The 72,089-nt window shown below is 37.3% G+C and overlaps 2 protein-coding genes across 2 annotated transcripts; both read right to left on the bottom strand.

Annotated features, from left to right (window-relative positions):
- Positions 1-30,063: 30,063 nt before the first annotated feature.
- On the bottom strand, positions 30,064-33,479 carry LOC114319224 (UDP-glycosyltransferase 74G1). Its single transcript, XM_028266234.2, has 2 exons — positions 32,686-33,479; positions 30,064-30,968 (listed from the first exon to the last, which is right to left on the bottom strand). The coding sequence occupies exons 1-2, from the start codon at positions 33,463-33,465 to the stop codon at positions 30,252-30,254; spliced, it is 1,497 nt and encodes a 498-aa protein (XP_028122035.2). The 5' UTR covers positions 33,466-33,479; the 3' UTR covers positions 30,064-30,251.
- A 9,255-nt stretch (positions 33,480-42,734) lies between these two features.
- LOC114319223 (putative disease resistance protein At4g27220) lies at positions 42,735-46,924 on the bottom strand. The gene is made up of 4 exons (XM_028266233.2): positions 46,632-46,924; positions 43,671-46,482; positions 43,431-43,513; positions 42,735-43,029 (listed from the first exon to the last, which is right to left on the bottom strand). The coding sequence occupies exons 1-3, from the start codon at positions 46,922-46,924 to the stop codon at positions 43,457-43,459; spliced, it is 3,162 nt and encodes a 1,053-aa protein (XP_028122034.2). The 3' UTR covers positions 42,735-43,029; positions 43,431-43,456.
- Between the last annotated feature and the right edge of the window lie 25,165 nt (positions 46,925-72,089).

Here is a 72,089-nt window from a genome sequence, read left to right on the forward strand (position 1 = left end):
CTCCTCTGATAGGCCAAAAATGCTAGTAAACAAGACTAGGAGGGAGAGGGTCACCCCTCTCTGATTTTGGCTCTCAAAAATACATATTAACCACTAAAAATCTGCTAGATTTCAGTGGTTAAAATGCCAAGCAAAGGTCAACAGAAAGGCCTTAGGGCATGGCTCAAAGCAAGGCAAAATGAAGCATGCAAGGGGGTAGATGACCCCCAACAACAAAATGACCTTAAACAAACATCAAAAGGACCTCAAAAGAAGACTTTTTTCAGTTTACAACAAAGCTCAAATATGCATGCAAATAAGGCTAAGAGATGGATCAAAATAAAGCTTAAAAGAAGGAAAAATGAGTTTCCCTTGTAGCTCAGCAAACCATCAACTTCTGGACCCAAAAACCAGACCTTTAACCTCTGAAAATGACCTCCAAGGACCTCAAAGCAATGGTGGAAGTGTATGGCTATGAGGTGTAGTGTAAAAGGGTAAAGAACTATGCACTTTTGGAGCCAAAATGATGAGATATAGATAGGGATATATGTTTTGCCTTAGACCAATTTCAGAACCTGGTATAAGGAAGAGGAGGGTGTAGACACCCCATTTTTGACCGCCCTCGAGACTTGGACGTCACCGTTTGAACACTCGGTGATCACCCACGTTTGTGTTCGTCTTGAGTTCCCGGAGGTCTCGGCCACACGCCTTGCCTCAGGATCTCTCGACTCGACCAAACACTTGTGTTTAGTTTCGCACCAAACACTTGTGTTTTTGCTTTGGAGGGCAGGGAATGGCTTGTGGGCCATCACCACTCATCACCGGCCATGGCTTGAAGCCACCGGTGTAGACACCCCATTTTTGACCGTCCTCAAGACTTGGACGTCACCATTGGAACACTTGGTGATTACCCTTGTTTGTGTTCGTTTGGAGTTCCCGGAGGTCTCGGCTCGGCGCCTTACCTCAAGATCTCCGAACTTGACTGTTTAGTGTCTGGTTTTGCACCAAACACTTGTGTTTTTCCTTGGAGGGGCAGGGAATGCCTTGTGAGGCATCCCCACACACCACTGGCCATGGCCAGAGGCCACTGGCTAGTTTTTGTTTCCATCGGCAATCTATTTTGCCGGTCGGCACCTTTTGTTGCCGATCGGCACTCATTTTTGCCAAAATGGCATCTTTGGCCGGCCGACTACTGTGCATCTGCTTTTGCAAATATTTTATCACAACTGTCTTGCATTTGGCTCCCCTCCATACACGTGTATGGAGGGATCTCTCTCTTTAGAAGCTTGTCTTGTAAGCTTTACAAGACAAAAGACTCTATAAGAGAGAGTCTTTTCTCTTGGTCTTAAGGTTAAACACTTTAGACATTTTAGAGAGTTTAGGCAGCCATTTTTAGGGTTTGAGTTCTAGGGTTAGGGTTTCATATATATCCTATCTCTATATCTCTCTCTTGTGTGTGTTCTAGGTGTTTTAGTCCATACTATTGCACACAAACACCTAGTGCTTCACCTTCCTTTGGTTACTGAGGTTCTAAGGGGCTGGTTTTGGTGTTTTGGAGCTGGATTCAAGCCAAGGAGGGCTATTGGAGCATCATTTGTGAAGGTGGTCTACAAGGGTGAGAAACTTCCCTTTTATTCCTCATTTTTGCATTGCTTTTCTACCTATCTTAGAGCTGTTTTTGTTCTTAGTGTATAACATAAAAAAGTTCTATTTTTTAGCCCTTTTGATTGTTTATTAAGAGTGTTTTGTGGTTTGGGTTTGTTTGCCCCCTCCTAAGCCTTGTAAGGCTCCTTTTTGTGCTATTTTGTGCAAGTTTCGAGACTTTGGTGTTTGGGCCTCTTCACCACTGAAATCTTGAGGGATTTCAGTGGTGGAGATGGAGCCTTGAAGTCTCCAAAAGGGGAGGGCCACCCCCTCTCCTTATTATCCTTGAAAGGGACCCTTTTTGGCCTCTTGAAGGAGCATCATGTTAGAGTGTGTATTGATCATGTCTTGGCTGTTTTCCATGTTTATTCTGCCATGATATAACCTTGTTGTGTGTTGGTTTTGGTACACCATGCATACTTAGCATACCTACCATGTGATGCCTTGTTATTGCCTTAATATGCTTTAGGTTGTTAGCCTTTGTTCAAGCATGTTTTAGGCTTAGCTTTGTGAAGCTTTTGTGCATATTTTGCCATATTTAAGGTCTGTCCTAGGTTGTTTGGGTCGAATTTGGCATGCTTAGTATAGCCCCCTTGTATTCCGACTTGTTGGCCTTAAGTGTATGAATGTATAGCATGACATTCTTGCATTGATTTAGTGGTTTAGAACTATCCACCATGTCATTTCAGTCCCCTTTGCATGCCTATATGTTTGCCTTGGATGTCTCCTTGATGCTTTGAAAGCTTGTGTAGCATGTTCCATGTTTTGGCCATTGTACATGCTTTTGGATTTGAGCCACTTAGATGCCATCTAGGGGGTCCCCTTTGCATGGTCTAGGTCTGCCTTGAACCTATTTTAAGTCCTCTTAGCCTTGTGAGGCTTGGTTGGCTTGGTCATGGTTCAAGCCCCTTTGACTTGCTTCAAGCACTTGGGCCATTTATTGCATGTTTAGTCTATTTTGTTTGTTTGGTTTGGCACCATCCTTACATGATTTTCAATGCTTACCTTGCATGCCATATGTCCATGATTGCCTTCTTTCAAACGTGTTTGAGAGTGGTCCCATTTGTGCCTAAGTGTTGGCTCCTTTAACATGTGCATGTGTGCATGTGTTTAGTCCTTTATTTTGGTCATCTTGGCCACTGTTTTAGGCCTATTTAGAGTTGCCTAAATCATGTCTAAGTCCACCTTTTCATCGGTTTGCATTGCCTCATGTTTGCTTGTATGCTTGTATAAGTGTCTTGCCATGCCATGTTGCATCCTTAGCTTGCATGCCTAGGTTGCATGGCATCTTGCATGCATGCCTTGTTCCTTGACTTGGTGATAGGAATTGGGCCTTGGTTCGTTTGTTTGGTTTGCATTTCATTTGACATGAAAGTTGCACACTTGATTCTTTGGGCCGTCATGCATGGAAATGCGTGATTGGCGGTCTGAGAATCGAGACATATGTCCCTTTGAGTCATTAACATGACAAGGGACATGATTGGTGCATATATGCCTTGAATTGTATTGCCATGCAAGTTCTGTCCTCTGCTGCTGTGAGTTGCAGGTTCTGCAGGCATTATTTGCCGACCGGCAGTAAATCACCAGCCGATGGATTCATTTTGTGCCGGTGACCACAATTCACTGCCGGTGGTAATTCTACTCAGTCGGTGATGATTCCCAGTATCCAGAGAAGCATCCTTGAGACTTTGGCAGTCTTTAGAGAGGCAGAGCAGGGAAAACAGAGGCAGACTATGCATGGCCGTGCACTTCCGAGCAGGACCCGAGCATGCGCTGCATCTGGCTCTCCTCCCGAGGCGGTTTACTGTTTTTCCTAGTTTAAATTAGTTTGCTAACTAATTAGGCAATTTGTAATATTTAATTAGCTTGTAGGTTAATTATCCGTAATATTTATTTGGTCCCTCCGGATGAGGGCGAATCTGTAATAAGTGTGCGTGAGTGGGTGTATGTCTTCCAACCCCACGTCTTTCTTCCCTTTTATTTACCTGCTTATGATGGTAGACTAGGGCATATTTAAAATTAGCATACCTTATGCAATGCATGCGTGCATTCATACATTTGTCCCGCATACACCGGGCTCGGTACATCACGCTAACTGCATTTGTATTTCAGTTCCAAATTGAATATGTGCATTAATTGGTTGCATTTCATATACCATGTTTAGGTTAGCCGAGCCTATCTAATTGCATCCTGTATGTGCTGCATTAGTCAATTTAACATGAACTAGGATCACGCATGTTTGCTAACCAGTTTATTGTTTTGGCTTGGAGTACGATGTAAGTATTTATGCTTTAGCATCATTGCGTGTGTGTGAATGCTATCATGACAGCATGCTTACCATGTGGCTAGATGTTTACGTGATAAACTGTTTGAATGCCCGTGGGTGAAGGTTGGATTGTTTGAGTTGGAAAAACTCGTTGAAATCCGTATTTTAGCCTACTTGCGAGTAGCAAATTCCAAAACATTTTCCAAAACAAACGGATATGCAATGCTTGTTTCCAAGTTAGGCAATCTAGTCTATACTTGTTTGCTGTGCGCATAATATAGTAATTCTAGGCTAATAACTGGAATAAGAACACATAACGTTTTCAAAAACGGATATCACGGTTAGTAGAGGCTAATCTTTGGATCGGGCGAGAGGAGGTGCTCATAGCTGACCTTCCCCAATCGTACCCTAGCTCCCGAGCCGAGACAACTCCGGTGATGACGGACATGTGGCCTTCGGCACCGAGTCAGGGTTTCCTAAATTCCCCCATAGAAAATATTTAGGTGGCGACTCTGTATCTGGCAAAACAGTCCATGTTTGGCACTTCTTTTCAAAAATCTATTTCTCAAAACGATTTGCCAGATTTGGACTCTTTGGTTCAAGATTAAGAACCGTGACAATTTAAGAGTCCGAGCTGTAGTGACCCCAAAATGAACGGAACGGGAGCTCACCCTCTCGGGGCGTTCGGGGACGTCTACAACCGGCCAGTGTTTTGTTGCCATCGGCCATATGTTTGGTCAGTCGGCACTCTTTGTGGTCGGTCGACCATGTATTTGGCCAATTTGGCATTTTTGGCTGGCCGATTACTGTGCATCTGCTTTTGCAGATATTTTTATGCCAGCTGGGCTAGCTGGCATACACTTTGCACCCCCTCCATACACGTGTATGGAGGGATTTCACTCTTGTTTAGCTTTGTTTTGTAAGCTTTGCAAGAGTGAAACTCTATAAAGAGGAGGCTTCTCCCCCCTCCTCTAGGGTTACAAAAAAGTTCCAGAGAGCTCTGGTTCTAGGGTTAGCATAGTGTATCTATTCTATCTCTATTTCTCCTTCTCTTTTGCTCTAAGTGTGTGTTTGTCCTTAGTTTTGCACTAGGACACCTACCATTACACCTTACCTTGATTGCTGAGGCATTAGGGGGCTGTCCTTGAAGTTCTTAAGCTATTTTGGAGCTAAGAAAGCTGTTGGAGTGATCCTTGCGAAGAAGGTCTTCAAGGGTAAGATTCTTGCCCTTTTTACCCCATTTTGCATAGTCTTTTTGCCAACCTTGCTTGCTGTTTCAAGCTTAGGCCCTATTTTTGTGCTATTTTGGTAAGCTCTGGGATCACCTTGTTTGGGCCTCCTCACCACTAAAATCTTGAGGGATTTCAATGGTGAGGATGGTGTCTTAAGGTCCTAAGAAGGAGAGGGCCACCCCCCTCTCCTTGTTGTCTTCAATATGTGCCATTTTAGCCTCATGTGTGGGCACCATTTTTAAGTGCATGGTGGCCATGTCTTAAGTGTTATTTGTGTTTATTATGTCATGATATAGCACTATTTTTACTTGGTTTAGATACACCATGCTTGCCTTGCATACATGTCTTGTAATGCCATGATTTGCCTTAACATGTACATAGCATTTAGACTACCATGCTCATGTGTTTTGGCCCAGCTTAGTGAAGCTTTTATGCTTGTTTTAGTATGCTTGAGGTCTGTTTTTAGTCATTCGAGTCGTCCATACTTCGGTTTGTATAGCTACCATGTAATCCCTCTTGTATGCCTTGAGCATTGACCCCTCTAGCATGCCATCCTAGCTTTGTCTCAGTGGTTTGGAACCACTTGCCATGCCATTTCAACCCTACTGGTGTGCTCGTGTGCTTGCATTTGATGCTCCTTTAATGCTTTGAAAGGGTGTTGTCCTATGCTCCATGTTTGGACATCTGTGTATGCTTCCATGTGTAGGTCATTTAGATGCCATCTAAGTGGTTTTTGAGATTCATTTTGACATGCTAAAATTCTGATTTTAGTTGTTTAAATCATGCCATGTTTGGTCTTGCCAAGTGTAGTTCAATGCCTCTTTGGTGAGTCTTAGGCTTTAGGCTTTAGGCTTGGTTGCATGATATGCTTGCTTTGCTTGGTTGGTTTGGAACCCCTTATAGCATGATTCTCAGAGCTTAATATGCATGCCATTAGTCCATGTTTGTCCCTTTTAAGTGTGCTTAAAAGTTGCTTCATTATGCTTAAGTCTTGAACCATGTATCCATGCATGCTTGTATGTGCATTCGGACCCATTTCTTTAGCATTGGCCACTGTTTTGGGCTTGTTTGAGGGCTGCCTAAATTAGTTTAAGTCCCTCCTTTGCATGTTGTTGCAAGCTCACCTTGTGTGTTGTTGCATACTTGGACTATCGCATGTGTTGCATGCTTGAATCATGTTGCATTTGGCATGCAATCTTCCTTGATTAAGTTGCATGATTGGTCATTAGCATGGTGGTCCATGCCTTGCATGCTTATTTGCATAGGTTGTGTACCTAGCATACATTGTTTGCTTGTATGCTCTTATTGTACATTTAGCTAGCATGCTTAGGTTGCATTGCATTGAGCATGCATGCTTTGCCTCTTGAATTAAGCATGATAGAGGTTGGGCTTTATGTGTTTATTTGGTTTGCATGTCATTTGAAATCAAAATGCACACTTGGTTTCTTGGGCCATCACATATTGAAATGCACGATTGGTGGTCCGAGAATCGAGTACCATGCTCCTTTGAGTCATGAATATGATAAGGAGTGTGGTTGGTGCAAACATTGCTTGAAAGGCATTGACATGCCATGTTTTGCCCTCTGCTGCTGTCAAAACAGATTTCTGCAGGAAGCTTTGGCCGGTCGACTGAATATAGTGCCGATCGACCAAAAGTTTGTGGCCGAGAGCTACACCAATGGTCGATGACCACCCTGCCATGGCCGGTGATGATTCCCCTTGGCCGGTGGTGTTCCACAGTGTCCAAAGAGTGTACCTTGGGATTTGTGCAAGTCTCAGAGGAGCAGAGCAAGGAAAACAGAGGCAGCTTGGGCATGGCAATGGATTTCCAGGCGAAGCCAATCTGAGCACGTGTGCATCCCTCTTCCCGAGGCCTTTTAACGCTTTCCTTAATTTAATTGATTTGTTAATTAATTAGATGGTCTATAAATTATTTAATTAACATGTAGGTTAATTAAATTGTATTATTTTGGTCTCTCCGAGCGAGGGCGAATTTGTAATAAGTGTGGGTGCGTGTGTGCATGTCTTCCAACCCCCACTTCTTTCTCCCTTTTACGTACCTGCTTTGATGGTTAGTATTAGGGCATATTTAATTTAACATACCTTATGCTATGCATGTGTGCATCATTCATCAGTCTTGCATGCACCGGGCTCGGCGCATCATGCTAACCGCATAGTATTTTAATTCCAAACTTGAATACGTGCATCGAGTTGTCGCATTTCACATGTCATCCTTAGATTAGCCGAGCCTGTTCTAATGACTTCAATATGCGATGCATTAGCCATTTGTTAACATTGAACTAGGATCATGCATGGTTACTAACAAGTTCATTGCTTTGGCACGGAGTACGATGTAAGTATTTATGCTTTAGCATCTCGTATGAGTGTGAATGTTAACATGACAGCATGCTTACCATAAGGCTATGTGCTTATGTCATATATCTGCCTGAATGCCTGTGGGTGAAGGTTGGCTTATCTAAATTGGAATAATGCATCGACTGTGAGTTTTAAGCCCACTAGACAGTGGCAAAATCATGTTTTCTAAGCCCACCTGAAGGTGGCAAAATCTGCATTTTAAGCCTACTTGCGGGTAGCAAACAGTTTTCGAAACAAACATGAAATATTTTGTTCCAATTCAGGCGACCCAGTCTATACTTGTTTTGCTGCGCGCATCATATAGTAAATCTAAGCTAATAACTGGAATAAGAACGCATAATGTTTTCAAAACTAGATATCATGGTTAGTAGAGGCCGATCTTCAGATCGGGCGAGCGGGGGTGCTCATAGCTGACCTTCCCCAATCATAACCATGTTCCCGAGCCGAGGCAACTTTGGTGATGACGGACACGTGGCCTTAGGCAAACGAGTCAGGGTTTCCTAAATTTTCCCCATAAGAAATATTTAGGTGGCGACTCTGTATCTGGCAAAGCAGTCCATGTTTGGCACTTCTTTCTAAAAATCTATTTTCTCAAAACGATTTGCCGGATTTGGACTCTTTGGTTCAGATTTAGAACCGTGACAATTTGAGAGTCCGAACTGTAGTAAGCCCATACGAACAGAACGGAACTCATCCTCCCGGGGCATTCAGGGACGTCCACCAAGGGCCTCTCTTATAGAGATACAAGGCCAAAGCTTCTTTTAGAAACTAAGAAACAAGGCTCAAGATCCTCCATACACAGTCTGTGTCTTCTAGTTGGCACAGCTGGCATACACTCACAGAGACAAGACTGAGGGAGGCAGGCCGACCAGTTTAGGTGGTCAGCCGATCACTTCCCCTGGTCGACCGACCAGTTCAAAAGGTTCAATCCCAAAAAAGTTGGTCGGCTAGCCCATTTGGTGGTCTCCCAACTGAATGCAAGCTAGTGGTATGGTGGGAGACCAGCAAATGTGGCTCAAAAACCAAGGAGACCAGCTTCCTAACAAGAAAATTGGATGGCAGGAGAAAAGTGGTCTCAAAGGAGAAAAGGTGGTCTCCCACCCTTGTACCACCTCCCAAACAATGAAAACAAGGTCCATGCCAAAAATGAACCAAGACGGATGTAAAACGAGGTTTCTGGGGTCAAAACGCGCAGCCGGGTGCCCTGAAAATATGCTGTGAAGCATCGAAAGTGGCGTGTGACCACAAAGGTGTTCTCCCGGGCCACAGTCTCCCTCTAGACAGAGGAAACAAGGTGTGTGCCAAAAACCATACCAAACGGAGAATGTTGAGCGGTTCCAAACCGAGGCGCGCAGCCGACGGCTCCGAAAACTGAAAATCCGTCTCCAAACGGGAACAATGGCCTACGACCACGAAAAGTAGCCTACGGCCACTGAGAGATGGTCTACAAGACCTCTCCCTCCCTTCGGGAAAAGAAAACAAGACCTGGTTCACAAACCGAGGCAAAGCACAAAAGGGTCCCGAGGTCCGAGGGTAAAGCTCTCAGCTGAAACTCCGAAACCTCAAAACGAGTACAACATGCACCATCACCGAGCGCTCAATCGATGACGTCTGAGTCTTAAGGTTGGTCAAAAATGGGGTGTCTACACAATCTTGTACAGTTTCACTAAAAAAGCACATACCAGGTAAAATAACCAAGACGCCCCTATGAGGGGGTAGGAATACCCTGTCCTAGTTTTGTCATGAACTAGGATTCACTATTTCAATCAAAGAGTTTCACGACATCCTGCATATGGGTAGAATCTTGTCCTAATTTGGGATACTCACTATGGCTTTGCTATATGAAGCTAGGTCAAATGGTCAAAAGGATACCTTGGCAAGATTACCTAATATACCTCTCACACCGAACACTGAGAAGTGAAATGAGGATCAAGCGGTATAGCGGCAATCCAGATCCAAGGGTTGTATTTCCAACATGGCAGAGCCCATGACTGGCTAACTTTTTGGCAAGCTTTTAGGCAAGCCTCTGGCAAGCCGTCCAGGAATAGTAGATGGAGAACACAATGACTTTAGAATAACAATGCAAATGCTAATGCAAAGAACATATAAGTGTAGATAAAATTTTCAAGTCATGAATTACAAGTCAAATTCTCTAAATGCCCAGCAGAGTCGCCAGAAACTGTAGCTTGCTTTTCGTGCTCCTTTCGGATACGATTAGCCCTATAGTTCAGACTCCTGTGGTTCTGAATTTGAGTTCACAAAGGCAATGCGAACTAGATAAACACAAAAGAGTCCAAATTCGACAATTTCTTTTGGAAAATCGATTTGAATCAAAATGTCAAAAATGGACTGATTTGCCAGATTACAGAGTCGCCACCTAAATATTTTGAGAAATTTAGAAATTCTGTGTGTCACGAACCAAACCCGCCCCTATGGGTTAGGTATCGTAACCGGCCAGTAATTCGTGATTACCAAAGGCCTGCTTAACAGTAATGACAGTAATACAGAGTAAAGGGGCTAGCGGAAGCCAAAACAGTGAATAAAGATGTCCAATGAGCTGTGAGATTCTGTATGCAAAAAGACTTTTCTGAACATATTCACATTCGCAGTCAAAACATATTTACAATTCAGATACACAAAACATTCAGGTTAGGGACCAAATCCCTACATCGCTGTTATACAGTCAAGTTTTACACAAAACAGAGACAAAAAAGGGTGGAACTGAGACACCCCAAAGTAGCCATAGCTTGAACAGACTGGGAACCTCGAAGTGAGGCACAATGGTTAGCTTTGACAAAACAAGAGCTAATCCGACGCTCCTAGCACCCGTCCGGTGCCTGGACACCTACATATATATGTATAAACAGTGAGCTAAAGCCCAGTGAATAACAGTTATGTAAAGAGGTTAAGAATGAATGTCCTTTCAGTAATTAAACAGTCATATCAGTCACTTAGAAACCATAGCAGTCATATGTGGTGCATCCCATAGCAAAACAGTACAGTAGGTCTTAACAGACCGAACAATCAGTCGATGGCCATCATAACAGTAACAGTAGTGGTTCCAAACGTGGAAACTGACAGAGATCTCTATGTCAGTAGCAATAACAGTACAGTAACAGTAAATTGCTATGGATGCCACGAATACAGTTTACAAATAGGACAAACATTCATTCATTAAACAATAACGTTTCAGTAAGCAGAACAGTTGATCATTCAGAAAATAATCATAATTGAACATATCTTTACAACATTGTTACTCACAGAGCATTGGGCTATAAGCAGCTAGTGGGCATCCTCAGGTGCCAACCCTACACAGTTACAGAACGAACACACACTAAGTTACACACTCGGGAATCAATAACTTAGTCCCTATCTTGACTCGGTGTGGTTCTACATCAATATCCTCATTAAGATGCCTTAAACATGGCCTACGAATGCCTAGGATCGAAAGAGGATGCAAGGATGCACTTTAAAACACTTTTCAAAATTTGCTGAAATAGGGGTCCATGGTCAAGCGTGGCTTTCTACGCTCGAGCGGACATGCAGACAAAGGAGCTTCGCTCAAGCGTGACTTCCTACACTCGAGTGGACTGCAAACTTCATGAGAAGTACTGGATACATGCAATTCACGCTCGACGGACGCTCGACCCCCGCTCGAGCGTGAGACTTAAGTCCTCACTTGAGCGTGAACTTTCTCGCTCGAGTGTGAAGTCTTACGCTTGAGCGTGGGTCCAAAATCTAGAATTTCCAGATTGAACCTCAAGCATGAAATTCAACTTTTAAAGCTTCAAATTCGATCCCCTTGGGCTAATTTTCTGGAAAACTCTTGGAAACTCATAGTATAACATGTTTTTGAAGATCATTTGTAAAATCAAGCCCAAAGGTAAGCCAATTGAACGTAAAAATTAAGTGTAAGCACGAAGAACATTGCAAGATCATACATGCATGAGTTCTCATGAACTCTAGTGTTTCAAAACAAGATCAAATGCAATGTTGAGCTCAAAATCATGATGAATTCATGGACCATAACAAAAATATGAACTTGCGTGTGGAAATTCTCATGAAACAACTCCAAAATTCAAGAATATGTACATGCATACAAGGATTAACTCTCAATTCAACATTTTAAACCAATTCTTGACTTAGATCACTAATTTAGCCTGAACCATGCAAGATACAACTAGAATTCACAATCAAGAAGATGATTTCCTACCTTAGGTCTTGAATTCCATGTATTGAAGCTTCAATTACACAATCTCTCTTCAATTTCTCCTAAGTTCCAAGCGAAACTTTGTTGAATCAATCATTTCCTTCCAATTCTCGCTCTCTCACACGTTTGGTCTCAAAGATGAAATGGATGGCATATCAAACATGAGTGAAGTAGAAAAAGAATGGTCTTGAATCAAGCCACTAAGTGGCAATGGTGTAAATATTACAACTAATGTAATTTAATATTATTTAATCTAATTTAATCATTCCAAATCAAATTTTAATTAAACCTACCATAAAATTACATAAATTCTAATTAGCATAAAACACTAATCAATTTCTGGTTCGGTCGCCGATAAGACCTTCAATTCGCAGTTCAAAGTTAAAACATGAACAAATCAATCAATGGCAAACAGATAGAAAATGCAATTAAGGTATCATACTCATGCAATCAGTTCTGAATTTCGGCCTGATCAATTACTTATCATGCTTAGTTACAGTTTACCATTAATCAGAGGTGAGGGTTGTCACACCGTGACTCATACCAAAGGCCATTTATCCCTCATCACCAAAGTGTCTCGGCTCGGGAACTTAGATATGAGAGGGGAAGGTCATCGATTGAGCACCCCACTCACCCGATCAAAGATCGACCTCTACTAATCATGATGTGATTTTTATTTACATTATATGCTCTTGTTCTGATTATTAGCTAATTTACTATGTGTTGCACACAAGTATAGACCAATTCGCGAAATTTGGAATGCCTTGATTTTATGTTTGTTTTGAAAAAGTGTTTTGCATACGTGTCACTTGAAAAAGCAAGCTCGTATTTACATTAATCAAATTATTCCAACTTTAAGTAAAAAGGCCTTCATCCACCGACATTTAAACAAGTAATAGCACTTAAGCACTTAGCCTCATGGTAATCATGCTCGATATGGCAACGCGTACATACAAATGCGACATGCTAAAGCAAATAAATGCTCACCTAATACTCTAAGGCAAGCCAAAGAGAGTAAAATAGTTAGTAAGAATGCATGATCCTAATGATGCGAGATGACTAATGCAATGCATACAACATGCAATTAATAGATTCGGCTACTAGCATAGCATGTAAGTCAAATCAAGGCATGCATAGAGCACGTATTCAATTAAGGAATTTAGAAATTGACATTGACTAGTATAATGAGCGGAACCGTTATGCATGGAAGACAAATGGATGCAAGTCATGGAAAATGCTAATCAAAACATGATGCTCTATGCTATCCATCATAATAAGGTGAATAAAATGAATAAGGACGTGAGGTTGAAAGATATACACATTATTACAACTTTGCCCTCACACAGGATGGTCTGAATGGGTGTCCAAGTGTCCGGATTAACTAACTATTACAACTTCAAATGGATGAATTAATTACATTAACTAAACTAACTACTAGATATCTAAATTACCAACTAGCTATCTAAGTTATTACAACGAGGGTATTTCTAATAAACAACGATATTTGTAACAAAGATATTATAATAATTAGAACAATAAGAATTATTACGACAATGATAATTACAACAATGCTAATAAGAATATTAATCGAAGCAACCATAAGAATGCACAATGATCACATGTGATGTGTCTAGAAACTACTCTGTTTGCCCAGATTTGCTCTATTTCACCCTCAGCCACTGTCTTCTGTTTCTGCCAAAATTCACTATTTACCAAACATTGGGGGCCGGCTGGCCCCAAATGAGACTTGGCTGGCTCTAAGAATAGTCAGTTGTGCCTTAATTTTATGCCAAAAAAGGTTTTGTGCTCTGAGGTGAGAACAGTATAGACAGAGCCTTTCTGGGCCCTGTTTGTCCCTTCTGCTCCTCTCTGTCATGTTAAACTCAAGAGAAGAACAAATTCGAGTCTGAAACCATCAATAATAGCAATTTGATTGCTCGATGATCCCAAGCATGTTTGGATAAAATTGAATAAATGTAATGCAAAACAACTACCTCTCCCTCATATCATGAAGGCTCAAGGAGGAAAGTAGACACACTCTAAGCCTCATCAACGTATCATGGATTGATAAGTGACAATTCTCGGAGTGATGGACTTGGCATAACGTCCGGCCAAATCCGACCATCTAAATATTTTCTTTATGTCGATTTCATTTATTTTAAACCAATTTTATTAATCCTTTCCATTCTTTAATCAATTTGTCCAAAGTGATGTTTAAGTCCAGTAAATGAGAAGAAACATCAAACAAGAAGTGATTCATAGCATAACAGGGAGACTACGCCTTGACGATGAACCTCCGTAAAGATTAAGCCATTTAGCATAGATCTCTTTCTTATGCCCTGAATAACCATCAATATTTTGAAATAACTCTCAAACAAAAGAAAAAAAGAAAAGAGGGAGGTTGCAGAAATGACTTATGCAAAATTGATTATTAGAATGATACTCTTGACATAAAGATTAAGTAAAGAAAAACTATCAACTCGAATGACTCAGTGTCTAAGGCCTAAACAACCGAAGCCATGAGGATTTACAACACAACAAGTAAAGTATTCAAAGCATAGACTAATTAATGGAATTTAAACAACCCTAAACAGCCCTTAATAGTTGAAAAACAATGGCTAAAACAAAAGTTAAAGAGCACAAAAGCTAGGAAATAACAAAGGGATACCAAACTAGTAAGCAAGAACAAGGAGAGGTGGCTAACATCTCCACTTTTGAGACTGCTAAACCATATTTTTCAGCCCTTTTAAACTCTGAAAATCAGTTTGAAAACCAAGAAAAATAGTGGTCAAACTAAGGGGATGAGTTATGAAGTAAGGTGCAAGAAAGGGTGTTAACCCTTTCTACCTTTGGTAGCTATTCAACCCCAAGGTTTAACACTTGAAATAGATTCAAAGGAATACAAAAACACAAGAAATAGATAGAAAGAGACAGAAATGAAAGCAAAGAGAAATGTGGTAAGCTTATACCTCTTGAAGAGAACAAGCTCTTGTTGTAAACTAAACTCAATCTAAAGGCCCTCTCAAGTTTGAATTGTGATTCCCAAGCCTCAACAAAGGCTCTAAGGTTAAGGTTTAAGGATATATATATGGTGTATAGATATGGTTCAAGGGTAATAGGTTTGCTCAAAGATAGCTTACTAAGGAAGAAAAAGCTCTCAAGTGTGTGTTTAAGCTCTTTGAAAACTTTTTAACCCTCAAAACAGAGAGATCAGCTCGTATTTATAGAATTTGAGCACAATAGGTTGAATATATCTTAAAAAATGGACAGCTGGTTGATTCCCGCCCAGAACAGTGTTTCTCGCCAAAAAGGCACGGCCGGCTCCCAATGGCCACAACTAACTCCCAATGGGGCACAGCCGACTTTCAATGTGCTCCCCTATTCCTTTGTTTTAGGCACAGTGCAGGTCAACATAGGGTTCAAAAGTGAAATTCTAGGGTACAAGCAGTGAAAATATGAAGGATTTGGGCTCATTTTGAAGTGTGAACTTAGATCTTTCGTTAAGAATTCGAACGACACTCAACGCAACTTTCATCATCAAGTGCACAAGACAAAGCACCCGAGTCTTACAAGCGGTCAAAAATGGGGTGTCTACACCTACAGAGTGCCTTGGGCACAAAATTGAGTTTTAGTACAGCATATCATCCTTAGACTAACAGGCAGTCAAAGCGCACCATTCAGATTTTAGAGGATATGCTTCAGGGTTGTGTCATTGACTTTAAGGGTTCATGGGAGAGGCACTTGCCTTTAGTGGAATTTGCCTACAACAATAGCTTCCAATCGAGCATTGGCATGGCACCGTTTGAGGCCTTATATGGCCGACCATGTAGATCTCCTGTGTGTTGGGCCGAGATGGATGATGCACCTATGTTAGGTCCAAAGTTAGGCTGGGAAATGACGGAGAAGGTTGCATTTATCCATAAGAGATTGGCTATAGCCCAAAGTCGCTAGAAGAGTTATGCCGACCGGAGGAGGAGACCCCTGTCCTTTGAGGTAGGAGATGATTTCTTTTTGAAGATATCACCTAGGAGGGGTTTGATGAGGTTTGGAAAGAGTGGGAAGTTGTCCTCTCGATTCATTGGGTCTTTTGAGATCCTTGAGCGAATTGGGGAGATTGCTTATCGTTTGGCCTTGCTGCTACAGCTTTTTAGGATTCACGATGTGCTTCATATTAGCATGCTTCGAAAGTAGGAGCCGGATCCATCGCACATGTTGGATTGGACCGACTTAGAGGTAGATAAGAATGCCTCGTATGAGGAGAGACTGGGGAGAGTCTTGGATACTCGGGACCAAGTCTTGCGAGGTAAAACAATTCCCTTGGTTAAAGTATTGTGGAAACATCACGAGGTTGAGGAAACAACTTGGAAACGTGAGTCGGAAGTCCGTGAGAAGTATCCAGACTTGTTTGTTAGTGTTTGAACATGTATTGTACTATTGTTATGTTAATGAAATATGAAAGCATTGTATATGTTTTGGATATATGAGAACATTGTATATGTTGTGTATGTTTTGGAAATATGATCTTAATGTAAACATTAAAATGTTTTGGGAAATGTTGATTTTACTTTCAATTTTGGAACTTGTGTATCGAGTTGATAAGAGTGAATGATCGGAAAGCGGGCCATGGTGATGGAATGGAATGGTTATCATTGTGGTAAATGGATTTTAACTTAGTTTTAAAACTTGCTTTGAAATTTCGGGGACGAAATTCCTTAAGGGGGAAGGTCATAGCGTTTCTAGTTTAGACACTATCCATTTTGTATTATGGACTCGGGATTCATAACCTTGTATGGTTGTTCATGTCTTTTTTCCCTTATTCTTACTTAAACTTGATTGTTGGAATGTAGTTGTTGTGTTTGGAACAGGTTGGTTGCTTGATTTTCAAACCTTTGTTGCCTAGATTTTTGCTCCTCTGCTCGATCGGCAATTCTTGTGCTCGAGCCGACTTTGCAAACTCTCAGTACTTTCGCAGGTCTACAAAACTACTAGAAGAGTGTATTCTACGCTCGAGCGGCGTTTCTTACGCTCAAGCGGCCATTCTTGAGCTCAAGCGATGTTCTTCTGTCTGCAAAATTACTAGATGTGTGTATTCTGTACTGAAGCGGTCCGAGAAAAACAACTTATTGTGTCTGACGCTCGAGTGTCAACTCTTACACTAGAGCAAACTATGTATTTATCAGTTCGCAGCAGCACCTTTTACATCACTTTTTCACATCTTTTTCCACCAAAACCCTAGATTGAGACTCTCTCTCTCTCTCTCTCTCTCTCTCTCTAAAACTCACATTCCCTCTACATTTTCACCTAGATCTAGTGATCTGTCTACTCGTGTGCATTTGTTCTAAATGTAGAGCACCTCAAGGGCATCGTTTTGATCCGAATAAACTTTGGTTTCGGCATTTTTGGAGTTCCTCCTTTGCTTTGCTTGTCTTTTCTCTTTGAGATAGGGACCCTTTACACTCTCTATGAGTTTTAACTTGGTCATTTTCTTGATGTGTGAGAAACATTAGGTTGTGAAGTAATTTTAACAAACCTAGGGTTTGGGGTTTCAATTCTAAAGAGGGGCTTTATAATGGATGTCTTAGAAATGGTTATGGGAATGGATATTGTGGACGCGCCCAAACGTCCTGGGAAAATCCCGTTTCGTTCATTTGGGTTTACCAAAGTTTGGACTCAAATGTCACGATTCTGAATTTAATCTCACAATGTACGATGTGAGACCGATAAATCACCAAAGAGTCCAAATCTGGCAAATCATTTTGGAAAACTAATTTTTAATAAAGAAGTGTCAAACATGGGCTGCTTTGCCAGATACAGAGTCGCCACCTAATATTTTGTTTTGGGGGAATTTAGGAAACCCTGACTCATGCCTAAGGCCACGTGTCCGTCATCACCAAAGTTGTCTCGGCTCGGGAACTTGGGTACGAGAGGGGAAGGTCATGCAATGAGCACCCCCGCTCGCCCGATCAAAGATTGGCTTGCACTAAGCATGATATCTTATTTTTGAAAACACATATGCTCTTATTCCGATTAATTAGCTAACCTTACTATGTGATGCGCACAGCAAACAAGTATAGACTAGATCGCCTAATTTGGAACGAAGCATCGCACATCCGTTTGTTTGAAAAATGGTTTGAAGTTTGCTACTCGTAAGTAGGCTAAAATGCGGATTTCAATGAATTGTTCAATTCAAGTAATCCAACCTTCACCCACAAGCATTCAGGCAGTTAATCACATAAGCAGTTAGCCTCATGGAAAGCATGCTAACATGGCAACATTAACACACATGCATTATGCTAAAGCGTAAACACTCACAGTGTAATCCGAGCCAAAACAAAGAACTAGTTAGAAATCATGCATGATCCTAGTTCATGTTAAAATGGCTAATGCAACACATGTGAAAATGCAATTAAAATAGGCTCGGCTATTCTAATCATGTCATGTGAAATGCAACTTGATACATGTATTCAAATAATGTATTGAAAGTACAATGCAGTTAGTATGATGCGCCGAGCCCGGTGCATGCAATACAGATGAATGGATGCACGCATGCGAGCATAAGGTATGCTAAATGAAATATGCCCTAAAACTAACCATCATAAGTGGTTAAGTAAAAAGGAGAAAGAAATGAGGATTGGAAGACATGCATCACACACACGCACGCTTATTACAACAATTGGCCCTCTCGAGGGAGAGACCGAATAAGAAGCTAACTAGCTATTCTAATCTAATTAAACTAATTATTACAACATAATTAATTAACTAATCCTAGTTAACTAATTATTACAGAATGAATTGAATAGCTAACGCATTAACTAATTAAAGTACAAACCAAAGCAAAAGCTAGCTATCTAAGCGTGGCAGCTAAGGAAAGCAATAAATCAGGAATCTTAGAGGGAGAGGAATGCATGCAAGCCCAGTCGCCTCGTTCGGAAATCCAATGCGATGTCTCGATTTGCCTCTGTTTTCATCTGTCCTCAGAACTCTGCACCAAGCTCCAGAAAGATGAAACTCTACCTAGGGAAACCTGTGGGAGAGTGGCCAACCACTTTTGGTCTCTCTAGACACCTGCCGACCACTTTTGGTTGTTGAAAAACTAGAAAAGTGGTCGGCCAGCTAGTTTTTCTGGCTGGCCGGCCAGTTGTTGCTGCTGAACTGCAATTTGCTGCAACAGAGAGCAAGAAAGGGCATGGCAATGTATTTGCAAGATATGTGTGCACAACCACCCTCCCTATCATGTCATGAACTCAAGGGGGTGTGGTTCTCGACCCTCAGGCCACCGATCACGCATTTCAATGCATGATGGCCGAGAGGCGAAGTTGCACAATTCAATGTAAAATGAATGCACAAGTAAACACATAAGACCTAAAACTCTATCATGTATGATCAAAAGCGTCGGCGATCGGGAATTAAGACACATTTCATCACTTCAAGTATGAAACGTCCCTCTTTTCCCGTGTTTGGGCTAACACCTATTCCAAACACAATGCAACACATAACATGGCATGCACAATACTACTACATGGCATACACAATGCAAGGGACAGGCATGCGTGTAACAAGCCCGCGGGGGACCTCGCTACAGCTCGGACTCGATTTGTGTCACGGTTCTAAATTTGAAACAAAGAGTCCAAATCCGGCAAATCGTTTTGAGAAAAAACAGATTTTTTGAAAGAAGTGCCAAACATGGACTGCTTTGCCAGATACAGAGTCGCCACCTAAATATTTTATTTTGGGAAATTTAAGAAACCCTGACTCGGTGCCAAAGGCCACGTGTCCGTCATCACCAAAGTTGCCTCGGCTCGGGAACTTGGGTACGATTGGGGAAGGTCACTTCATGAGCACCCCCGCTCGCCCGATCAAAGATCGGCCTCTACTAACCATGATATCTATTTTTGAAAACTTTGTGTGTTCTTATTCCGGTTATTAGCCTAGGTTACTATGTGATGCGCACAGCATACAAGTATAGACTGGATTGCCTGAATTGGAACAAAACATTTCATGTTTATTTTTTTAAATGGTGGTTTGCTACTCGCAAGTAGGCTTAAAACATTTGATGATTTATTCCAATTTAAGTAACCCAACCTTCACCCTCAGGCATTCAGGCAGTTATATCACATAAGCAATTAGCCTCATGGTAAGCATGCTATTCATGGCAGTCACTCACACGCATGCAAGGATGCTAAAGCATAAAACTTACCGAGTACTCCAAGCCAAAATAGAAACTTCATTAGAAATCATGCATGAATCCTAAGTATACAGAAATGCCTAATACAACACATGCAAAATGCAACTATAGCAGGCTCGGCTATTCTAAACATGGCATATGAGATGCTACAACTATCATGTATTCAATTTAGAATTGAAAGATACAATGCAGTTAGTATGATGCGCCGAGCCCGGTGCATGCAAAACAGATGAATGAATGCAAACATGCTATCATACTGTATGCTAATTGAAATATGCCCTAATCTAACCATCATAAGCAGGTAAATAAAAGGGAAGAAAGACGTGGGGTTGGAAGACATACATCACACTCACGCACACTTATTACAGTTGTGCCCCCGCGCAGAGGGTCCGAATAAATATACAGTCCCGAATAAAAGAATAGTATAGTTCAAATAATACAGTCCAAATAATATACAAATTCCTAATTAATCAATCAAATTAACTAAGAAAGCTGTAAAACTGGCGTGCAAGCCAGGGACTGCCTTGCTCCTGATGAATGATGTATGTCCGGGTTGTCTTGCGCGGAAATCCACCGGGATGCCCCAATTAGCCTCTGTTTAGCAGTTATTCTTGAAACGCGTGCCAAACTCCGGAAGTTTGCTGATTCTTCATTTTGTTGCAACAGAGAGCAGGAAAGGGGCATAGCAATGTATTTTCACAGATATATGCATGCCTCGATCCTCGTGCCACCAATCACGCATACCGAGGCATGATGGCCGAGGAGTTGAATTGCACAACTCAATATAGAATGAATGCACATGAAAACACAACAAGACCTAACTCCATCATGGATGATCCGGAGTGTCGGTGACTGGGGAATTGAGACACATTCTGTCACTCGGAGTACGAAACGCACCTCGTTTCCCATACCTGGGCTAACTCCTATTCCGAACACGATGCAATATGCATGACATGCATGAAATGCAACTAAGATACAATCCTAACATACACAATGCTATGGAATGACATGCCTCGAAATGCGTGCACATGGGCACGCAAACTGAAAAAATGACAGAATGTGATCTAAGATACAACCTAGTATGCACAATGCTATGAAAATAAGATGCCTCGAAATGCGTGCACATGGGCACGCAAACCGAGGCAATGGCATACGCAATGCAATGGCATGGGATGGCATATAGAATGCAACATGGACTTATACTAACATGAGAGAGCCTCAGCCACACTCACATAAGAAGCCGATGGATGAAAATGAAGTGCCTCGAAATGCGTGCACACGGGCACGCAAACCGAGGCAATGGCATACGCAATGCAAATGACATGAAAATGGCATAGAGAATGCAACATGGACTTATACTAACATGAGAGGGCCTCAGCCATACTCACATAAGAGGTCGATAGATGAAAATGAAGTGTCTCGAAATGCGTGCACACGGGCACGCAAACCGAGGCAATGGCATACGCAATGCAAATGACATGAAAATGGCACATAGAATGCAACATGGACTTATACTAACATGAGAGAGCCTCAGCCACACTCACATAAGAAGCCGGTGGATGAAAATGAAGTGCCTCGAAATGCATGCACACGAGCACGCAAACCGAGGCAATGGCATACGCAATGCAAATGACATGGAAAATGCAACATGGACTTATACTAACATGAGAGAGCCTCAGCCACACTCACATAAGAAGCCGGTGGATGAAAATGAAGTGCCTCGAAATGCGTGCACACGGGCACGCAAACCGAGGCAATGGCATACGCAATGCAAATGACATGGAAAATGATACGCAAGCATGCTAATGGATTTTCAGCAATGAAATTTCGGGGAAAACAGCCCCGAAATGAGGCGAAAACACACCCGATGCATGGAATCTCTCCCGAAATGCAAATTATGCGCATAGAATGAACTACAGCTATACAAAGCATGCATAATTGGTACACGAGATGAAAAGACAGAAGCAAGGCAGCCTCAAAATAAGCATTTTTACAGTACAAATCATGGCCAAACAGCAAGCAAAGATAGGGCAACAATGGCATGCAAAAATGGCCCTAAACATGAGATTATGAAGCAACTCACAGCTGCTAACTCCAAATAGGCTAGGGCCCTTCAACAACATTGAAGAGGGGCCAAAAATAAGCCACTTTATAGAACTGTAAAAACCCCAAAAACAAACATAGATATGGCTAAGCTCTTATGCAAGAAAAGGGGCCAAAAGGTGGCCAAAGAGGCAAGTGGTATATGCAAAGCCTAAACTGAAAAATTCCCTTCTACAACATTGAAGAGGGATAAAAAATATGCATATTTACAGAACTGTAAAAACCCCAAAACAATATACAAACATGCTAGAAATGCAATGCAAAATGAGGCTCAAAAGTGGCTATAACACAAAGTCTACAAAATATTCATCAAACAGCCAAAGACCCTTGATGAAACATGAATAATGGACCAAAATAAGACTATTTTTAGTACTGTAAAAAGGCCAAAAACCGAAGCATGATAGGCTGCCAAAGCATGCAAGAAAAGGGGACCAAGGAGGGATATAACATGAAGTAGCATATGGAGGTCCCAAACCATGAAAGGCCCTTAATAAAACATGAATAATGGACCAAAATAAGACTATTTTTAGTAATTTAAAAAGGCCAAAAACCGAAGCATGATAGGCTGCCAAAGCATGCAAGAAAATAGCATTTAAGGAAGATATTGAAGCAAGTGCAAGATGGGGGGCTCAAACAGGGTTGAGCCCTTAAGAAAAAATGAAAAAGAGCTCAAAATAAGGCCACTTTCAGTTATGGCCGGAGCTCAAAGCAAAAAGCATATATGGTTAAGAAATGTTGCAAAAATAAGCTCAAAAAGGGGGAAATGGTAACTCACCCTTGTAGACCAATCTTTGCTTGCTTCTTGGACCAAGTTGCAGCACCTTTAGCCTCTGAGAAGTCTTCCTTGCTGCTGGAAATGGAGTGGTGGTGGTGGTGCTTGGTGGTAGTGAAGAAAAGGGGATGAAACTTGGGTGTTTTTGAGAAAAATGAGAGAGATCGAGAGAGATATAATGCAAGAGGTTCAAAGGATTTTTTTCTAACCCCGAATACAAAGGCTTGCAGCTGGTTATAAGGAACAAAAAGAGGGTGTAAAGGTGGGGAAAAGGTAGGGGAAAAGGAGGTAAGTTTTCCCCCAAAAAATATCCCCCGGATTGAGATATTTTCTGGGGGATACAACTATACAGCTGTAAAGTGTGTTTTGTGAGGAACATGGCCGGCTGGTTTTTGGACTTGCAGGTGGCCGGCCGGCCACCCCCCCTAGCCGGCCGGCTAGGGGTCAAAAGGGTCAAGTTGAGTTAGTGGCTGGCCACCACAAAAAGATAGCCTCCCAGGTCCCCTCATCACAACCCTGTGGTTCGAATTTGCAAACTCTAAAACAGGAGAGACAACAAGCCAATTTTAGGAGGGGGTCAAAAGGGTCAGGTGACATTAGTGGCCGGCCACCAACTTTTAGGATCCTCCCAAGTGTGTACATCACAAATATGTGGTTCAAAGTTCAAGAAAGTGCACCCACGGTGTTCAACATTGGCTCGGAAGTGAGAAAAACGGGTGTCGGAGGGCGAAAATGGAATATAACTGGTTGCCAAGATAATTGCTGGCCTCCCACCCTCCAGTGACCTTCCTGGTGACGAAACAGAGGCACCTGCCAAAAATGAACGAAAATCGATGCAAAACGAATACTCGGGGGCCAAAACACGTAGTTCGGGGACCCGAAAATGGGCTACTAAGCACCGAAAGTGGCGTTCGGGCACGAAGTGGGTTTCTCAGACCCCAGTGTCCCTTGAAAGGGAGTAAATAAGATGCATGCCAAAAATTGGAGCGATAAGAGATGGTTAAGCGGTCCCGAACCGAGGCACACGGCCTGACGGCTCCGAAAACCGGGAACCGGGTCCCGAAATGGGCAAAATGGCCTATAGCCACAAAATGTAGCCCACGGCCACTGAGAGATGGTCTACGGGACCTTTCCCTCCCCTCAGGAAAAGAAACAGAGAAAACCGAGTCTGGTTCGCAAACCGAGGCAAGGCACAGAAGAGGGTTCGGAAATCCGGAGGCAGGGCTCACGGCCGCGACTCTGAAACTTCTGAACGAGCACATTATGCAACATCACCAAGCGCTCAACTGGTGATATCTGAGTCTTAAGGTCGGTCAAAAATGGGGTGTCTACACATGCGACAACATACAATACAACAGGATCAAACTACCAATGCAAATGGCATGCAAATAATGCTAACACATGCATGTATCATGCAATGCTACAAGGGCAACTTAGCAATGTTAGGGCCATGCATACTCAATGCAGGGAATAACTTGGCATACACAATGCAAATAACCACATGGCATGCACAATGCAATGCAAGATGGCATACCTGATGCAATGAAACAATATGGCATACTCAGTGCAATATACATGGCATAATCAATAGACTAAAACCAACAGGGGTAGACCTCAGTCATGCCCAAATTAGTGGTCATAATGATGAAACAAAGGCACAAAAAGGCAAGGTATGCATGCACAATGCATTGGCCAACCAAGTAGGCCTAAGAGCACAACCCTCAAGAAGTGATAAAAGTGGAAGTGTAACAACACTAAGTGCACTGAAATTAAGTAAGAAATGATGTCAAATCATTCAAACAAAGCAAGTAAGGCATGCAAGAGTCCTTAAGGCATGAGGCTAATGAGGAGGACTACAAAGGAGGCATGCAATACATGGCAAAAATGCATGAACCAACCATGGACAGAGCTTAATTAGGTCAAAACAAGGACCTAAACATGCTGAGATGAGGGCTCAAATACCTAGGCATGCAAGCATACAAGCTAAGCCATAAACTAGGCAACAAATGCACAACCCTTAGAGGCACTCAAAGGGTGAATGAAGTGAGAACATGGCAAGTCTATATGCTCTAAAATGTCATGTTAAGTAATGCCAAATCATGTACACAACACAAATGAAGCATGCAATGGTGCTTAAAGCTTGAAGCAAGCAAGGGCACTTGTACTACAACTATACAAAACATGAAGCATGTGACCAAGGCGACCAAAAACAGTCCTAGAACATGTTAAAATGAGTCTAAAACATGTATGGAAGGAAGCCAAAACAAGCTATTATGAAGGGCATAAGACATGATGCATACAAGGCAAATAAGGTGGATTACACTATACCTATTAAGACCAAGCATGGAATGACTTAAGCAACAAAATTCAGAGTTATATCATGGCATAATAACCCCAAAAACACATTGAAATGATAGCTCACAAGCTTAGGCATGAAGGCATACGCAATGGTTCATGTTAAGGCATAAATGGGCAAACCCTCCAACGCATTGAATGAGTGACAAATGTGCATGCATGGCCATGAAACATGAACTGAAATCACATAATAAATGATGCCAAATCATTAAAATAGTCCAAGTAATATATGCTAGTGGACTCAATACTCAAAGCTAACAAGCTAGATTGAACCAAGGCTATACAAAGCAAGTCATTTATGACCAAAACAACACAAATCAAACCTTAAACATGCTAAAACATGAACAAAGTCTTCTTAGAGCTAAGCCAAAAGCATGCTAAAATGACATGTTACAACATGATGTATGTTAGGCTATTTCATGGAATTGCACTACAAGTGCAAGGAGCATGCAAGAAGTGACCAAACCAAACCCTAACAGAGGTATGACATGGTAAAACAACACCAAATACATGCTAAACTAGACTCAAACCAAGATATAATGACATGCTACTTCATGAAGCATATAAAGCTAGTTTGTGTGATTTACACTACAAGTGTATAAAGCATGCGTGGAGTGACTAAACCAAGCAAAAACAGTGGTATGCCTCAGAAAAATAACCATAAATACAAGCTAAGATATGGCCAACATAAGCTTAACAAAGGTGCTCAAACATGAGGCACATGAAGCTAGTAAACACAATACAAGGAGAGGGGATGATCCTCTCTTATTTACGACACCAAAACCACCTTTCCACCACTGAAAATCCTCTAGATTTTAGTGGTAGAAAGGTCATGCAAAGACTTCAACAAGAGCCTAAAGGGATGGCTCAAAATAAGGCCTAACAAGGCCTAAGAGGGGGTAAATCACCCCAAATGAAAAAGTGACCTTAAATAACTATTTTAAGCATGCAAAAATAGAACTTTTTCTAGTTAAGAGTTAAGCTTAAAAATGTATGCAAGAATGACTAAAAGCTTAAGCAAGAAAGGGGGATTTAAAGGTCAAATGCTCACCCTTGAAGACCTCCTTTACAACTGCAACTCCAACAAGTTCTTTGAGCTTAAACTAGTCCAAGAACACCAAAAATAACCCCTTAGCACCTCAGCAACCAAAGGAAGGTGTTTGAGTGTGTGTTTGTGTACAAAAGTGAGACAAATCTACACTTTAAAGCACAAAACAAGAGAGAAATCAAGATGTATAGATATAGATTATATGTATGGCTCAAGGAAGTTTTTCTGAACTTAGAGGAGGGAGGAGGAGCCTCCCTGTTATAGAAACTAAAAGCCAAAGCTTCTTGGAGAAGCTAAGCCTCAAACAAATCCCTCCATACACGTGTATGAAGGATAGCCCAAATGCCCCCCAACTGTGCCAGCTGTGCCAACTGGAGGAAAATATCTCCAAAAAGGTGCCAAAAAGCAACCGACCACTTGAAGTGGTTGACCTGCTACTTAAAGTGGTCAGCCTACCACTTCAAGTGGTCTTCCAAGACACAAACTGGTCGGCCATGGTGGGAGAGAGTCCAATGCATGAAAGAAAGCTAATGGTGTGGTGGCCGACCAGAAAATGTGGCCCAAAGACCAAGCAAGCCAGTTATCTGACCAGAAACTGGCTGGCAGAAGGAAAAGTGGTCTCCCACCCTTGTACCACCTTCCAAACAAGGAAAACAAGGTTTGTACAAAAAACAAACCAAAACGGATGCAAGACAAGAGATCAGGAGGCAAAGCACGCGGCCAAAAGTCTCGAAAACTGATCTACGAGCATCAAAAATGGTATGCCACCACAAAACTGGTCTCCCGGACCACAGTGTTCCTCTAGGCAGAGACAACAAGGTGTGGTTCAAAAATCACGCCAAACGGAGAACGTTAAGCGGTCCCGAGACAAGGCACACGGCCGAAAGGCTCTGAAAACCGAAAACTAGTCTCCAAACGAGAAAAGTGGTCTACGACCACAAAGAGATGGTTTACAAGACCTCTCCCTCCCTCCGGGGAAGAGAAACAAAGTTCAGTCCACAAACCGAACCGAAGCACAAAAGAATTCAGAGGCCCGAAGGCGAGGCCCTCAGCCAAAACTCCGAAACCTCTAAATGAGCACAACATGCACCATCACCGAGCGCTCAATCAATGACGTCTGAGTCTTAAGGTCGGTCAAAAATGGGGTGTCTACAGATATGACCTTGGGTTATATTATAAATGGTCAATTTTTGGTAATTGGGATGAGATTGGAAAAAAATGGAGTTTTGCCCCAAAATGTTCAAGTAATTATTTTGCATAAATAATGAAATTAGAAATGGAAATATGAAATTAGATGAATGGTTATATAAATGGTGAAGTTGGATGTATATCACCTCCCACCTATGAAAATTTGAATAATTTATCTGTTGAGAAGATTGTATATCTGTTTAGAAATATCTGTTTTGGGCTATCGGTGAAGGATAGTTATGATTGTTGTAGAAATTGCATAAGGATTAGGTGAATTAAAACCAATCTCTTATTGATTGTCATTGAATATGACTATGTTTAATACATTGTATATGTATGATGTTTGGGAGGAGAAATGGGATGTACTCCATGTTTGGAAGGAGAAATGAAATGGACTCCATTGAAATAAGTTGGCATGTGCGTCTAAGGTGAAAGTCCTAAAAACATTGGGTATACATGGGTGTCGATTCCCGCGGACGAAATTTCCGTACAATGACAATTTGAAGTGTTTGTGTGTAATGGTTGTGTGGTAAGAAAACTACTGAGTTGTAATCTCTGTTGGGTTATCTGGATAACAATGGATATGACTCATGAATTGAGGAGATATAAAATGACATGAAACGAATTGATATAAAATGGATTGGGATATCATACTTGGCATAATATGGATTTGGGAAGAAGAGTTGTAAATGATTTTATTTTGAGCATTGGCCATGTGCATCATGTTTATAACCTTGTTAAAGTTCATATATTGTGCTAGATTATTTCTGCTGATCTTTAGCTCACCCTATTTGGGAAAAATCATTTTCAGGTACTAGTGATATGCCTCCGCCAAGGTAGTAGTTTGGAGGGATTGGGAGCAAGAGCTTCTATTATGTTATATCTATTTTTGTATAGCTAAGGGCTTTAAATTGTGTTAAGCTAGGCTCACTTTTATTGTAACCAAGAACTGTCTTAGAAAGATGTAAGTCCGTGGGCATTTATTTCGTTGATCACGTAGTTTGGTACCATATGTTATAGATTTAGGGTAGAGCTTATGAATGTATAATCTATGTGCCCTTTTGTAAATGGACTTTAATTAATGAAAGTCTAATACTCTGTTTATGTTATTTTGTATTAATCTTTACAGTTGAATTATTGTATTATTTTCGGGGTGTGACGGGAAAAGTAGGAGGTGAGACTTTAGAGGTGACACATAGGAGAGAGAATTTGTAAGAGTTTAGTATTAAGAATTTGGAAACTTTTCATACTCCAATATATTTCCTTATATATATATATATAGTATAGAATATATATAGATTTTGAATTGAATATCATATAATACAGATATAGTGATATACATACGCTCAAGGTATTTTTACATGATTTGAATCCAGTCTTGCAATCAGAAATAGAAAACTAAAAAACCAATGCAAATCGTGCTCTAATTTCCATGGTTGTAAGAGAAGAATCATAAGAAAGAGAGAAGGAAACAGGAACCTAAGGTGAAGAGGTGGGTCAGAGCTGCCCTACTCTGTCTTCTCTTTGTTTTCTTTTTGGGCAAATTCCATTTTTAGTCTTCATATTTTCATTCTTATATCATTTTGATCTCATAATTTTAATTGATTCGATTTTAATATTATTTTAATATTAAATTTATAATTTTTTTTTTTGATTTACTCTAACTGACTACAATTATTAATATTTTTTAATAAAGAAAATATGTACATCAGCAACATGCATTATGTTTTTATTAACAAAATTATAAACTTGTTCAACTCAATTATTTAATCTCAACCAACTCTATAACTATGTTTTTCTTTAAAAATCCTAATCGATATTACCAATTGGATTAAATTGAAAAAAACATTAAAATTACAAATCAAAATTGAACTAATTAAAATTTAAAAAATTAAAATAATATAATAAACAAAATACAAGGAACTACTAATGCAATTTATCTTCTTTTTTGTTTTTTTGGCCACGACATGGTTTTGAACTTGCATTTGAAATCCTTAGAACAGTATTGTAGTAAACCTATGATTACGTGGTGCAGTAATCATTAATAATCATTAATGAGCTCCCCGAGAAAAACATACTGATTTAGGTGGTGTAGTAAACCTATGATTTTTATTTTATTTTATTTTTATATAAAATAGAATATTAACAATTTACTACGCAAATTGATAATTTTCCATAAGTTCAAAGTTGAAATATCACAGACACATTCTTTCAAGACCATGACTTGTTCACATTAAAATTATCCAATCTTACTCTCTAGTAGTTAGTCACACAACTTGCTAAAAAAAATATAGGTATGCTTGTGTTTACGCTCACATATGAAAAAGACATGAAAGCTTTATAATCATTATAAATAAATAAATAATATTTTTCACTCTTGTGTTTTGGGTTTCGACTCTTATTTTAACTTGTAATGATTATAGAATTTGATAGGTGAGCTTATCTATTTTCTCCCCAAGTAATCATCCAATTTGCTAAAATTTTAGAGTCTCTAGTGAATTTGAAGATATACATATTCACTAATGGCTAATCTTATATTAGAAAAAATTTTCATATATTTTTATTATTTTATTTTTCTTAGAATTAATCAAAATTTACTTGAAATCTCATGGATGGGGGAAGATATCACCATTCGGACAAGTTTGTCAGGTTCAAACTCATTGTGATTCTTAAGATTAATCAACAATATCACATACTCAAAAAATTTAATTAAAAAAATATAAAATATTTAAAATTTATAAATCATGTTCACGATGTAACAAACTTTCTTAACAAAGTAATTTCCTAATCATGTTTCATATTCCTGTCAAATAAGCAAATACAATCAATCATTAACCTACTTTAATTTTACTAATCATCACTAAGATGAAATCAAGCACTAATGAGATTAGGATCACGCTAATTCAGCTACGAATTCATCAATGTTCTTGTCTGAACTCCCACCTTCACCAACCGCCTCTTTTGCCAATTTTTTCCATTTCATTGCATTCATCTTAACTTCATTTTTCTTTTCTCCTTCAATCACCTCCTTCATGCAAGCCTCCAACACTTCCCTCCTGACAATACCCTTATCATCCATCTTAGCCCTAATTCCTATACCCCAAACATCCTCCATAAACTTAGCATTCGTAGCTTGGTCCGACCAATATGGAACACCAACCATTGGCACCCCCAAGCTCAGTGCCTCAAGAATAGAGTTGAACCCACAATGCGTGACAAAGCAGCCTATTGACTCGTGTGCCAACACCTCTAGCTGTGGACTCCATGTCACCACCAAGCCCTTCTGGGCTGTGTCATTGATGAAGTTGTTTGGTAGCTTGGCTTCTTCGGTTGCCCTCACGACCCACAAGAAGTTGTAATTGCTTTGGTTTAAGCCCCATGCTATTTCTTCCATTTGTTCAGGTTCAACTTCGGCCATGCTTCCAAAGGATACATAAACGACAGAGCCGCTTGGCTTGGCATTTAGCCAGTTCATGCACACAGTAGAGTGAGGCTTGAAGAGATTGATGCCATAATCTGTGTCATCCTTGAGTTGCTGATCTAAGTACATGGATGGAAGTGTTGGGCCTATTGTTCTCACCCGCCATAGTTTTGACATCCAATCTACCACCTAATATAAGACATTTTAATCAAAACCACCATGATATGTTACAAAATACTGATTCATATTAAAATCTAACAAAAAAATATTATGTACTTAGAAAAAAAAAAATACACTTAAAAATGTATTCAGAATCTGAATATTTAATTTTTAAATTAGATTTAGACTTTGTATAATGCGAATAACACTACAATAAATTTTATATACATATCCCCATGCACACACAAAACAAATTAAAAAAATTAAAATATATGATTTAAATTCAATCTAAGTGTTACATCTTATCAGGTTTAAATCAACATCACATAGTTGTTTGCACTAGTTAGTTTGACTAGGCTATGTGGAAAAATCACCAACCTATGAAGCATAGATACGGATACGAGTACCCGTATTAGTACGATACGGATACGTCGATATGGTGAAATTAAAAAAAAATAGGGTATGGGTACGGTTTGGTATGCTTGTAAAAAAATATTAATTTTTAATTTAGAGTAATGCAAAAATTAATTAAATGGTTTATTTTGTTAAGGTCCAACCTATAATTAACATTTAATACCAAAAGGAAAAGTATAAGGGATTGTTTGGGATGATCTAAATAAGTGCACTTTTTGACTTTTTATGAAATATGAATTGGGTTTGGTTGGCTTTGAAGTAATGTGTTAGAGAGGTGATGTGACTTAAATAGGATAGTGACTTTTTGACTTTTTTCAAACATGTCAAACCAACCCTAAATCAAAATTAAATGTCAATATATTAAATAATTTACAAACCATAATTTAATTTTAAAATCATGCTAAGCATAAAACAAAAACTAAAAAAGAAATCTAGTGAAATGAGTTTTATCTCTGCAGTAGAAAGAAAATATTGTTTCAACTAAGGTATGGTACGGCTTGAATATATACTAGGTACGTCTGGGTACGTCAAAATTTAAGAAGAAAAAACTTGGGTACATGTTTTGTGTACTCGGTACGTATGCAAAAGTACCATACGAGGTACAGTATGTCGGTAAGTACCCGATACAAGTACGGCATATTTTTCGAAGTACCCATACTTTATAGTCACCAACAAACCACTATTGAGTTGAGAAATTTTCAACATGCCCATCCTCAAAATTGTGGATTGGTTAAATATTTTGGCGGTTTCAAAAGGATGCTTCGAGCAAGTTTTAGGTGGGTTATAAATACAAAATAAGAACGAAAAAAAAAAAATCAAAGCACATAAAATCTTAATTTTTTCATAATATCAGTAAAAAATTTATTGTTAATTCCAAATCAAAATACAAAACAATCAAATTTGAAAAGAAATATGCAATAAAAATAAGAGATGTGTGTCATCCAATTAATGATATTAGATTTAGTGAGACATTGTTTGCAAGCGAATGCAAGATAATTTTACATACATATATATACACGGTTTTGGTTAATTCATAAACAGGATTATAAATTTTAAAAGTAGACAAATCAATTGGCTAATTTTTATTATCAAACCCGCTCATCTTCTTGAACCACACGGATTGATTTGAATTGATCAATTGATTTGGGTGAAGGCAGGCTGGTGGGTTTTTGCACACCCTTTAACATGATATTCAAATTCTATGTTTTTTTGTTTTTGTAGTACTTACCATATCTGAAATATTTTCGAAACAAAATTCTAGATAATTTAAAGGTTTTTTTTTTTTTTTTTTTTGAAATATTAATTACACCAAGTAAAAAATTGATATGCATACCTCTTCCTCCAATTCGTAGAAAGTACTAAAAAGGACCCAATCTGCTTTATCAACGTTACAGAATTGATTCACCAAGTCAATGAAACTTGGATACAACCCATAAGTATACACAGACGACGGCGTCTCACAGGGCTCAAGTGGTGGCAATCCAGGCAACAAAATAGTTGAATCTGGCGAAAGTGGAAGTGAAAGAAGACCCTCATGCACATGATAATATATGCTATTGACAGCACAAGTCTGAGTGAAAAACACAACTCCAAGTATTCCAAACTCATTGGCAACATCAAGAGCCCAAGGCAAAAACCCATCATAAATTAGGGCATCGACTGGTCGGCCGAGCCCATCAAATTTCTCTATGAGACTGGCCACAGTCTGCGACCCAACGTCGCGTAATTTGGTCAGGTAGGCCTCGGGACTTTCGGCCGAGTCGTAGCCGCCAACATCATGTCCATCAGAAAACGTGTAAATGTCGATGGTGTTGATTGGGTCCTTGTGCATGGACTTGGAGATATAAACACTGTTGGCAAGAGTGGCCTTGACACCTCTGGATACCAAACGCTTGGAGAATTGAAGCATTGGGTTGATGTGGCCTTGGGCAGGGTAGGGTAGGACTAGAACATGGGCTTTGTAGGCTCTGTTTGGTGTCTCCATTAATTTCTCTCTACACAAATTCTCAGTCACTCTAGTCTCAATTTTTTTTTTTTTTTTTTTTTTTTTTTGGTTTTTGGTTTTTTGGCCTTGGAGAGAGGCACCAGTGCAAGCATTAATACTGATTTCCATGAGAAACTACACCTAGTTTGCGAATCTGATCAGCAATGACATGTTTCTTGAGTTTTTTTTTTTTTTTTTTTTTTTTTTTTTTTTTTTGAATTCTAAAAAAATAATAATTTAGAGAATTGACCACTTTTTAAACTATTTAAGAAATTAACTTATTTTTTGAAATCGCATGTTGAAAATACAATATATCTTAGTGAAGTTGATGTCATCATAAAATTGCATTTTCAACATGCGATTTTAAGATAAAATTGCATGTTGAAAATGCAATTTTAATTTAAAATTGCATTTTCAAAATACGATTTCAAAAAATAGATTAGTTTCCTAAATAGTTTGAAAAGTGGGTCAATTCTCTAAATTGTTTTTTTTTTTTAAATATTTTTTTTAAAAAAACTCCATGTTTCTTTGCTTTGGTAAGCAAAGTTGGTTTTATTGTTATAAAAAAATAAACAACTTGGACAATGATGTTTCCGTACAAGACAGGGGAAGTTAGATAAGAGAGGAGATAAAACCTAACTCAAAATTCAAATTTTAAATACATTTATGGGAAATTGCGTGAGTACGTCAAAGTAATTAATATTTTTTAAGAATATTATTATTTAACATCAAAAATTAGATTTAATTTTTAAGTTCAGTAATGTGACAATCAATTACAATATTAAAGGTAACACTTTCTCTCATAACTTCTCCAATCACCAATTAATCATGTCACTTATACTTTATTGAGTTTAGAAAATTAATTTAAATAGTCGATTTGTATATCATTTTTTATTTTTTAAAATGTCACTGCTAATTTGATTTTTTCAAAAATTTTGAAAGCAATTATATAATAGTGTCGAAGTATCATGACATATTATTCATATGATATTTCCATCTTTATTAGGCAGTTAAAAGATAATAGCTATCCACTTTAATATGTTGTGTGTTTCTTTATTTATCTACTAATGATCAACAAAATTATTAGTACCATGTAATCAATCTTAGATTCTCCAAAATGCCACGTTAATGACGTGTACCTTTTGGTTGAAGATGTGCGGACAGTGGCATTGAGGCCCCATCCAAATTGCGGTGTCGTTTGGTAACATTTTTTTTTGTTTATATTTATAAAGATTTTAAAAATTTAAATAAAAATTTATTTGGTAAAATTTTTGATTTATAAATCAGTGGTCTCAGTTTATAAATTTGGCCAAAAAATGAAAACACAAAAAATGTGTTTCCATTTTGAGTTTTCAGTTTTTTTTTTTTTACCACCCAACACTAGCCACCACCCGCCACAATTTTCCACCACCGTCTTCCGCCAGCACCACCCACCACCCACCTGCCACCACCACCTGCCACCACCACTCACTACCCACCTACCACCACCACCACCCACCACCACCCACCTACCACCCATTCGCCACCATCATCCACCCCTCGCCACCACCACCACCCACCTGCCATCCACCCGCTACCACCCACCACCTGCCACTACCATCCACCGCCTGCCACCACCACCCGCCACCTACTTGCCACCACCACTCACCACCCACCTATCACCCACCCGCCACCCACCTACCACCACCCACTCGCTACCACCTACCACCCGCCACCGTCACCCACCCACCCACCACCACTACTCGCCACCACCCACCACCACCCGCCACCTGCCACCACCACCCACCACCCGCTGCCACCACCACCACTACCATCCACTTGCTACCACCCATCACTCGCCACCATCACCCACCCACCTACCATCACCACCCACCACCTATCCATCACCACCTACCACCATCCGCCACCCACCTGCCACCACCAACCACCACCCACCACCCGCCACCACCACCCACTCGCTACCACCCACCACCCGCCACCGTCACCTATCCACCCACCCACCACCACCACCCGCTACCTATCCGCCACCACCACCCGCCATCCGCCACCCACCTGCCGCCCGCCACCACCACCACCACCCACCGTCATCACTTTCCACCACCGTCTTCCGCCGCCACTTGCCACCACTTGCTATTTCTCACTCTTTTTATATTTTTAAATTTTTTTAAACATTTTGTCAATTACCAAACGCGTTTGCAGTTTATGTTTTTCTAAAAATAAATAAAAAATAAACAAAAATCAGTTTATCAAATTTTTGTAAATATAAACTGAAAACGTAAACGTTACCAAACACACCCTTGGCCTTTGGTTGAAGATTTACTTTTAGTCAGTTGAACAAATATGCGAGCACCCCAATATATATAAGGAGAATCTCAACAAATTTTTTTTTTTTTTTTAAAAAGAAAGAAAGGAATTGAAACAAAAAAAAATCCAGTACGCTTCAAATCCAAGTGCCCTGAAACCTCTACTTCTTGGTTTAAAGCATTTAATTGAAGATGTGAAGTGGTTGGCTTCTGGTATCCTCATATTTTATCTATGAATCCAAATGAATACCAAAATGATTGTAAATGTAATACAACCAAATAATTTTTTTAAAAATCATAAATGCATTCACATTTCCCTATCACTGTCTATAATTAAGAAAATAATGTCATGGCCAACTGTTGTTTTTGACTCATTGTTCTCTCTCAAATTGTTTTAATTTTAATGTATCATGTTTCTTATTCGGTTAAAATTGGTGAGAAGGCTTAAAAAGAATGCAATCAAATGGAAAAATTTGGCAAAAGAGGCTGCTGATGAAGGTGGGAGTTCAAATAAGAACATCGATGTATTTGTAGTTGAATTAGTACGATCTTGGTTGTATTACTGCCTGATTTCCTCATAAACATGATTTCTAATATAAAATAATAAAAAAAACAATAATACTAGGTATCATGAAAGGAGGTTGATGATCGATGAATTTGATTTCTTGCTCTTTGTATTTGGTCTTCATGTTCTGAATCTTCTGATTAAGCTTTATGGTTGTGAAACAATGGTTCATTGTCCAATTCGTCTTTGTCGGTTTTGCAACAAGACTGGCCCTGGTCATCTCCATCAAGACTGCTTCCGCAATCCCGCCCGTGCCTCTCGCAATGGTCCTTCCACCGGGAATTTTTCTCGCAGCCACTCTCACCGTTCTGGGACTCAGTTTAAACCAATGCCCGCTCAACGCACTGCTGCTGCTGCCTCAGAGGATTTACCTTCCTCTGTTCCTATAGACCCTTCCACTCCAGTCTTCTCTCAAACTGATGTCGAAGCCATGTTTCAACATTTTTGGCAGCGTTCTGGTACTCCTCCATCTACTGCTTTATCTGCCACCGCAGGTAACTCTTCTTGGTACTTTGACTCCGCTTGTTGTAATCACATGACTTTTGATCCTACTATTTTTACTCCTCTCTCTTCTACTCCTCATGTTCCTTCTATCCATACTGCTGATGGGTCTCTTCTGTCTGTAAGTCATGTTGGTTCTGTTTCAACCTCTCACTTATCTTTATCTCATGTCTATCTTATGCCTGCTCTTACTTTAAATCTTATCTCCATTAGTCAATTATGTGAGCATGGTCTAACTGTTACCTTTTCCCGTACTGGTTGTTTGGTGCAGGACCCTCGGACGGGGCAAACTCTTGGGATAGGCCGTAAGCATGGACGTCTCTATGAACTCATCCATCTTCATGTTCCCGATTCCTCTCAGATCACAGCTCCTACCACTGCTACCACTGCTCCTCTTTTATCTCCTTTTCAGCTTTGGCATTATCGTTTAGGCCATCTTTCTGTTGGTCGTTTAAAATCTTTAATTTCCAGTGGTCATTTAGGTCATGTAAGTTCTGATGTTTTAGATTGTGTGTCCTGTCAACTTGCCAAACAACCTGCCTTGTCATTTAATAAAAGTGCCTCTGTTTCTCTTGCACCATTTGATCTCATTCATTCTGATATTTGGGGACCCTCTCCTACTCCTACTATGGGAGGCGCACGCTATTTTGTTGTTTTTATAGATGATTTTTCCCGTTTTACATGGTTGTTTCTTATGAAAAATCGCTCTGAGCTCAAACAACTTTATTACAATTTTGCTGCAATGGTTAAAACACAATTTTCTAAAAATATTAAGCTTTTTCGCTCCGACAATGCCATGGAATATTAAGATTTTGACTTTCTTTCCTTTCTTCAGAGTCATGGTACTCAACCTCATCGTTCCTGTCCCGGTACGTCTCAACAAAATGGCCGTGCTGAACGGAAACATCGCCATATCCTTGACACTACTCGAGCTCTCCTTCTGTCTTCCTCTTGTCCGGAACATTTTTGGGGAGAGGCAGCTCTCACTGCTGCTTACACTATAAATTGTATCCCTACGCCTGTCATTCATAATCACACTCCTTATGAGCGTCTGCATGGCACCCGTCCCCCTTACACCAACCTTAGGGTTTTTGGATCTGCCTGTTTTGTTCTTCTCCAACCTCATGAACGTACCAAACTTGAACCACGTTCTCGCCTTTGTTGCTTCTTAGGGTATGGTATTGAACACAAGGGGTATCGTTGTTGGGATCCTCTCTCCCAGCGACTTCGTATCTCTCGTCATGTAGTCTTTTGGGAACACAAAATGTTTTCCTCTCTCTCTCTCTTCCGTTTGTCCGTTCCCTCATCGTCTCTGTTTTTTACTGACCCTTTCACGGATCTGTTCTCTGATGAGCTCACTCCACCAGCCTCTCTCGAGCCTGCCTTGCCTACCTCTGCTGGACCTACACCACCGCCCTTGCCCGCCTCCCTCGAGATCTCCAATGAGCTTACTCCACCGCCCCTACCCGCCTCCCTCGAGCCTGCCTTGCCTACTGGTCTGTCCCATGCATTTGCTCCTTCTGATGGTCCTGCTCTTGCTCCCTCGGGATCCTCCCCTCCTGGTGAGTCTCTCCCTCTGGCTCCTCCTGCCTCTACTCGACCACACCGGGTAACCCAACCTTCTACTCGTCTTCGTGCCTTTATTGTTGGTTCTACTGCTTTTTCTACTTATGAACCCACCTCCTATCGTGAGGCTCGCTCTAATCCTCTTTGGCAGCAAGCTATGACTGATGAATTGCAGGCTTTAGACAAAACTCACACTTGGGACATTGTTGATCTTCCTCCTGGCAAGACTGCCATTGGCTGCAAATGGGTCTACAAAATCAAAACTTGTTCTGATGGATCTATTGAGCGCTACAAAGCCCGTCTTGTTGCCAAAGGCTTCAACCAAGAATATGGTATTGACTATGAGGAGACCTTTGCTCCTGTTGCTCGTCTCACCTCTGTTCGTAGTCTGATTGCGGTTGCTACCACTCGACACTGGGATCTTTATCAAATGGACGTAAAAAAATGCTTTCCTTAATGGTGTTCTTCTTGAGGAGGTCTACATGCAACCTCCCCCTGGGTCTACTTATCCCCCTCATAAAGTCTGCAAACTTCAGCGTGCTTTATATGGTCTCAAACAAGCTCCGCGCGCTTGGTTTGCCAAGTTCAGCTCTACTATTCATGACTGTGGTTTCACCTCCAGTTCTTATGATACTGCTATTTTCATCCGGAACACTACTCAAGGGACCACCTTGCTTCTTCTTTATGTGGATGATATGATTATCACCGGTGACGATCTTGATGGTATTCTATGCCTTAAACAGTTTCTTAGTCATCATTTCGAGATGAAAGATCTTGGTCCTCTCAGCTATTTCTTGGGTCTTGAAATCTTCCATGATTCCACGGGGTCTTTTCTCTCTCAGGCGAAGTATACCTCTGATCTTCTCACCCGCGCTGGTCTTACGGATTGCAAGACTGCCTCCACTCCCCTGGAGCCTCAAAGTCGTCTTACACCTCTTGATGGTACTCTTCTCTCTGATGCTACCCTATATCGTCAGCTGGTTGGCAGCCTTGTCTATCTCATTGTTACTCGTCCTGATATTGCCTATGCCGTTCATATTGTCAGCCAGTTTATGTCAGCTCCTCGTACCTCTCACTATGCTGCATTAGTCCGTATCCTTCGTTATCTCAAAGGTACCTTGTTTCATGGACTTCATTATTCCGCCCGCTCCTCTCTCCAGCTTCGTGCTTTTTCAGATGCTGATTGGGCTGGGGATCCTACAGACCGGCGCTCTACTACCGGGTTCTGCTTTTTCTTGGGTGATTCTCTTATTTCTTGGCGCAGCAAGAAACAAACTTTTACTGCTCGCTCCAGTACCGAAGCTGAATATCGTGCTCTTGCTGATACTACTCAGGAGCTTCTCTGGCTTCGTTGGCTTCTTGCTGACATGGGTGTTTCTCCCTCTGGCGCTACTGCCCTCTTTTGTGACAATCACAGTGCTCTTCAAATCGCTCACAATGATGTTTTTCATGATCGCACCAAGCACATTGAGATTGACTGTCATTTTATTCGTCAACACGTCACTCGTGGTACTGTTCATCTCCATCCAATCTCCTCTACTGATCAACCTGCTGATATCTTCACCAAAGCTCATTCTCCTGGCCGCTTCATTGAACTTGTCTCCAAACTCCAGTTGGTTGATGTTTTCCCTCCTTGAGTTTGCGGGGGGCTGTTAACATACATATTAATATATTACTCTTATAAGTATAGTTTGTATATATTACTATAATATATTAATATGTTAGTATGTATATAATATGTATAGGTATTATTTAATATTTACCTTTCGGCTGCTGCTTTCGGCCGATTCCTCTTTCGGCTCCTTTTCTTTATTTTAATGCAACACATCATAATGATGTTTGTAAATCAGCTCCTATATTATGGAGGCTAGAATTAGTTTCTCATTACAGAATGAATAACAGATAATTCTCTGTCAATATCACTCTCTCAACTCTCTTTCAATTAACAGTAATTGCAGGTATTGGACTTCTGTGGTGAAGGTGGGGAAGGAGAACTTCGAATCTGAGGAGTGGCAAGAACAGAGTCCACAGGGTGCGGATGGAGAGTACCAAATCTGGTTTCCTCTGACAGGAGTTCAGAAATTGCTTGCTCAAGAGTGGGTAAAGGAGTGCGATGAAGGAGAGATGCTCGGACTGGCTCAAATCGGGGAGTGAGAGCCATGAGAAACTGAACCAAGCACTGTTGGTCACGGTAAGTAGTAAACAAGGCAGCATCCGTAGTACAATCCCATGGAGGTTCAGAAAGAGCGAGCTGATCCCAAACATAATACATTTGGGAGAGGAAATCATTAATGTTCTGAGTTGTTTCTTGTCGTATACGGTGAAGATGACTCAGAAGCTGATATTGGTGAGCAAGGCCAGTAGTCTGATAGCGTTCTTGTAAAAAATCCCAGATGGCTTTGGCAGGAGGAAGCAGAGTCAAGTTGGAACCGACCAAACTGGAGGCTGATAGATGTAATGGAAGTATTGCGAAACCAAGTGATGATCTGATAGTTTTTACTATCCCAATCTTCCAATCGGTCGACATATTTGGTGGCGGAGTCTGTGGCAGCGGAATCCGTGGTCTCTTGAACGGGTTTGCGTACATCCCCAGTGATGATGCGCCAAAGTTTCTTTCCTCTGAGAAAGCCAGACATAGCTTGTGCCCATAGGACATAATTAGTCCCGTCAAGAATAACGGAAATAGGGTGATTAGAGGAGTCCAGGCGATCCATGAGAGAAAAATGGCACAATTGAGGTAGAATCTGAAAAATCTGAGGTTACCAGTGAATTCAGATGGTCAAAATTAGTCAGAAAATGAGTGAACTGACCAAAAATATGACCAGAAAGGCAGAAAATCAAATAGTCAACGGTTGGTCAAACTGCGCGGCGCAGGTTAGCATAGATTGGCGCGGCGCAGGTTAGCAGACGAAGACACACGGCGCACGGAAGCAGAAGGGCTGACGTCGGCTGACGTCAGAAAGGCGCGGCTCACGTTAGCAGATAAGGCAGCGGCGCACAATAGCACTGGTCAGTGTAGGAGGCGCGTAGAGCGCGTCTGAAGCGAGGCAGCGCGTGGGCTAATGTTCTGGTGGCGCGTGGAGGCGCGTGTGACCTCAGATGATGATGAATCTGGTGGCGTTGGCTTCGTCGTGAAGAGACGAAGGTTTTGGTGTTGTCAAATCTGTGTATTGGGTAAGGACGAGGTATGCAGTAATCTGCCAAGAGAAGAAAGTGTGATGCAGAGGCTTAGGAGAAACACCTGTGCTCTGATACCATGTGAAACAAATTGAAAGAGAGTTGAGAGAGTGATATTGACAGAGAATTATCTGTTATTCATTCTGTAATGAGAAACTAATTCTAGCCTCCATAATATAGGAGCTGATTTACAAACATCATTATGATGTGTTGCATTAAAATAAAGAAAAGGAGCCGAAAGAGGAATCGGCCGAAAGCAGCAGCCGAAAGGTAAATATTAAATAATACCTATACATATTATATACATACTAACATATTAATATATTATAGTAATATATACAAACTATACTTATAAGAGTAATATATTAATATGTATGTTAACAATGGTGAAGATGTCACAGGATATTCAAACACTCCGAGAAGGAATTTGCTTCTGAAATGGCTTCCAGCTTCTAAGAGCTATTGGGGAGCCATATAATTTCACTGCCGATTATAAAATTTTGATGCCATCAGACAACAGTAATGCTGATTTTATAGAACTTATTGTTGCTCGATAAGTAACGGAAAATCATTGAGATTGGTACAAGTAAGTGTGATAGATGAATTACACTATAATCTATATGCAATTATGAATTTACCACGACCAAGATTGTAGTAGGATGTTCGTTTTATTTCTTATGGCCTTAATCCGATATGGAATTCTTGCTCTGTTTTTATTGTTTTCTTGTTTCATTCAATCATTTAGAAGTTATTAGCACTTCATCAGACGCTGTATTGCGTTTGAGTCTTAATTTTCTATCTCCACTGAGCTTCATCAGTGGGACTATACTGGTAGAAATTGTTCCATAGCTCTGTTCTTGCGTGGACATGACTATTTGAGCGTGGTTTAAAATGTTATACAATTTTTTTATTTTTTATTTTTTTTTACTTTATAAATTTGTGAATATGATCATGCACTCCACTGCTATGATTTTGAGATTGCATAGAAAGTAATCACTCTCATATTGTTACTGCTGGTGCTATCATGTTGATTTTGGTGGTTATATTTTGCATAAAATATTCATATAATCTTCTTTTTTATAATCCGTTTTAATATTTAATTCAATCACACCATCATGTGTTAGAATTATGTGTAATTATATTCTGTTTTCTTATTGAGTAGTGTCAATAAATTTCAGACATTGTATTTAAAAATAAATTCAGAGTATTTATTTCCTGCATGTCTATTCCTTCTCTCAAATAAAAATACCATGTTCACACCACACCACACCACACCACAAGATAAATTTATTAGTACCAAAAAACACTCATCGCAGTACATACAATACATACAGAACTAATATCCATGGCAGCAAATATACAAATACAAGTATGGAATATACATTAAGCAACACACTATTTTTTCTGCCTATGTTTATGTATTGACCTAAAATTTCTAGGTAGCAGCAAATATCATGCTAATTATGCCCAAAGCAATGTCCCACCACACGCCAAGGAAGATGTATAGAATGGAACAATGACTTCCAGCAATAAATTCGCATCATACATATATCGCCTCCAGAAACCGCGAACAAACTCCCACTATTAAATCAAACAACAATATTAAGGAACAATAAGGAGTGCTTATTTTGCAATAACAATACTGAAATTGTTTTCCCAACAATATTGTTAGTTTGTATTCGATAGAAATGCAGACGGAACCCCAAATGGTCAACATTGTTGAATAATTTTCTGCACCTGATCAGTATGTACAGTTTTTTCAACAAATATCTAAAATGATTAAAAATTGTGATTAAATTACAAAGGTGTAAATTTTTTAAATGAATCTGTACCCTTTCATAGTAATTTGATTTAGTGTAGTCTATATTGTGATTTAATCGCATTTTTCTTTGAGTTTAAACTGTTGAAAATTTTAATAGATTTGAGAGTCAATGGATCACTGTATTTCAAGATAAAGATTGCAACAATGGCAAAAGACAAACCTGATAGGTGCCAAGTATACAATAACTCAAATAGGTAGGATGTGGAGATGGGGCGATTGGGTACCATGTTCTGAAGACTCTGCCTGCATCAGAAACTCAGCTGTTAGTAATTTACACTACCATTGTAACACTAGCAGGTCATACATATGCCTGTGATTAATTTAATTTAATTTTTTTTATCATCAACAAAATTAGTAGTAATAACATTTAATCTTAGTTTCTCCAGTTGACGAAATTTACCTTTCGGTTGAAGATGTGTTGGACAGTGGCATTGAGGTCACCCATCCAAATCCTTTCATCATCATATTCACTATACACTTTCTGCAGGTTGGGTGTCATTTGAACACCATGACCAAAAGTCTCCATTTTGGGACAATAATATATCAGCAATTCTTCCAATAATGGAAATTCGACAGCATAACAACCTGTGAAGAAACAAGTGAGACTGTCCAATTTTTCAAGATGTATCTCATACAGGTGAGGGAACACAATCTTATCAATTGATAATACTGTTTCCTCTCCTTTCTCATCTTCGACTACTGCTTCCACCATTGCACAACGTCTTACATAGAGTTGTTTGAGTTGCACTAGACCTTTAGCAATGGTGACGGAGAAAATGTTTCTTAACCTATCACATTCGCAGAAAGTAACATCAGTCAAGCTTTGCAAGTAGGCACTTGTGCTGAGACTCTTTCCTATTTGTTCTTTCCCTTCCATTGCAAAGATTTCCTCTAGATTACTGCAATAATGGAGCTCCAGACGCTGGAGGTAGACAAGCCGTCGTATCAGTGACGGTGGAAATAATAGTCTTAACTGGGGACAAAAAGACAAATTGACAGATCTCAAGTTACTGAATGACTCATTTGGGAGTTGGCCATGGCATATTTCACTGAAATTGGCAAGACAACAAACCGTCAATTCTTCTAAATTGCGGAAGGGAGCTGATACTCTTGGAGCTCCATCAATCATGTCTAGGAGATATTTCATTTCATGGCAAAAGTGGAGGTCCAAAGACTTCGATTGATCAAAACCGTCACGGTCTAGGTCCTCTAGAATATTCTTCAAACCTTTGCAATCTCTTAAAAGTAGGAATTCTGATCTTTTTAGCAAAACCTTTACCGGCCCGCACAATCTCGTATCGTATGTGAGCCTCAAGGTTTTCTGGAATGATTCTCCACCATAGGCAATTGTGCCTATTGTTATCTCAAACCTTATCAGCTTTTCAAATCTCAAGTCATCGGGAATCATGTTGGCATTTGGGACTGAAAGACACAAACTGGTTAATTGAGACAAGGATTTTAGCTCTGAAAGGCTAACATTGTTTCTTGAATTGTCTTCTCCTTCAACTGCCCAATGAGTAAAAGCTGTTCCGATGTACAACTCTTCTAATTTATGAAGACTCGATATGACACCTGGCGATATTTGTGTGAGATCATGACAAAATCTCAAATCAAATAACTTGAGGTGAGTTAATTGGGTGAAATGCCTCGGGACCTCTTTAATATTAGATCGATAAAGACTAAGAATCTCGAGCCCTTTTAGTGTTCCAATTATTGATATATCATCACCCAACTGGCAATAATCAAGGCAGAGTGTTTGAAGTGTAGTGAGCAATTGAATAGATGGAGGCACAGCAAACATAATATTGCCACTCATATCTAAGACTTTAAGATCATTCATTCCTCGAAAGAAATTGTTAGGAATTTGCATTTGAGATCTATATGAATTCCATTGTAGCAATAAAATCTCTAGTTTTGGGAATTCTAGTCCATCCGGAAGTTCACAAATATTATTCTCCATCAACGAGATCCTCGTGTAATTTTGAAATGTAGTATCATTGTCTGGCCAGTATGGTAGTCCAATACCAGCTTTCACGATATGCTTGGCCTCTTCTTTACAAGCAACATGTATTGCAAAGTCTCGGACAACATCATGCATCTTAATTTTTCCATCAATTTCCAATAACATAAAAGATGATACGAGAGTACTCAAAAGAGCAAGTGCTCTGTGTCTACCATCTTCTATAGTGTCCACATCTTGAAACAACCTGAGGCCTATCCCGTATCTCACCAATGCCATCATAGGAATGTCAGTATCCTCTGGAAACAAGCTGCAGAGTAAGAAGCATGACTTTGCCTCGCTTTCTAAATAATTGTAACTCAACTTTAGAGAAGAATATACATATGCTTCCATCCCTTCAATTTTTGTTGGGACAGACTTTTTTAGCCGTCGAGCTGCATCAATCCACACGTCCTTGCTTTGATTTTTCATGAGAGCTCTTCCAACTGTTACAATGGCAATTGGCAAGCCACCACATTCCCTAGCCACCTCTCTGGCTATAGGATTCAAATCAGTAGAGTCAACAATTTCACCTGCTGTCCCACTGAAAAGTATCCATGCTTCTTCTTCATCTAACACCTCTATGGAGAAAATCTTTTGAGCATTCATTTTGTTGTAGACATCTTTTCTTCGAGAGGTAAGCAGGATCTTGCAACCCTTATGGTCCTCCCCGAAAGGAATACCAACCTTCTCAATCAGGTCAAGTTTGTCCCAAATATCGTCCAGTACTACCAAAATCTTCTTCTCTGCCTTGATTCTCGCCCACAATGCTTGCGGTCTCTCCGACTCATCCCTAGTTTCAAGAACCAGGTTTAATTCGTGGGCTATTTTTCCTTGGATCTTCACCACGTTTGGAGTTTGTGACACGACCACCATTACAACCTTATCAAATTTCTTCTCTGCTTTAGCTTGTCTGCAAACTTCTTCCACTATTGTTGTCTTACCAACTCCTCCCATCCCACATATCCCGATCACGCTGGTGTTCTCATCATCTAGAGCCTCCATAATTCCCTTCACCAGTGACTTCCTGGATTCAAACGCTGTGAAATTTTTGGTTGAGGAAGATGACTCTATTTCCGGCAAAGGAGTAGTGTATGACACAGTTTCGAAGTTGGCTTTTTCTTGGAGCTTTTCAATTTCTCTGGCTTTCTTGAATGCTTCTTTACCAAACTTGTACCGTGCCCACAAGTTAATACACCACCCATTGAAGCACCTGTTATGATTAATATTTGTATATATGATCTATTTTGTAAATAGAAGAAGACAACAAATAAATAAATTATTTATATGGCATGCGATCTTAAATCTTAATATTGCAATGGAACCTTAAAACTTTTTAATGAAAAAAAGCCTTGACATTACCTGTGATTGGCTTTCTCTTGATCAGCTTCCAAAAATTTATCAGTGTCTGATGTGATTTCATCCACTTGTCCAACCCAATTTTGAACATCATCTTCAATGATTTCTAAGTTGCTTATTGCGGCATCAATTTGTCGTTGCACCCTTTTTTTCTTATCCTGGAGATTCTGAACTTCCTTTTTCAAGTTCCTTACATTGGTCTTGTAGTCTTTGAAGTAACCAAATTTCTTTTCAACTTTTTCAGCTGCATATACCCCAAATTTTCCAGCTACTTGGCCAACAGCAGCGAATGCCATGGTGGCTTAGCGTCTTATTAGATTGATCAATGTTCATAGTCACACAATCAGCAATTAAGGCTATGGTTTTCTATTCAGAAAAATAAAAATTTTAAATAATAATAATAATAATAATGCTATGGTTTTGATGCAACTACATTACGGTGTTGTGTTTGGCATCATTACTGGCAAAATGTTATATGAACATACAAGCCTCACAAACTAGTTGCCTTAGAATATTAAACTGATGGTTATATCTGGAGAAGGAAAAAGCAAAGCCCAAGGACCATGCCTGAAAATTATTTATACGTACTTTTAACTATTTCTTGGGTACTTTACTTGATAAACTACTTTTAAAATTGACATAAATCTACAAGGGAATTTTAAAATTTACGAGGGAAATTCTACGAGGCGTATACCTAGGGGTGTAAAAATGGCCCAGGACTCATGGGCGGTCCGAAGCCCGCCTAAGGCCCAAGGTGGGCCTGGCCTGTTTAGGTTCGATTAGGCTTGGGCCCGAGCCCCTAGCCCGAACCCAGCCCAGTACATTGGGTCTGGGCTTGGGCCCTCTATTTGAAGCCCGACCCCACCCGACCTGACCCGTTAGCTCGATCAGGTCCATAAAATTTCAAGCCTTGCGAGCAGCCTAGCCCAGCCCACCTAACCCTCTCTCTATCAATGGTCAAATTTCAAAAAATAAAAATAAAAACAACTTGCACCGGTTAAATAATTAAAAAAATATTAAAAAATTAAAAAAATAAATAAATAAAAGATTGATCTTGCAAAAATAAAAAAAAATAACAAAACAAAACAAAATAACAAAATAGTCAATGTCATTTCCTTGCAATGAATGAATAAAAAAAATAAAAAATAAATAAAAAAGAATATATATTTCAACCTACTGCCCGCCCAACCTACTGCCCTACCCCCTGCATCACATCATCACCCTTTCACTTTGCAATGAATAATAAATATCAAAGAAAAAAAAAAAAATTAGACATCTCATCACTTGCTGCCTGCAGCCTACAGCTACCCCTGTCGTCCTCTACTAGCCTACCCCTGTGCTATATGCTTGCATCACTCAACAAACTCTTCATTCATTGATTGAAAAAAAAAAAAAAAAAATCAAACAGTCATATTAAATTTACTACAGCGGTTATATAATATATATATAGATATATATATATATATATTATAAATTTACTTCACTCTTTCAAATTTCTCTAAGTGTCCTTCCTTTCTCAAAATAAATCTCACAAATAATTCTCTCTCTCTTTCTCTCTCTCTCTTAAACTGTCAATCTCTCTCAACTCTCAATTAATTTTGAAGTGTCATCCCTAAGTGACAATTGCAATTGTGCAACAACAAACTTTTATCAGAGGAAGTAATTTCTGTATTACATTTGCTAGTCGCTAACATTAATTAGTTTAATTAAATTTATTAGCTACTCATTTTTTTTCATTAATTATTTGTGCACATATCTTAATTATTATTTTTTACTTATTGTATTTACACATTATTTAAATTAATTGTTAATTATTATATATTGTTTTACTTACATTACTGTAGATCCTAATATTTTTAATGTTTATGTCAATGTTGATACATATACTTCACAACATGAATCTGTTGATTCTCCTTCTAATATCCCTCTTCCACCAGTTGGATCATCATCTAGGGGCATAACTAGTACTGTTTGGGAACATTTTAAAAAAAATATCTATAAATAATCCTAATGGTACAATTACATTTAAAGCAAAATGTAAATATTGTGCACATTTACTTAGTGTTGAATCTGCAACGGATACTAGTCATCTAAAAAGGCATGCTAACAAACATTTACAAGATTAACAACCTGATATTAGAAGTCAAATGCAATTAGGGGCTTCATCAATCGGTAATTTGCAAACATTTTTATGTGATCCTATACGTGTACAAAATTTTGTAGTTGATTATATTATTAAAAAAGAACAACTTTTTACTACTAATGAATGTCCCAATTTTACCAAAATGATTCACGAAAGTTTTGCACCTCAATATTAAAGTTTTTCAAGAAATACTACTAGAAACAAGATTTTAAAGAAATTTCAGGATATTAAAAGTGAATTATTTGACATCTTTAAAAATTTGAATGAAAGAGTTTGTTTAGCATTTGATCTATGGTCAAATAATGGCTTTGAATATCAGTGTATCACTGCACATTTTATTGATAATGATTGAAAATTAAATAAAAGAATTATTTCATTTAAATTAGTTGAATTTTCATATACTAGTCATTCGCTTGGTGTAGAAATAAGAAATGTATTATATGAGTGGGCTTTACAAAATAAAGTATTTACAATTAATTAGATAATGTAGCATATTATAATCAAACTGAAGCTCATTTAAAATCAACTTTACAATTACTTGTTGATGGTGATTTATTTCATATTCGTTGTTGTACCCATATTTTAAATTTGATTGTTAAAGAAGCTATGCATGTATACAAGACTTCTATATTTGTTATAAAAAATGCAGTTGTTACTATTATGTCTTCTGCTAATCGAATTTCGGAATATAGAAAAATTTGTCAATAAGAAACTATGTCATTTAAAAAATTAATTTTAAATGTAGATAGTAGGTAGAATTCAACGTATAATATGTTAAAAATAGCTTGTAAACAAAGAAGTGCAATACATTTATTTTTTACAACAACATCAATAGGAGAAGTACTAACTCCCACATAACTTAATTGGCGTCAAGTAGCCTTGCAAAAAGATTTTCTAAAAGCTTTTGATACTTCAACAAAATTATTTTCTTATATATATATATATATATATTCCTACTTCACCATTTGTTTTATATATGCTAGCAGAAATAATTAAATTTTTCATAAAATATATGAGTAATGAGTATTATGTAACCATTATTACTTCAATGAAAGTAAAATTGATAAATATTTTAATCATTTGCATCATCTTTAGGTTTAGACATAATAATTGATCCTAGGTGCAAAAAAATAGTTTACAAAAATTTTTAGAACTTATATTCGTTGATCAAACACAGTTTGCCCCTATTATGCAAACATGCAACAAATTATTTGAAGAATACAAGGCAGCTGTATCTGTAAATACAACTACACACACTACACTAGCGGTCTCATCTCGAGGCGGGAGATTAAGTTTTTTTTCCAGCAATAAAAAGTAGAAGAATATCTTAACATACAAGCGTAAGTGGTTATGAACTACAACGTTATTTAGAAAGCCCGTCAGTGGATGATTCCGATGATTTTGACATTTTGGAATGGTGGAAACAAAATGAAACTATGTGGCCTGTGGTTTCACAGATAACCCGTGATAAACTAACCGTTCATATTTCTACAGTTGCTTTGCAAACATCTTTTACTGCAGGTGGACAGGTGCTGAGCAATTACCGGAGTAGGCTTTCACCCCAAATGATTGAAGCACTGATGATATCCAGAGATCATATGCATGCGCTTACAAGAAGACAAATTTATAGTAAAAATAAGCGAATTCAAAATGATTTGGATGACATATCCTCGGGCAACTCGACTGAAATGTCTGTCTCTTCCGATGATTGATCAACAATTTGTTTTTTACTATTTCATTTCTTTATTTTTTTTCTTTTTTTTTTCTTTTTTTGTATTGGATTATTAAGGTGAAGTATAATGCAAATGATTTGTAGGCTAGTAGGTGCCAACTTAGTTGGGATGTACTTGACCTATAATGATGCAATTGCTCTACCATCATCAATAATTTATACCTATTTTATTTAATAATATAAATTTTTGTAATATTTTGTTTCATTTTGAAATAAAAATTATTCATTCAATAAATGTTATATAATTAATTTAATATTGTAATATTGAAAGTTTCATTTTCATACATATAAAATTATTCATTTCAAAAGAAAAAAAATATATAATTGCATATTTTTTTAGTTATAAGTTTATAATTAAAAAAACATAAGTCATACATAATTAAACTTAAATACCACCATGAAACATAACCAAACAAAATATCTCATTAATTTTAACTAAAATACTCTAGTATAATTTTTTTTTTATTCCTAATAAATAATCTAGCCCCGGCCCACGGCCCACAGCCAGTGGCCCAGGCCCTAGGCCCTATTATGAGTGGGCTTGGGCTTGGGCCTAGGCCCCACTTTTTGGCCCATGATCTAGGCCATTATTACATCCCTACGTATACCATATGCACCTTAGTTTTGACCTCTATGATATTTGATCTTAATTAGGATTCATTGTGAATCATATTATTTTGGTTAAGATCCTACAACTTTTTGGTTATATCTTATGTGATGTTGGATTATAACTCATTTTCTTTATTAATGATGACTCCTATAAGATTTGTAATGTTTGGTTATAACTTTTTTTTTTTTTTTTTATCTCTCATAAGATTGAATTATGACATTTGTACTAATCAAATTCACAAATATCATAACTTGCATATAGTAGATTACCCTAAATCTTACCATCCAATATGTTTATGCATGTGTACTTTTTTTGTTCTCTTCAAATTTTGAGTATAATTTTTGAAATTTGTTCTTGCATACTAGTCTAAATCTGCAAGGACAACGTGGGTTGCGGTTGAGAGAGAGTTACAGTGAGAGTTGCTAGAAATTGATGAAACTAATCAGGTTGGGTGACAACCACCGGGGTGGTGGCCTAGTGGTGAACGCATTGCCTTCCCTAGTAGTGAGTCAAGTTTGACTCCTAGGGGGTGCGCAACGCTGGGTATTTTCCAGTAGTTCTCTTTGGAGATTTCGTGTTATACTTCGATCGAACCTTGGCCCTGTTGGGGGTGGTTGATGAGCTTCACTGGTGTCTCGGTCGTGAGTCCCTTCTTATGGGTTGGGTCAAATGGCAACCAGTTACCCCTGAGCCTAGGTCCACAGATGTCGTGATGACACCTCAGAACATTTTTTTTATTGATCCAAAAAAAGAAAAAAAAAATCAAGTTGGATGGCACAACACAAGAAACACAAATAGGAATAAAAACAAGAACAATAAATCAAATATGCATGATGAAGTTATTACCAAAAAAATCAATTATTCTCTTTATTGTTCTATACATCTTTTTATTAAAAAATCAAAAAGTTAACTAAAATAAGTAGTTCATCAACCTTTAGTTTAACACTATAACCTACTAGAGTCTAGCTTGTGTTCAATTGGAGATGAAGATTGGACTGTTCACTCTACGACACGGGCCCACTTTTGGATTTCGTTTCGATAATTTGAACTGTTCACATTTTAGGGTTCATCGAGTATATCATCCATGCAAAAAAATTAAGTCAATCAAATAATAGCAATTACGTGATCGAATGAATTTTGTATGAAGAAAATGGATAATGAGAAAATTAACGGTTCATCTCTATTTCACCATGTATTTCATTAGTATTTCACCATGTATAATGTCATGACTTTGTTACGTAAATCACAAAATTTTAGATATTTTTTTACCCTAATTTATTGGCCACATTACGCATTTTGTGGTTGATGTTATGCAATTTTTTAGTAAAGTTATGCCAATTTGTGGTAGGGTGCATATAATACACACCCTCGTACGATTTCCCATACTATATATATATATATATATATATATGTATATATTATAACATTGTAATTAATTTATCATTTAATTTGCTAAATGTATGAAAAATGATTCATTCACATAATTTCTTCCTCCCAAATCCCTCGAATAATGTGGCAAGCAAAATTTAAAAAGTTGACCCACATTTCAATGTTCTCTCAAGATTCTCTTTACATGCATTATATCCATCTCATTTGGGGGATTGTGAAGGAGAGAAATTGTGTAAATATAGCATGGTTGATATGCATATATGTACATGCTTAATTTAAAATGTTATTAATAATAAATTAGGTTAAAAATTAAAAATTAGACTAAAGTACTTTTATGATTTAATTTTATGGTAATAAATTAATTTATTTATGTTAATTTATTGTTTGATTTGTTATATATATATATATATATATATGTTTAATTTAAAATGTTATTAAATAAGATGATTTTACGGTAATAAATTAGGGTGTTAGTTTAATTTATAATGAGAAATTTATTCGTAAATCATTTTTCAAGAATTTGTATTCTAATTAGTCCATAATATATTTTTGTACTATAACAAGTCCTATTATTTGAACATTTGATCCACCAAATCCTAATTCTCATATTTAAAGTATTTTATACACAATTTTTCCTTTACAAATATTTTTTGAATGGTTAATAACTTGGTGATATAAACATTCATATTTTACAATGTGAATATTCTCATTGACAGCATGAATGTTCAAATCATGAAACATTCATATTGTCAATGTGAATATTATTATTAGGGGTATTTTCGTAACTATGTCCCCTATATGAACTATTAAAACATAATAAAATAATTTAGACTAAGTAGAATATAAGTACATGGACAGGGATTTATGAATAAATGCCCCATTTATAATTTAATTTGTTATATATATATATATATATGTCTATATAGTTTGATAATTAATTTTTATAATAATAAATTAAGGTATTTGGATTAATTTATAGTTTAATTTGTGTTATATATATATATATATGTGTGTGTGTGTGTGTATCTGAAATTTAAATTATTATTAAATAAAAAAAATTGGGTTAAAATTTAAATTTAAAATTACAATTAGATTAATGTAATTTTATGATAATAAATTATAGTGTCTATATAATTTTATATATACACTGGTGAAAAGGGTTGGGTTTCGATTAGGGTTTTGAGGTAGGTAGAAGATAAAAAAAAAAAATTAAAATGTAGAACAAGGTTAATTTCGTCTTCTTACATTGAAATTTAATTTTGGCTAATTTTTTTTTTTTTTCATTTTCCACTCTCAAAATAGACATGTTAGAGACACTCTCCGTTAGTTTACACTACAACAAAAATATACTTTAGTGGCACTACACTAGTGGCATATTTTTAGAAAATGCCACAAAAAATGATATTTAGTGGCACGTTTTTGAAAAATGCCACAAAACGACAAACATAAAAGGCTCTAGTGACATTTCAATGAACAAGTGTCACAAAACTACAACAAAAACATGCTTTAGTGGCGCTACACTAGTGGCATATTTTTAGAAAATGCCACAAAAATGATATTTAGTGGCACGTTTTTGAAAAATGCCACAAAACGATAAACATAAAAGGCTCTAGTGACATTTCAATGAACAAGTGTCACAAAACTATAACAAAAACACACTTTAGTGACACTATACTAATGGCATGTTTTTAGAAAATGCCACAAAAATAATATTTGGTGACACATTTAGATAAATGTCACAAAGCCACAAACATATAAGGCTCTAGTGGCATTTCAATAAAGAAATGTCACATTAATTTTATGGCATTTTATAAAATAATGACACAAAAAATTATGTTCGTGACATTTACCAACAGATGCCACTAAACTTTAGTAGCAATGGCATTTTTTAAAAAATGTCAGGACACTAGGTAGGTGCAAATTACTTTTTATGGCACTTAGGTGAAAAGTTTCATAAACAAATATTTTATACCGTTTTGAGAATATGCCACTAAGTCAAAAACTTTCCAAGCTTATAATGGCATTTTTGAAAAAATAAAAAATGCCAATATATTTTTAAAATTTTTACAATGCAGTAAATGATTAAAAATAAATAAATTAAACTCAATATACACTACAGAAAAAAGCATATTCGGCGACTAAATTTCCTGACCAAAAAAAAGTTTGGTCACTGATTGTATGGGTTTTACTGACTAAAAAAATTTTAGTAGCCAAAAGTAAAACTTTTTGGTGACTAAAAAAATTTTAGTAGCCAAAAGTCTATAATTGGCAACTAAAAAATAAGTTTAGTCGCCAAAAGTGGTTATTTTTAGCGCGGGAGAACTAAAATCCTAAGGCGGGAATTAAATTTTTTGGCGACCAAAATTTTGGTAGCTGAAAGTGCATCTTCAGTGACCAAATCCGATTTTGGTCAGCAAAAGTTAAGTTTTTTAGCAACTAAAAAACAATTAATAGCCAAAAGTATAGAATTGGCGACCAAAAAATATTTTTAGTCGCCAAAAGTGGTCTTTTTTTTTATTTTACTAGTAAATAGTTTATTTTACATAAATTATGTTCAATAAAATAATTATGTTTATACATATACTTTTATATTAATATAGATGTATGCACTATATAAATAATATATGTTGTATATATAATCATATGGTGCTATAGAGGTGTAGTGGGAAGAGTGTAGTGTATAAGGTTTATGGTGCGGGAGGTTGGCGGTTCGAGTCTCTGCAAGAGCGGATCAAATTGTTCTAGAACGAATTATCGTCACGAATGGCACTTGATAGCGTCACGAATAATGCCTACCATGACATTAAAGTGTCACTGAAAGGTTTTAGTCTTGATGGTGCAATGAAACTTATAAGTGTCACTAACTCTTTTTTTAATGTCGCTTGATAGTGCCACAAATAATATCTACCATGACATTAAAATGTCATTGAAAGTTTTTAGCCATGATGGTGCAGTGACACTTGCAGGTATCTACCGTGACATTCGTATCTACCGTGGCACCGATAGAAGTGGCACTTGTTCAAAATGTCACAAGATCAAAAAATGTCATTAAAAGAATAATTTTGTGACATTTTCAAATGCCACTAAACTAAGAAAATATTGTAGTGTTAGATGAAAAATATAATTGAAACATTTTAATCTAAAATCACATAAAAGGTATGTGGTTGTTTTTGAAAAACATAAGGATAAAGTGCCATTGGGTCGTACCACAAAGAGATAAAATAGATTTTGAAAAAAAAAATAAAACAAAACAAAAAGAACAAAAAAAGAAGAGCAAAGAAACATAACAAATCAAAAAATAAAAAGTGACATTTGGTTTGAGTATAAAAAAAAGGGGTAAAACACCATTAAAATCCCAAAATTAAATCTTTTGAACTATGTAATCCTGCCTTCTTCTTTTCTTTTTTTTTTGTTTTTTTTTTAGACTCAAAAATCCCATTTCAATATTAATGACCTTGAAGCCCATGAATTCAACTTGTGGCTTGCATTGGTTAAGGTGTAAATGTGGCTTTTGAGTGATGTTGTATTTACCAAATTGACCAAAATTGTACTATAGTCTTTTTTTTTTGATTTCCCTCCAACGCGATCAAAACGGACGAGTCAAAGATGGAAAGTTATCGATTTTCAATGTTACAGCGATTATCTTCACTTCATTTCTTTGCACAGCCGAATTTGGCAATGTTAAACTTCAATCGACCTTCCGGAATTAACATTTGGCATCCCCCCAAACCCTAGAAAAGCGAAAACCCCCTTGTAGTTGTACATTGTCGTCATTGATTCAGAGTGAGCACTAAGTCATTTTGTCCTGCGGTTGACGATGAGGACGTGTCACCGATGATAGCACATAATCCATTTGTTCGCGTCGGTGTTCGTGTCGGTGTCCTATGGTGTTAGGTATGTGGGTTTTGATGTTATTATGCATATATGTTTACATTGGAAAGATATTTGGTTAATCCTAATGATTGTTTGATTAATGTTATATTTTTTTTTGCGTAATTGGCTTTGATTGTATTATTCGTAATGGTGAAATCTCGATTTCATGTTGTTGGATGTTTTGTTGGGTGTTCGTTGTTGGGTTTTAAGGCCAACCCGCCTTAATTACCAGAAATCAAACACACAATAAGGGACACAAGATTTACGTGGTTCAGCCTCAATGTCTACGTCTATGGAGAGAACCGAAGATTTCCACTAAAACAAATAAAGATTACACAGAGGAGGAGATACTCTCACTCAACTCACACACTCTCTACTGCCTTACACTCTAGTTTTTCTCTCTCTCTCATAGAGATATACACTCTCTTGTATATCACTTGTGTTCTACCTTTCCTTGTCCATTTGAACCCTCTCCATCCCTTCTGTTTATACACCAAGAAAGAAGGTTGAGAGATTGGCTACCTAAGTTGATGGCCAGTTGTTTCCTCTTTCAGTGCCTCGAGAAGCACTCCTCTTATCGGCTGCTTTTGGCTACTTTCAATGGAGAGACAGATCACCTTCACATGGAGTGATATTCTACAAATCACCTCCTCAACCTATGTGAGGTGATCCACACTAGCACCCCCTAATTGAATGGCTGCACCCGTTGCTTGGAGTGCCCTGCACCCCCTCACTAGGGTGCCATGCGAAGCTTACTTTGCAACTCTTTGTGATTGCATCTCTCCCTTTCATACACTCTGGGAGAGATCGTAATATGTCTCTAATTCAGGAGCAAAAGAAACTCTTTTCTTCCCTGGGACATGCTCTACCGTCTTGGTCTCGTTGCTCTGAGCTTTCTTCATGATTGACCTTAATGGCTCCATTTTGTACACATTGGAACTGCCTCCATGCATTCTTGTACACTTTGGTTAAGCCATGCATCCTTTCTAAGCGTGTCTTGTTCTTTACTTACCTTATCCTCTTTGAGCTTTGCACAATCTTTAATGAGGTGATTCTCCTAATCAATAGTAGCACTTTCTCCTATAGCTCGGTCTTGATTGCGAACGCCCTCTTAATTTGGATCTATACTGTCTATCATTGGATCTGCCTCTGCCCCTATCATTTTCTGATGCAACCATGGCATTTCCCTCTGGGTGTTCACCGTTTTCCTTTTTCTTCATTGCCTCATGAGAAATAAGCGTAGGAACCACCTCATCTAGTCCAAGAGTATCCTTCCCATACATCATAGTAGTCTTGAGATGCTCATATGATGAAAGTAAGGAGACTAGTAAGATAATGGTCTTATCTTCCTCCTCGATTTTCACCCTGATGGAATCCAACTCCATTGTAAGCCTATTGAACTCATCTAGATATTCTATAAGGTTCGCTCCTTTTGTCATTTGAAGTGTGTACAACTGCTTCTTCAACGATAACCGATTTGTCAAGGACTTTGACTTGTACCTCTTTTCTAACTTTGTCCATAGCTTTGCCAAATCTTCTTCATTGATGACTTTCCGGAGTGTGTTGTTCTTGAGATATAATTGGATCGTGTTGTTTTCCAGTTCTCTAAACCCCTCCCATTTGTCATCCCTCATGCTGCCGATTTGTTGGACCTCTTGTTGAGAGCTTTTACTAAGCCCTCCCGTGTTAGAATGTTTTTTTACCTTTTGTTGCCACAGGGTAAAATCATTATTTCTATTAAAAGGTTCTATCATTAAACTTGAACCTTTTCCTTCACCACTACGTCATCCTCCACCAAAAAAAAAAAAAAAAAAAAAAACAGTTACTCTACACACTGCCTGGGTTCAAACTCAAGACCAAAGGGTAAGACAAAAGCCTTAACTACCCCAGCCAAACTCACCCTTGGGATACTTTTTCTCCAGATAATTATTTAAAGTATCATGTTTGGCGACAGTTACTCACCTTTAGCCTCTGGACACTCGTGTGGTGCGTGATGGGTGTGGCCTTCACTCTCCTTTAGTTGGAGCATGAGAGCGCATCCAAGATCTTCTCGGGCTCTTTGAAAAAACAAACTATTTTTCACCACCAAACTCTTATATCAATTGTTGGGTTTTGAGGCCAACCCACCTTAACTACCAGAAATAAAACACACAATATTGGACACAAGATTTACATGGTTTGGCCTTAATGCTTACATCCACAGAGAGAACTAGAGATTTCCACTAAAACAAATAATTATTACACAGAGGAGGAGACACTCTCACTCAACTCACACACTCTCTACTGCCTTGCATTCTCTAGTTTTTCTCTCACTCTCACAGAGATATACACTCTCTTGTATATCACTTGTGTTCTGCATTTCCTTGTCCATTCGAACCCTCTCCATCCTTTCTATTTATACACCAAGAAAGAAGGTGGAGATATTGGCTGGCTAAGCTGACAGCCAGCTATTTCCTTTTTTTGGTGCCTCTAGAAGGTCTCCTACTGTCGGCTGCTTTCGGTGGAGAGACAAATCACCCCTCACATGGGGTGATATCGTACATTCATGGGGTTTGAATTTTACTAAGGGTATAGTCGTGTAGTGTCTATTTTATTGTGATGTTGGTCCTACTGTTGCCACTTAGGGTGTTGGGGTACGCCCTCCATGGGGTACTCTGTATTTGGGGTAGTATTAACAGGGGTATTTTGTGGTGTTTGTTATGATGTTGGTGAGTTTGTGGCAGGGTTGCATGGTTAGTGTGCTTTATTGACATGGTCGTGCTGTTGTGTTGTAATGTGGTTTGGGGTCCCTTGATTTTGAGTGTATTTTGGGTGGTTTTCATTTTCAATGTTAGTGAGATTTGTGGCAGTTAATGTGTGTTGTTGAATGGCGTACACATTAAGTAATGTTACGCGCATGGTTGGTGATTGTTAACCTAATGTTACGCACACGGTTAGTCATTGTTTATGGTGATTGTTCATATGGTGGTGTGTGTCCGACATTTGGTGCAATGTTGTTGACAAATAATGAGTTTGTTGTGTCAGTGTGATGTAAACCCATTTTGGGTCACATTATCACTCATATTTTTTACACATTTTTTCCAAAAAAAAAAAAAAAAAAAAAAAAAAAAACACTAATTTTTTAACCATCTTAACACCTCGTAATGGGCTTGTGCTCTCCTAGTTTTTGGGTGTGTGTAGGTTGGGGTAGGTACGTGTGATGTTAATGACAATAATGTTAGGTGATGTGTAATAATTGTGACATCCATGTTTGCAAGTGGTCGCCGTAATGGTACGTCGAGTGTCATCGTGTAATTTCTTGAACGATGATACCGGTGTTTCACTACAAGGGGAGTGCATGCGTGTTTACGAACTGTGGGTTGCGTACCCTGTAATGGTGTTGTCGGCTAATTTCGTAATTCCTCGAATGTGTTATGTTTATTTTGGGGTAAAGTGTTGTTCCATTGATTTGCTCGTGAATGGTTGATGAATAAACCCCTCTAACACCACATCCACATGGGGGATGTTGGCCTGACATACCATGCATGTTTTGGGATTTTTGTTATTTGCGTACTTATTTGTGGTTATATGTGGCACATTGTTGAGTAAATGTTATGAGTTCTACCTTTTTACGATGTTGGTACTAGTTGTCATGTATCTATGGCTTTGTATGTGGGTGGGACGTGTACTGGTTTTATATTTGGGGTGTTGGTTGTGTCTAATGTTTCTACCGTTCAAAATTGGAACACATACGTAGCATGTTATGCTATTAAGGGTGTTTGTGTGCTGTTATAATGATGTTTCGTGCTTTTTTGTGTTGGTTGATAAGTGTCTTTGCGGATGCATATTTTGTATTCCCCGTATTAATATCTTAATGTGACTAATGTAGCAGGTAATAAAGGACGGCAAAGCTCAAAACATAAGTCTAGTGGAAGAATACCACGCTTGCAATTGTTCATACAAACGTCCACTAGATTGGCCACGAGGAAAAATGAAAAATTGTTTGTGACTAATGTGGCAGGTAATGAAGGACGGCAGAGCTCGAAACATAGGTCTAGTGGAAGAACACCACACTCGCAATTGTCTATACAAACGTCCACTAGATTGGCCACGAGAAAAAATAAAAAAATGTTTATACATTTCCCCACCCCCAAGGACAATAAAATAACATCACAAAAAAGTAATCCAACCATTAACACCATAAAAAACAAAGTCCATATTGATACCAAATCGAACCACCAACAACACACAATAAAGCAGCACTAGGAAAAAAATGTTTACCAACCTAATAATCATCAACTCCCAGCTTTAATTTTTAGTAATGTGAGTAATGTTTACCTACATCAATAATGTTTACCAGAAAAATTAAAATTGGGATTTAATTGGCCAAAAAATGTTTACCAATATCAGTAAAGCCACAAGATATAACGTTGCCATTGACAACACCACACCGCCGAAAAAATGTTTACACGTTTCGACCACAAAAACAACAAAATAACATCATCGAAAAAAATCCTAACAATTAAAGATCATAAAGAGCAGAGTCTGACGTATCCACCAAATTAAAACCCTAACAACACACAATAAACCAACATCAGAAACACATTAGCACCAACCTGAACAATTCGCACAGCACGCACACTCCACAAACCCAAAATCAACAGCTCAAACTAATCACAAACATACACCTCTTAACCAACCATAACGAGTTTGAGATGTGGATTGACTTTTTGATTTTTTAGTTTTTTGGTTTTGGAATAGGCCTTTTGACTTTTTTGACTTTTGTGGAAAAAAAAAATGTAATGATTTTCATTTGGATGTGACAACTTTTAGCTGATGACTCTAAAGTCTATTTTGTCTTTTTGTAACTAAAATAGCCCCAACCCATGCCAAACCCATATGCCAAATGACTACTGGGTAACATCAAACACCCCCAAATCACTCCATGCAATTGCCTTAAAAAAAAAAAAAAAAAAAAAAATAGAAATGTTAGAACATACTTTACCCACACACACCCAACACAAACAAACAACGAAAATAAAATCACAAACAGGGACAAACAAGTAAACTCCAACGTCACTATATCAAACAAATATAACATACCAAAAATAAAAAAAGGATTATTTGGTTTATAAGAAAAAAAATATAAGACAAAATGGAACAATATTTCTCCATATGAGATTTAAGAGTAATTTTTCCTAAAAAAATTGACTTTTTCCCTTAAAAAAAAAAAGAAAGAAAGAAAAGGTTTTAAGAAAATTGAAGAAGACTTTTTTTTTAAATATCGAATTTCGATTGGATCTAATTTCTTACCAAAATACGTAGACAACTATATGGCGGATCCAAATTATATTTTTCATTTATTTTTTTTAAAAAAATAGCGGGTTAAAATTATCAGCTCAAAATTATTTTTATTTTTTATAAATAATCTACATATAAGGGTTACAAATAAAATAAATTATTGGAATCACCAAATCGAATCATGGTAGAAAAAGGGAAATGATCTAGAAAAGTTAATAATCTTTTACTTTTATTTGAATGGATTCCAAAAATAAGAATAAAATAAAAAAAATCATAAAAATAACGGGTAATGTTATACTTCTAATTTTTGTGGGTTTGATCATAACTGTAGAGCTCTTATATATAATTAAAATATTTTAACTAATTTTAGAATGAATTATAATTAATTTTATAATAGATCATAACTAAATACTACAAAGGTTGTCAAAAATAATCACCATTTTTTGTTCTAGAAAATTGAGTTAACTTTTTAAAAAATTAAATTTTTCTTTTTCTTTTTTTTTTGTTTTCAGTAAATGTTTTAAATATTTTACTCATATATATATTTTTTAGATACACCTAATTTAAATAAGCTTAAAAAGTATAATATTTGTAAAAATAAAAAATAAAAATCAACCAAATATAAAAAGAAAAATATGAAAATTTAATGCATTTTCGTATTTTGTTATATTCAATGAATTTTTTTTTAAAATTTTTTTGTAAAATTTTTTTACTTTTAAGTATATGAAAATTAAGTGAATCTAAAACTTAACGAAAATTAATTAATTCTTTTAAAAAAATTATTAGAAATATAAAATACGAATTAAAAATTCAAAGTTATTTAAAAAATTGAAAACCAAAAAGGGTAAATTAGATCTCAATCATGAAATCCGAGATCCAAACAAAGATAAAGAAAGAGGGATGGACAATCCATTTTCCACGAAATAGGAAGGAGATTACATTATGGAGAGAGAATAAAAGGAAAAATATTTAGTATAATGGTGTCACCATCTTATGTGATTTTATTGATTAATAAAATGTTACAAAAGATACAGTTGTGAAAGGGATTATACAAGTCTTATCTTTCACTACTCAATATTGTTCTAATCTCAATTACTAATTAAGATTGCTCATTAGATGGGATTATACAAGTCTTATCTTTCACTAACCCAATATTATTGTGATCTCAATCACTAATCAAGATTGCTCATTAGATGGTGATAACGTCACATTGTATCACAGTTATATTCAATATTTATTCAAATAAAATGAACTCTAAAGATTATATGTATGTTTAAATAGAGTGATTTGGTGAAAAATAATAAGGAAAAAAAAAACAGAGAAAAAAAATTTATTTTCTCACATTTGATTTATGAATAAAGATTGAGAATTTTAATTTTGGAGCTCTAAAGAGAGCACTAGTGATGTGGCTAGAGAAAAAATAAATAAATAAATAAACATAGACACATACATCACATCACAATAATGATACAGACCACTAAAACATCACCACTAACATCACCACTAATGATGTGGCAAACTAAAAATAAAAAAAAAGAGTAATGATTCATCCCCCTTTTTCCCCCACCCCCTTTGACCCCCTCTCTCTCTCATTGGTTACCTTTTCTTTTTCTTTTTCTTTTTTTTCCTGCTCCACCAATCACCTCTTGCCACGTGGCAAAAGGGGGGTGAGGGGGTGACCCCCAAAAGGGGGTCCCAAGCATTATTCAAAAAAAAAAAAACTAAGACACAAAACACATGTGGCAGTGGGTGGGACCTACTGCCACATCCCTAGTGCAACCACTAATTAGTGGTCTACATCATTTTTTCATCACATCATATGTGAGCCCCACTCTTTACCACATCACTAGTGCTTTTTTTAGAGCTCTAAAATTAATGCTCTCTATCATTGTTGTTTGATTTATACATTGAGCCTTGGTTTCAGATGTGGGTTAGTTTTTTTACTTTTTAGTTTTTGGGCTATTTTAGGAGTGGTTTGTGATGTTCTAAATAAGTGCAGTTTTTGAATTTTTATAATAAAAAAAAAGTGTAGAAAATTAGAGAAAATGGGTAGAAAAATAGAGCGGAAATGTTGATAGATGTTGATTGATGTAACCCAAATAAGTGTATGTATGCCAAAAAAAAGAATGCACTTTTTAATGCAAGCCAAACACCTACTAAAAAGCCACGTTTGAGATGGGCTTTTTGGTTTTTTTAACTTTTGTGAGAGAAAAAATGAAATGATTATAGTTTAGATGTGATGTTTTGTCTAATTGACTTTTTAACATATTTTGTCTTTTTATAACTATTTTAGCCCAAAAAGTTTATGCCGAACATAGCCTCAGAAATGAAGATTCTTTTATTTTTATTTTCTAAGTTTTATTTTTCACCAAAAGTGATAATAAGATTTAATGAGACACAAATTAGTTGTATATTTTTCATAATATTGAAATTGTGTTTTAAAATACAAAAGAAGAAATTTTCTTTTTACCCATATTCTTACCGAGGTATATATATATATATATATATAAATATATATATGGGGTAATTTGAAAAGTTAGTTAAAAGTTAAATTTTTAATTTTTTTTGACTTTTTTATTCTTTTGTGTGTAAAAAATATAAAAGGTAATATAATCCAAAATGAATTAAAAGTTTTTTTTTTTTAAATAGGAAAATGAATTAAAAGTTAAAAGCTAACTTTTTTTTTTTGCTTTCCAAATGATCCCTATATATATATATATATATATATGTATGTATTACTCATTTAAATATGATAATATGAAAACCCAATTTTTTTTAATCGACTCCAAGTAGATACGAAGGTATATGCAACGAGTTTACTTCAATAAAAATAAACAAATAAATAAAATACAAGAACTCGGGAAGAAAATAATAAAACTATGTTAGAAATTTGAATTATAAAATATTCTACATAATATTTATATAAATGTAAAATTTTAAATAAATTATTAAATATTTTACAGGCGAATCATCCACAATTATATATAGATGATAAATGGCATAGATTCACAAACAAAGAAACAAAAGACAGAGCATATATAGGGATTATTAGCTAGAAAACCTTACTTGAAATGGACAGCTCCGAAATTCAAGGCATATTCACGAGGTTGAAGGACTCACTCTAACCTTAGTTTCTTTGCCCCTCTCTGCGTCTCTGCGTCTTTTACCGCTCTCTCTAACTCTCCGGTGATTTTACACTTTACCCGTAAGCTATGGACCTTTGTTTCTTTACTCCCTTTTAATTGTTGGAATTTTGTTTTTTTAGAATGACTTTGCTGGTCTCTTTAAAATAAGGAAAAATTGCACAAAAATCCAAAGATGAGGAAATAATTGCAAAAGAATGGGAAATCTTTTGGAAGTAGATTAACGTTGTGTTTGATTGAGAGATTTAAAAAGGAATTTAGAAAAGGTATGTGAAACTAAGTAAAATGTAAATATATTTTATTCATATTTCACTCATTTTTTTCATTTTCTTTTCTAAATTCCTCAATAAAACACAGCGCAAAAGTCAATTTTTTGATTTTTTTAAAAAAGGTAAAAATAAATAAATACAGAGATAATACGACCTAAAAAATTTAGAAAATCAATAAGCTAACTTTTAAAATTATTTCCAAAATATGCCTAAATATGAAAAAAATTAAAAAAATGATAAAATAATGGACAAAGTTACAAATTTGTCCCTACCCTTTTTTGCCCTAGTCCCTCTCTTCTTCAACCTCCCCCCTCTACACCCTCTCTCCTATCAGCATCTACCATCTCCAGCCATCTTTCCCACCTTCTGATTCCATTGTGGCACTACCAATCCCATTCAACCTCTACCTTCTTTCTTCCCTTCCACCCCAATATTTCTCTCTAAACCCTTCTTTCTTCCCCATCTCTAGCCACCATTGCCGCCGCCGTCAACGCCCTTCAATCTCCATCTTCTCTCTTCTACAACTCCGGTCATGTGCAAAGAAGGTGGAATGAGAGGGGTGGGGAAAGGGTTGCCATGACGGGAGAGTGGTTGTGATGGCATATAAGGGCTAGGGTGGGGAAGGTCTGGGCGCCGAAATTGCAGAGAGATTGAGAGGTAAGGGTTGCGGTAGTTGGAGGAAAGAGTACAGTGGGTTGTGATGGTTAGAGAAGATGTGATGGTGGCGGTGAAGGGAGGCACATATATATATATATAGAGAGAGAGAGAGAGAGAGGGTTGGCCGGAGATGGGTGGGGGATAGATGATTGTCGAATGGAATGGGATGAAAAGAAAAGAGAAGAGAGAAAGAGGGAGAAAAGAGAAAGCTAGCGCAAAGGGTAATTGTGTAATTTTATTTATTCTTTTGCAAATTTTTTTATTGCGTTCCATGCTAAATGTAATTAATTTTTATTCTCCCTTCTTTTGCAATTATTTCCTTGTCTTTTCATTTTTCTGCAATTTTTTCTTAAAAGAGATTTACAATTTGAACAATAATAACATAATATGATGAGTAATGGTAGAGATACCAAAAAAAAAAAAAAAGGACCAAAAAAATAAAATTTGCCAAATATTTTATCAAATATCTTATATGGATGTGAGTTTCTAAAAAATTGAAAACCTTTAACATTTTTTATAATACAAAGTTTGACTCACCTGTCACATTATTATAAATAAATTTATAAATTTAAAATTATAAAGTTTTAACAATTGTTCAAAACCTTAAAATTATAGAACACCATTGCATGCGCGAGGAACAGTCCTCATTTATTTATTTGTTTGTTTTTATTTTCTTGATCTGAAAAAAAGATATTTAGAGGTGTTATCACTGCATCCGTGGGCCCATGTCTTGGGATAACTGGTTGTTAGCTTGATTTAACCCAGCTCATAAAAAAGGACACATCACCAAGACACCAACGGAGCTCAACCATATTCCACAAACGAGCCTAGGATTCAATCGGAGTATAGTGTGAGATCTCTATAGAGAGCCACCGGAATTACCCAACATTTCACTCTTCACTCTCCCCAAGAGTCGAGCCTGGGTCATACTTGGGGAAAAGAATGCTTTCTAAACTAGGCCACCACCCCCGGTGGTTCTTCCTTTTTATTAGGTCCCCTGATTTTATGTCTTGACATTTTTTATTTATTGAATTTGTGTTACATAATATCCCCCGTGTATTTTATAGGAAGTAGATCTCCTTCAATCTAACATTTTGATTAGCGGCATTGTTTAGCTTGTAAGGCCTATTACGGATTTTATTTTAATAATTTGAATTATTCATTTTGTCAGATATTTTGTGCATTTTATCTACACACAAAATTAAATTGATCCGATAACTGTAACTTGTTCAATTTATTACATTTGTGATAAAAAATATATGATTTATTTTTAAAAATACAATTGTCCTTTATTTTTTTGGTAAAAAATACAGTAGATTGAACAAATTACTGTTACTAAATCAATCTATTTTTTTTGTGATTAAAATACAGAAAATGTTTGACAAAATAAACTATTTAAATCATCAAAACGAATTCTGTAGTATGTCTCACGGGCTCAAACAATAACCTTCAATCTAAATTTTGGATCGAAAGGGATCTACCTCCTATTTTATATGGATTAGGATTCTCTGTCCCAAGTTTTTGTCCCATTGATCAAATGTTGCCATTCATTAAAAGGACAACTCACTCTATCATATCACCTCCCCTGTTTCTAGAAAAAATTGTTTGGTGTTTTCTGAGGTGCCACATGGGTGTGTCCCTCACCAATTACAAATTTTCATGTTCTCTCATATTTTTCAATCGCTCAATACAAATTTGTAAATTCCACCTTCTTTACCCGTTACAACACTATAGGGGCACCACGTGCCAGTGCCCCAAGACCAATCCATTACATCTCCTATTTATGTGCTTCTCATGCTCACCTTCTCCCTCATTGTTAGCTCTAAATCCCTTACATTCTCTTTATATGTAGCATCTACTCCCCTGCTCACCTAGAATCACCTCCTCTATTTCTTACATTAGCAGATATAAGTTGATTCCTAAACTGGGTATAGCATTCCAATAGCATCAAACAAGTTGATTTATTATCAAGAACACGCACAACTATGAAGCACGGGTACTCCAAAATTATTGTCGTACAAGTACCGGGTACTTACCAGGTATGGCTACACGTACCGGGTACAGAAAAACGTACCAAGTATGTTTTATACGGCATGTATACATCTAGTACGCTGTGGGTACGCGAAGGGTACTCCATGGGTATGTGGTTGGGTACGCCAGGGTTAAAACCAAAATTTCAGCATTTTTTTTGGGCACTGGAGCAATTATTTTTTGCCCATTTTGAAAAATTAAACAAATAGGGGGTGTTTAGTAATAATAAAAAAACATAAAAGGAAATTATATCTATGGTTTGAAGAAGCCCTAAATCATTTGAAGAACAAAGAAGCGCTAAATCATTCGAAGAACAAAGTCAAGTCGACTTCTCCATTCGAAGAACAAAGTTCGTCGAATTTGTTATCCATCAAAGACGACACTGAAGCTCGATATTCCAGTGAGTTCCTCTCTTTCTTCTTCAATTCCTCTTTCTCTCTTCAGCACTGAAGCTCGATTCTCTCTCTCTCTCTCTCTCTCTCTCTCTCTCTCTTTTAGAGTTTTTCAAAATTTTCTCTCTTATTTTATTTCAGATTTTTTTTCTTTAGATTCTTCTTCCTCTTTCTTCTTTTTCTTCCTTTTTCAGATTTTTTTTCGTATTCCCAATTCTTTTCAGATTTTTTCTGATCCATTTTTTTGTTTTTGTTTTTGTTTTTTACATTCTTTTTCCTATAGCAACTGGAATTTGATGCAAGCTACAACCTTATTCCTCTTTAATCATCTTCAAAAACAATTAGGTAATGCAAAATCACCTACTCTGTGCGCTTTCTTCTTACTGTTGTAATCTTGTAGTAGACATTAAGAATTATATAAAATAAAAGATAAAAAAAAAATTAATCAAAATTATATAAAATAAAAGATAAAAAAAATTAATTACTTTCATCATAGAGTATTGATGTATTTAATTGTTATTTGAATGTATGAAAATTATATACTTGAATGAAGTGAAAGAAATTCACAAATTATTTTGTAATTTTTCTTTTTAATTATGATATTAAACTTTGATTTGTATGTTAGATGTTTAGAGAAAAAAAAAAAAAAAATTTGAAGTACCCCAGTCGTACCCGTACCTTACTTTTTTTAGAATTTGCCGCATCGACGTACTCGTACCGTACCCGTATCCGTACCCGTGCCCATGCTTCCTAGACGTACACCAACTGAAAATTAATCATTTTAAGTCTTTAGGCTGTATTTAATTTATGGAGTTATGGAATGATTTGAAAAAATTAAAAATATATTTAACAATATAGATGAAATATAAATACCATTGGAAAATAATAGTTTTTCGGTAATTTTAATTCGAAATTAAAGTAAGACCCAACCACCGGTTGAGGTGAGTCTGAGTGTTTTTGTATACAAAAATAATGAGCCAAAACCATTGAGTTGTGAATGAGAATTGTCTTATAAAGTAGGCATCAATAAAGTTGGGTTTAGATTTGGACTTAGTCTTGGTTTGGATTGGGCCTAGACTTGTACTTGTGCATGTGCTGGGTTTGATCTTAGACTTGGACTTGGACTTGGACCTAATCTTGAGTTTTGGGCTGAGCTGTGCTAGGCTTAGTTTGTCCATATGTTTGAGATTGGACTTGGATCTGGTTATGACCCAACACCCGTATCCATTTTGTAACACATCTAGTTTAATTCTCAAAACTTGTGCATTATATACACATTATGATTTACGTAATGGTTTTGGAGTTTTGAACATTTGTAACTCCAGCCTAATGGCTAGAATTGATGACATATAATGACCCCATTAATGTTAGCCTTCATGACTATGGCTCTCCTCTACTAGTATAATTATAGGTCTTTCTCCTCCAACTTAGTAGGTTGTTTTTACAGAGGTTTTGTGATGGAAAATGAGATGATGTTTTGAGATAAAATGTTGGAGATGGTTTTTTACATCAAAGAAAATTTTTCCTATCTTTTTTTGTTAGCCTCTTCTTTGGTTCTGATTCTTGTTAGAGAGAGTGCACCCATTGTCAAGTTCGCCAAAAGTATTCAGAAGGTGCTTTTGTATTAGTTGGTTTCGATCGTTGTATCCTGAAAGATAGATGCTAGCATACCTCCAGCATCCATCAGGAGGCAGTGAATCTGTTTTAAGGAAACTATCTAGTGCAGGTTTCGATTTGCTTCTTTTCTTATCATTTGTTCTTAAATTTTTCAATATTTAGTTTACAAATATGAGTTCTAATCTTTAGTTATCCATGTTAATAATTTTTCTATTAGTAAAGTAATATAATTCAGTTCTATATTTTAGTTGTGTATTTTATTATGTATTTCATTCTTTAAATAAATAAATTAAATTGTTTTGTCATTTCTATTTAATTTATTTTATATATTTTTCTTGTATTCTTACGAAAAAATATCAACAAATACAACCTTAAACTTATTGTAATTTCCTCCACAATCATCTTTAGAGCAATAATTTTGAAAATCAGACGAAAAAAATAAAACAAAAATTGAGATACCAATACAAAATTTTGGGTTTTAAGTTAAAAAAAAACTTTGGCCTTGTTTGGTTTGATTTTGGAAGATAAATTTTTAAAAAATATTTTAGGAAGAGAGTTTAGAAATTTTTGTAGTTTGTTTGGTTTTATATTTTAAAAATAGTTTTGGAGTTTAAGAATTTGGGATGATTTGATATTTTGTTGTAATTGAGTAGATGTATGTGAGAAAAAAAGTGATTGAAAAGAAGAAATGAGTGAGAAAAAGTGATTGATTGATGTGTAAGAGAGAAAAAAAGTGATTTTAGAAATTTTTTGAGAAAAATTACAAATCAAACAAAATTTTCAAAAATTTTCTCCAAAATCTTTTTCTCAAAGCCAAACCAAACAAGGCCTTTATTTTTTCGGACGATTCTAACAAACCCAGCAGGAAAAGACTTGAATCATAAGAAAATTTTGGTGGGATCGATGAAAGAGAGTAGTCGAAAGAGAGAGGGAGGGGGAAGAGAGGAGTGGATTCCATGCAAGTCCTATAGATAAATCTAAAAAATAAGTAAATAATGTATATATTTTTTAAGATTTCACTAAACATTGTGATCTCCGAACACCCACTCAATAATTCAAAATCGCGTTGGTCAAAATCTATGTGGACTCCATGCAAGACCCAACATTAGTCTCTAAATTTAATCTAAAAAAAAAAAAATTTAGTCTCTAATGGCTGAGGTGTCCTACATTTTTTCATTTTTTTTTATAATAATAATTAAAGTATTAGAAGAAAAAGATCTCTTTGTCCACTGCGAAAAGATTTTCTCCAATTCACACCATGCTACCGTTTCCGTGAGGATTTTTATAACGGACTTTCACTTTCATTGTTTTTTTTTTATTAGTTACAAACAGGGACAGATCCAAAATTACGTCTTTGGGGCTACTCTATAGTTTAAAAAATTGGAAGACTACTCTATATAAGTTTGAAATTATCTACAAAAAATTTGAGGGTGCGAACTCTTATAATTTTAAATTATTTTAAAATTTCTATATAATATATGATATTTTGCAAATTTTTAGGAGTGCGGCCGCCCCCCTAGCCCCCCCTAGATCCATCATTGGTTACAACTTTTTTTTTTTTTTTGTTTCGTAGAAATTATCAGAATTTTTATTACATACTTTCATTTTCATTGTTGTTTCCCTTATATTTTACAGAAATTATCTGGATTTTTATTACATTCTTTCACTTTCGTTGTTTATTTTATTATAGACTACACTTTCATTGCTTTTCCCTTACTTCGTAGAAGTTATCAAGGTTTTTATTATATTACATATTTCCACTTGCTATTCCAATTATTTCACGGAAATTATCAGGGCTTTTATTATGTATTCCCACTTTCATTGCTTTTTCTCTTGTTTTGCAGAAATTATCAGGATTTTTAGAGGAAATACCATTTTGCCCTCCAAACTATCACGCATTTTTAGACTCCCACTTTCGTGGCTTTTTTCCTTGTTTCACAACAATCATCACACTCGTTAAGATGGTATTTTCACATAAATTATTAGAGTTTTTATTAGATACTTCCATTTTCATTGCTTTTTTTTTTGGGGGGGGGGGGGGAAATTTAGAAATGGTCCCTATAGTTTATCCGTGATTTCATTTTGGTTCCTGTACTTCTAAATGTATCAATTTTTGCCCCTGTAATTTGGTTTTTGGGTCGAAATGGTCCAATAGTTAACAGCCGTTAGACTTTTGGACGGAAACTCCACTCGTGCCTTACATGCGCGGGACTTGCACGGGCTCTATGTTTCATCATGTTTATCAATCAACAAATTTGACTTTCTTGACTGTTTTTGCAATAATTCAATTTGTTTTCTAATATCATCACTCAAATTCAACTCATT

This window comes from Camellia sinensis, chromosome 14 (genome assembly GCF_055761805.1).
Source record: "Camellia sinensis isolate YWXY chromosome 14, ASM5576180v1, whole genome shotgun sequence".
NCBI classification, from domain to species: Eukaryota; Viridiplantae; Streptophyta; class Magnoliopsida; order Ericales; family Theaceae; genus Camellia; species Camellia sinensis.

Bases quoted from the DNA above. Each gene is read 5' to 3' on its own strand.
- LOC114319223 (XM_028266233.2), bottom strand. From the start codon at position 46,924: ATGGCATTCGCTGCTGTTGGCCAAGTAGCTGGAAAATTTGGGGTATAT. The intron at 46,483-46,631 runs GTAATGTCAAGG...TAATCATAACAG, and splicing joins CAAGAGAAAGCCAATCACAG to GTGCTTCAATGGGTGGTGTA. The intron at 43,514-43,670 runs GTAAATTTCGTC...TTTCTGATGCAG, and splicing joins AACACATCTTCAACCGAAAG to GCAGAGTCTTCAGAACATGG.
- LOC114319224 (XM_028266234.2), bottom strand. From the start codon at position 33,465: ATGGAAATCAGTATTAATGCTTGCACTGGTGCCTCTCTCCAAGGCCAA. The intron at 30,969-32,685 runs GTATGCATATCA...GTCTTATATTAG, and splicing joins TCTACGAATTGGAGGAAGAG to GTGGTAGATTGGATGTCAAA.